The sequence below is a fragment of the Prionailurus viverrinus genome, chromosome E2 (assembly GCF_022837055.1).
Source record: "Prionailurus viverrinus isolate Anna chromosome E2, UM_Priviv_1.0, whole genome shotgun sequence".
NCBI lineage: Eukaryota > Metazoa > Chordata > Mammalia > Carnivora > Felidae > Prionailurus > Prionailurus viverrinus.
Window position 1 is genome coordinate 57,594,536 of NC_062575.1, and position 72,089 is coordinate 57,666,624.

A 72,089-nucleotide genomic window follows, 5' to 3' on the forward strand; every position below is an offset into this window, starting at 1 on the left:
ACAAAGGATGAGGAACTTGGGTCTTTTTTGCATTTCAAAGCCCTGCCTGCAGGTGACCAGGCTACTGGTGAAGAGGTTCCAGTCGTGGCTTTAAAGGCATTTGCTCCCACTTCAGCTGGGATTTCTCCACAAAAATCTTCTGAGAAAAATCTTGAAGAGGAGAGGAAAGGAGAAATGGCCAATTCTCAGGTAAGACTTGAGTCCATTGCAAGAGGACCTATCACCTTGTTCTCAGGATAATCCATGCATGTAGAAATTGCAGGGCACCTGGGTGGTTCATTCAGTTGAGCATATGACTCTTGATTTAGGCTCAGGTCTTGATCCCAGGGACCTGCTATCCAGCCCTGCATCAGGTTTCCTTCTGAGCTTGGAGTCTACTTAAGATTTTCTCTCTCTACCTGAGTCCCTGTCCTCCATTTGCATGCATTCTCTCTCTCTCTCTCTCTCTCTCTCTCTCTCTCTCTCTCTCTCTCTCTAAATGAAAAAACTGTAAATACCAATGGTTTTATTTGTTTAGTTCTTATGGTTCTGTTTTAGGTTTTCATCTAATTTTTAAAAATTTTTTTCAACGTTTATTTTGTTGAGACAGAGACAGAGAGCATGAACGGGGTAGGGTCAGAGAAGGAGGGAGACACAGAATCCGGAACAGGTTCCAGGCTCTGAGCACAGAGCCCGATGCAGGGCTCAAATTCACAGACCTCGAGACCACGACCTGAGCTGCAGTCGGACGCTCAACCGACTGAACCACTCAGGTGCCGCAGGTTTTCACCTAATTTTTAACATTTCAGAAATGATATTCTAGGTTATGACTTCAGAACACTCCTCCCCTATATCTCAGAGACCTCTCTCCCTTTTCTCCAACCTGGCTTCTGGTAGGGCAACAGCAGTTGTCACTTTGAATTAAATTCCTACAAGTATTGAAAATATTCCCTTTGTGACAGATCCAGAGAGGAAGATGTTGAGTCCAAGTGTCCTGTTGCTGATCGGGTCTGGTCCTGGGATAGCAATCAAGGAAAACCATTCCCATTTAGGTCTTATCCGAATGCTTTGTCTGCCCCGGGTAGAGGAGGATTATGAAAATGCACAAATACACAAGATGGATATGAGGCACAGAATAATTTAGAATGTTCTTGCTCTTGAGGATGTGGAAAAGCTACTTTAAGGTATCCTAGATATTCCAGGACATAGCAAGTATATGCGATAAAGTCTGTATAAATCCACTGTGTCCTTAACTTGTTTATATTGTGATTTACTGTTTGGGGTCACAAGAGCACACCGGTGATCACGTGTCCTGAGGTGTGCCTTAGGCACTGATATCCATTTGTTTCCTTACAGCTGATGTTATCTTCTATCACTTGGGTTTGTGCTCTCTGCCAGATTCCTCCCCTGTAATGTTCATATTTTCCTTATCAGTTGTGATGATTTTAGGCTGATTCCCTGAGCAATTCCCAGACACCATCACATTTAAATTAGAAACATCTTTCTTCTAGTTTCTCTTTTCTTGTATTTTTTTCCTTGTAGCTTTTTTCTCTTTTAAGTGTATTTTGAGAGAGAGAGAGAGTGAGAGCAGGGGAGTGGCCAAGAGAGAGCCAAGTCCCAAGTAGGCGACACGGGGCCAGCACTGGGCCTCAAACTCACAAATCAAGAGGTCTTGACCTCAGTCTAATTCAAAAGTCAGAAGCCTGACTGAGCCATCCAGGAACCCCGTCCTTGTAGTTTCTGAGGAGGAGGACAAATGCAAAACAAATGTGGATAAAATTAAAATTTCTCGCAAGTTACAACCACCGGAGAAATACTCGAGACTGGCAGAGGAAGATACTCCTCAAGGAATTCACAACTGCCTTAATGTTGATGCTTTTCTAGAGGCAAAAAGCAAGCTTAGCTTTACCATAGTCAAACTTCTGGGGTCCTGGAAGTCTTCTTTAACATATGAAATCCCTGTAGACACTTATATATTTCTCCCCCCCCCCCAACTTAAAGTATATAATCAACAGTTCCTCTCAATCACACCGCAGCTCACTCTTCCCACAGATCCTGTCCCTGTGCTTTTACACAAACAGCCTCGTTAACCAAAAAGGCTCAAGACTATTTCCTTGAACATTGACCCCTGCCCACCTCACATTAGTTCCCACCAGACAATGAAGACCCTCAGCGTTGTGTAGTAGATGTAATGACCTCTGTGGGTCGAGGTTCTCAATGAGTCAGACCTTCATCCTTTGTGTTTTTATTTTGCTGCATAGTCATGACACAGGCATACTCTATTTACTTCTGTGTGTTTCAGAAAAAGAAAAAAGAATCACATAATTACCATGTTTGAGTGTCTTAAAATCCTGAAATAAAACAGCACAAATGATGAATGAAACAAAATCTTTCAATGAGGGGCACGTGCATGGCTCAGTTCATTAAGCGTGGGACTTCCACTCAGGTCATGATCTCACCATTCCTGAGCTGGAGCCCAGCATCAGGTGAACAGGAGCCATGCCTCTCCATTTCTCTCTCCCTCTCTCTCTGCCTCTCCTGGTATTCTCTCTCTCCCTGTCTCTCCCTTCTCTCCCTTCCACCCTGTCTCTCTCTGTCTCTCTCTCTCTTTGTCAATCATAAGTAATAATTAATTAAAAAATAAAATTTTAAAAAGCTCTCAAATAAACACTATATTAGCAGATCATGGAGTACTACGGTCAAGACAACTCTTGAGATACTCTGTGGTGCCAGATAGTTTATTGAAGTAACACAGGGCAGGACCCGTGGGCAGAAAGAACTGTACTTTGGTTGCATGAAGCTTTTATGTTCAAGGGGAGGGTAGGTGCACAGAGTGTTCAATCACAAATGTTTCTTTAAATTTCTACGTGTAAAACTGCTTCTGCAAGATTTCTCTGGTGCTTACCATTCAGTTCAATATGAAGCAGTGGTGACATGTACCCATGGTCATGAGACCCTGTAAAAATGTAATAACCAGGGATACCTAGGTGTCTTAGTCACAGCCTGGAGCCTGGAGTCACAGCTTGGGGTTCTCTCCCTGTCTCTGCCTCTCCACCTTTCACACCGTGCTTACCCACGTTCTCTTTCACAATATAAATAAACTTAAAGAAAAATGTAGGAACCAGCCTTTATTTGATGAATGTCCACATAATACAACTGTATGTTAGCTTTCTGTGCTACAGGTGAAAATTTTTCTGATTGTATACCTCATCATACTAGAGTCAGAAATAACTGTTGTCTTTGTATCTTAATGTGTGTTTGTGTTGATAGTGTGAGTAAAAGACCTAAGCATCATTATCTACAATTAGTTTTATGAGTTTCATGTCACTGAAAATGTTTTTTTTTTTTTTTTAAATTTTTGTTTTTCAATGTTTATTTATTTTTGGGACAGAGAGAGACAGAGCATGAACGGGGGAGGGGCAGAGAGAGAGGGAGACACAGAATCGGAAACAGGCTCCAGGCTCTGAGCCATCAGCCCAGAGCCTGACGCCGGGCTCGAACTCACGGACCGCGAGATCGTGACCTGGCTGAAGTCGGACGCTTAACCGACTGCGCCACCCAGGCGCCCCTGTTTTGTTTGTTTTTGAGGAAGAGAGAGGCAGGGGCAGAGAGAGAGAATCCCTAGCCCCTCCACATTGTCAGCACAGAGCCTGAGGTGGGGTTTGAACTGGTGAAGTGTGAAATCATGACCTGAGCCAAATTCAAGAAGTGGACACTTAACCACGTGAGCCACCCAGGTGTCCTTCATTGAAAATGTTTCCTAGTCACCAGCATACTTTTCTATGTTTAATATCTATACAACTTCTTTGAATATTTGTGGATGTGAGCATGGAATGTATAAAGGTAATCAATTTTGTGTGCATACCTTCTTTCCATCATTCTTCAGGTTTGACACCTGCTATGATCATTTGGTTAGGGGCCCCTCCGTATATTTTAGGTGTCATTTTAGGTCAACTCCAGGTCAGATGACCTGGGTTTAAACCTGATCCCTACCACGTACTGGATGCTTGAAAAAATATTCACATGAAAATAGAAGAATAATGTGTCTGTTGTCTTAGATTATGATTTATTTTGCAATAAGTTATGAAAAACTGTGAATGCTCTCTACTATCCAGGGAATGCTTGGAAAGGTTTATTGCCTTTCTTGCTATTCTAGTAGAACCTGTAATTGCTATGAATCCCATTCAGTTCCAGGTTCCCCAAAAGTTCTTGTCTTTGAGTTCTACTTCTTCATTATTGAAATATGTATCTCATGGCCAATAGACTAATGCCTTGTTAGAAATGCAGACATCTACCCCATCCTAGAACTCCTGAACAGTATCTGCATTTTAACAAGATCCCCAAGGTCCTGTTGTGAAATTCTAATTCATATTAGAATATGCTAAATACATTTGTCACTCCCCAGAAGTTTCCATTGAAGAAATAGATAGCACATGTACTGTATGATGTAAATACAATATTCAAAATGTATATGCCTGTGTTGATGCCTTCATTTTACAAATTCTCTTGAATAAACACAGTATTTATAAAGGTTCTTACCTCCAAGGTAAAGAATATACTAGAGCATAATACTGGGTGACAAATTATATTACCTCATCAAGCAGGAAACTCACCTAAGCCAGAACCAGTTCTCCTGATATAACTGAACTAACAGAAGTTCAGTCGTTGGTGAGTCACAAAAAACTATACCAGGTGAGGATGTGAGCAAAGCAAAAATGATTTACAAGAAACAAGGAAATCACAGGGAGGAACTTCCAAATCAGATACTCATGGAGGAAGGGGGAATGGTGTCCTTTCATTTAGGGTTAGCGTGGATATTCAGAAAGGGGAGGCCGTCATCTTATGTCAAGTGGAGTATAAGGTTGCACATAAGCCTTAAGAGAACAGTTGTGTACATACTCTGCATATTTCATAGGAAATGAGGTTTGTGCTCCTCCTTGGGTGAGATTTTGGTATTATAATGAGGTAAAAGGGAGCTCCTGGGTGGCTGAGTCCATTGAGCGTCCTACTCTTAATTTAGGCTCAGGTCAGGATGAAAGTCCTGAGATCAGGCTCCACTCTGAGCATGGACCCTGGTTGGAATTCTTTCTCTCTCTGGCCCCCCTCCACTTGTGCACGCTCTATCTCCCTCAAAGATAAAAGATTTAAAATAAAATGTTTGAATGAGATGAAGGGAACTGTACTCACTCCGTAGTTTAATCTATTATGCATTTGCTTAGGTGAGTCAGGGGTTAATCTCCAACTGAGCTCATCCAAGCTCTTCCTCAGGGCAGTCATTACCTTTTGTTGGATGGTTTCTGTTTCCACTACAGGAGACTATACCCATGGGGTGTTTTTTGTGAAGTAAAAGATAAGATAGAAAAAGAGGTTAAGTACAATGTGGAACTAAAATCGGTGGGTACAAGCACAAGCATTAAAGTCAGGTCTTGGAGTCCGGCTGGTGACATTAACTGCCTCTTTCATTTGACCTAGCATTAGGAACTCTGCCTATGGCCACTTGATAACTGTGTTTTTTATTGCAGGGATTGCTGACATTCAGGGATGTGGCCATAGAATTTTCTCAGGAAGAGTTGCGGTGCCTGAACCACAGTCAGTGGGAACTGTACAGGGATGTGATGTTAGAGAACTACGGACACCTCCTTTTCTTGGGTGAGGAATACTCCTTCCACACTGCCCAAACCATACTCAGGGATTTGTTCCTTCCCTTGAAGACTGTCTCTTGGGATCTTCCTCTTTGCATGACTGGGATTCAGATCCCTGCAGTCAGGGAAAGAAGTAGGGGTTTGTGGATGTACAGAAAAATCTTCTTGTTGTTTCCTTTTCAGCTTTACCTTTTCTTCCTTAGGGTAACATCATCATTTCTGTACATTAATGAGAATTCTAAAGGCTAAGGGGCATAAAATGGTATCTCTTTTGTCTTAAATACCGATTTCTTTTTTTTTTTTTTTTTTTTCAACGTTTATTTATTTTTGGGACAGAGAAAGACAGAGCATGAACGGGGGAGGGGCAGAGAGAGAGGGAGACACAGAATTGGAAACAGGCTCCAGGCTCTGAGCCATCAGCCCAGAGCCCGACGCGGGGCTCGAACTCGCGGACTGCAAGATCGTGACCTGGCTGAAGTCGGACGCTTAACCGACTGCGCCACCCAGGCGCCCCTTAAATACCGATTTCTACTCATTGTCATGGTAGTACTCGGAAGTGGAGGTCAAGATCTGAACATGGAAAATTCATCCTGCATGTTCTAAAGGGGATGTTGGCCCACAGCATTTGGGAAATCATTTTCAAGCTTCTACTCTGTCCTCTCTGCTCTACTAAGCACAATAGTGGATCAGAAGTTAGAATCCCCAACCACACTCACATTCTTTTTTTTCTAATAAACAGGTCTTGTTGTGTCAAAGCCAGACCTGGTCATCTTTTTGGAACACAAGAAGGATGTCTGGGCCGTGAAGAGAAAGGAGACAGTAGCTACACACCCAGGTAGGAGGAACTGAAGTGGATGACAGAGGTGAGGTCCAGTCGTGAAAGAGGAGTTGGACCTCAGAATGTGGTTGAGCAGCTCTCCTTGAATGGAAATTAGGTTGGAAAGGCCAGTATTAGGTCTCTCCTTTCACATCAGGCATCTGCTTTCCAACACATCATGCTGTTACATTCTCAAAGGATTGTTGTTCAGTTTCACTAAGCTTGTTCACATCCATAGTGAGGTCTTCCAGAACCTTATTGGTTCTCCATTGCTTGGAGGTCTTGGGGAAATCTCTGCATTTCTGAGGAAGTCTAGGTTAATCCATTTCTGACTTCTGTTTTGCTTCTTGTGTGAAGTGTGTGAGGGTAGTGGTGGGCATCTTGGGGTTAGGTGCAGAGATCCCAGGAATGCTAGAGGGAGACATCACAAGTTTTCTTGTTGATCCTTTCCAGGATTAAGGAGGCTTTCATTTTAATCATACAAAATAGAGGCCCAGTAATTTCATCAGGTAGTTGAGTAGTTGTATATGAGATTCCTTTATGATTTATTATATCAATAGTCCTGATATGACATGGGCATGTGCTTTATGAGAAGTGAGGGAGACAATTAGTAAACTTCCTATATTTAGAAAAAGAGTTTTAATTATAAATGTAATTTCACTTCAGGAAAAATTAAGTTTTTTTTTTGTATGTTTTTTTGTTTTTTTGTTTTTTTTACTTTTCTCAGAATGTATATGTATTTAATACCAAAGATTTTTTTGATAAAGTGATTGTTGGCCTATTTTACAATTTTTTTGAAACTTGTTTATTTAGAAATGAAAGGTTTTGGGGCACTTGGTTGACTCAGAGGGTTTAGCATCTGAGTCTTGATTTCAGCTCAGGTCATGACTTCATGGTTTGAGTTTAAGCCCTAAGTCCATTTCTGCACCCAGTGTGGAGCCTGCTTGGAATTCCCTTCTCTCTCTCCCTCTCCCTACCCCCACTCCCTTTCTCTCTCAAACTTATTAAAAAATTACCAAAAAGAAATGAAAGGTTTTTATTTGTTTGATTCTAAAGATTGGATTATAGGGGCGCCTGGGTGGCACAGTTGTTTAAGCATCCGACTTCAGCCAGGTCACGATCTCACGGTCCGTGAGTTCGAGCCCCGTGTCGGGCTCTGGGCTGATGGCTCAGAGCCTGGAGCCTGTTTCCGATTCTGTGTCTCCCTCTCTCTCTGCCCCTCCCCCGTTCATGCTCTGTCTCTCTCTGTCCCAAAAATAAATAAACGTTGAAAAAAAAATTAAAAAAAAAAAGATTGGATTATAGGGGAGCCTCGGTAGCTCAGTTGGTTAAGCCTTCAACTTCAGCGTAGGTAATGATCTTGTGGTTTGTGACTTTGAGCCCTGTGTCTGACTCTGTGCTGAGAGCTCACAGCCTGGAGCTATGGATTCTATGGATTCTATGTCCCCCTCCATCTCTCTGAGAGTCTCCCTGGCTTGTCCTCTCTCTCTCTCTCTCTCTCTGATACATGCACATTAAAAAATAAACAATTGATTATACCCTTAAATCTGTGTGATAGGAGGGATCTATTAACATAACACATTGTTTAATGTCTTAAGTGCTTAATTCAGAAAAGTTTTCATTAGAGGTTTCCATGGTTGATTTTAAGGAACATTCTTTACAATTTTAATGCCCATGAAGATAAGCCGGTAATTCAAAATGTTCCTTTTTCATGGGTGCACAGTCACAGTTGAAAATTAGAGCTAAAGCTAGGGGTGTCTGGGCTTAGGTCATGATCTCATGGTTCGAGAGTCTGAGCTCTGCATCGGGCTCTATGCTGACACTGTGGAGCCTGCTTGGGATTCTTTCTTTCTTCCTCCTCTGCTTTACCTTTTTCTCTCTCAAAGTAAATAAGGTTAAAAAATATATATATGTATATATAGTGGGCCTGTTTTAAATAGTTCATCATTTTTATGTAGAATTTTTTGGTTTACATTTTGTCTGGTTTTGAAATTCCATAATAATGTGCTTCCTTTTGTATGGAACTTTCCACAGCATTATTTAGGTGGGATTTTGCTTTTACCTGTGTATTTTGTTTTAGGGTGACAATTTTCAACTCATTATGTTTTTGGACAATGTGAGTGAGTCTAAGTCAGATAAGATCAGCTTTATGCCCTTTGCTAATAAAAGTATGTATTTGTAGCAGTATTACCTATGCATACTTGTGAGTCATCTTGTGTATTTCTTTCCTTGATTAGTGGTAAATGAATGTTGTATCCTGTTTAGGTGAGTTATGCTAATAGAATTAATTTCATCATGTATTTATTGGTGAATGTATTGGCTGCATGTATTTTCATTCTGGTTACCTTAGAGAGTACTTAAAACATCTTAAAGGTATAGCAAACCTTTATGCATGCTGCTAATGCAGACCTCAACACAGGGCTTGCTTTTTTTTTTTTTTTTTTTTTTTTAACGTTTATTTATTCCTGAGAGACAGACAGAGAGAGAGACAGAGAGAAAGAGAGACCGACCGACCAAGCCCACGCAGGGGAGGGGCAGAGAGGGAGGGAGACACAGAATCTGGATCTCCAGGCTTCTGGCTGTCAGCACAGAGCCCAATGCGGGGCTCAAACTCATGAACCCCGAGATCATGACCTGAGCTGAAGTTGAGCACGTAACCAAATGAGCCCCTGAAGCAACCCTCAACACAGGATTTGAATTCCCAAACTGGGAGAACGTGTCCTAAGCTGAAATCAGGAGTTGGACACTTAACCGAATGAGCCACCTTCATGCCCCTAACACAGTTTTAAGCCGATAGTGTCAATTTTATTTTATTTTATTATTTTTTTTTTAAATTTTTTTTTCAACGTTTATTTATTTTTGGGACAGAGAGAGACAGAGCATGAACGGGGAAGGGGCAGAGAGAGAGGGAGACACAGAATCGGAAACAGGCTCCAGGCTCTGAGCCATCAGCCCAGAGCCTGACGCAGGGCTCGAACTCACGGACCGCGAGATGGTGACCTGGCTGAAGTCGGACGCTTAACCGACTGCGCCACCCAGGCGCCCCTCGATAGTGTCAATTTTATACAAAACTCTTCTACTTATCATCTCTGCACCAGTACCCACTTTATATTGATGACATCATAAATCTTTTTTATATTGCATATATTATTACCTAGATTTGATTTTTCTGCTTTTATTTAAGAAAAAGTCTGTAGCAGAAATAAATGTGACTTGTCCTACCTTGTTACAACACTACAGGTTTCTATAATTGTGTAAGTATTTATACTTCTCAGAGAGCTTTATGTTATGTCTTTTCAGTTACTGTTTAGAATCTTTTTAGTTCAACAAGGACTTTTTAAAAAAAATTAATGTTTATTTATATTTTGAGAGAGAGACAGAGACAGAATCTGAAGCAGGCTCCAGGCACTAAGTCTTCAGCAAGATCACAACACAGGGCACGGACTCACCAACCGTGAGAACATAACTTGAACCAAAGTTGGATACGTGACCAACTGAGGCACCCAGGTGCCCCTAGAAGGACATTCTTTAACATTTTTGTAGGACAGATCTGCTGATAAACTTAGAGGGGTTTTGCCTTGGCAAAGTCTTCATTTCTACATGCATGGAAAACAGCTGTGCCAGGTAGGGTATTCTTGGTGGATAGTTTTTGATCCTTCAGTATTTGAATACATTGTTTCATGCTTTTCTTTCTATAAGGTCTACTGAGAACCCCACTCACAATCTGATAGGAGCTCTCTTGTACATAAGTTGCCTTTGTCATGCTTTTCAAAATTCTCTTTTCACTGGTCATTTTTGGTAGGTTAATTATAACGTGTCACTGTGTTCATGTCTTGTCTTTTTTCTTCTTCTATTTTTACTTAAATTCTAATTAGATAACATACCGTGCAAAATTGATTTCAGTATAATTCAGTGGCTCATCACTTACGTACAGTGCTCATCATAACAATTGCTTTCCTTAATAGCCATCACCAAGCAACCTGTCCCTCACCCATCTCCCGCCATTGATACTTATCCTACTGTGAATTTACCGTGCTTGTGAATTTGTCTCTTCTTTCCACATACAAGAGAGCTACAAGCCTTTAGTTCTTCATGGAAACTCTCTGCCCCCTTTCACTCTGCTCTCCTTATGGGGTCCCATTAATGTACACATTGTTCCACTTGTCGGTGTCCCGTGTGTCCCTAGACTTTGTCCTTTTCCACATTTTTCTTTGGTCCTCTTAGGTAATTTAAAACAAGTGGTCTTTAGATTGTCCACTTCTCTTTTCTGCTTGATCAAGTCTGTTGCTGACTCCTTTGTATATTTTTAAATTCAGAGATTCTCCACTTGAGCTCCCAATTGTTTCTTATACTTTGCCTCTTTGGGCTTACGTTTTGGTCATGCATAGTTTTTCTGCTCTCATTTAGGTACCTGTTTTCTCTTCTTCCTCCATGAGCATCTTTATGATGATTTCTTCTTGACTTCTTTGTCATTGATACTTCCTAATTAATTTAAGGTCAGTTTTGGAGATTTATTTCATTCCTGTGAGTGAAACAAGTTCTTCTATTTCTTTATGGCCTTGTGGCCTTTTGTTGAGATTAGTAAATTTAAGAAAACAGCTTCTGGGCTTAGGCTTATGAACTTGTTTTTACAGGAGAACACAAGTAATTGGTAATGTCTGAATTTTTGTAATTTCCCAGTTTACGAAAGTCTAGTTACTTCTTTAGAGCCCATGATACCTTCCTCTGTTGTCCTCAGCTCTGTGGTCTCTCCAGTGTGTAAACAAAAGCTCACCTGTTGTCTCAGCATCCATCATAGTCACAAACTTTGTCTCTTCAATGTTTCTCTTCTTTTCTACTTGCCTGCTTGGGCTGGGTTCTCCTAATTGCCTTCTGGAGCACTCACAAAGTAATTTAGTCCATTTTTGTCTCCATGGGGGAGCCACCGTCCTGATGCTCCCTATTTCTTCACTGCTGATATCCTGTGATGGGTATTAATTTTGGATATTAGCATTTAACATATATGCATGTGAAGATAGTAAGTGAGAGAACTGATCGTGTATCTTTTACTTGTGTCTTTTCATAACACCATAGGCTTGTTGGCAAAGTCAGGTAAAGAATATTCTTTTTAAAGAGTGATGTAGGAACAAATGCAAGTTGTGGTTCTTAGTATTTACACTCAGTGATGACTTGGATGAAGATGGAGGGTAGAAATGAAGTTACGATGGATATCGCCAAACCAGGACAATTGCCCTTAGTGGAACCCATACTGCCAGAAGAGATCAAGCGTATAAAATACTTGGGGGAAAACCCCACCTTAAGTCAGTTCCATTTGAATCCCAGGACCAAAATCCATTTTCGTAAAGTTTTATTTTTTTAAATATTTATTTATTTATTTTTGGTTGCTTCTCATTTTTTTAAATATGAAATTTATTGTCAGATTTGTTTCCATACAACAACCAGTGCTCATTCCAACAGGTGCCCTCCTCAATGCTCATCACCCACTCTCCCCTCCCTCCCAGCCCCCACAAACCCTCAGTTTATTCTCAGTTTTTAAGAGTCTCTTATGGTTTGTCTCCCTCCCTCCCTTTTTCTTTTTCCTTCCCCTCCCCCATGGTCTTGTATTAAGTTTCTCAGGATCCACATAAAAGTGAAAATATATGGTACCTGTCTTTTCTGTATGACTTAGCATAACACTCTTCAGTTCCATCCACGTTACTGCAAAAGGCCATATTTCATTCTTTCTCGTTTCCAAGTAGTATTCCACTGTGTATATAAACCACAATTTCTTTATCCATTTGTCAGTTGATGGACATTTAAGCTCTTTCCATAATTTAGCTATTGTTGAAAGTGCTGCTATAAACAGAAGTACAAGTGCCCCTATGCATCAGTACTGCTGTATCCCTTGGGTAAATTCCTAACAGTGCTATTGCTGGGTCATAGGGTAGATCTATTTTTAATTTTTTGAGGAATCTCCCCACTGTTTTCCAGAGGAACTGCACCAGTTTGTATTCCCACCAACAGTGCAAGAGGGTTCTCGTTTCTCCACATCCTCTCCAGCATCTATAGTCTCCTGATTTGTTCATTTTAGCCACTCTGACTGGCATGAGATGATATCTCGGTGTGGTTTTGATTTGTGTTTCCCTGATGAGGAGTGACGTTGAGCATCTTTTCATGTGCCTGTTGGCCATCCGGATGTCTTCTTTAGAGAAGTGTCTATCCATGTTTTCTGCCCATTTCTTCACTGGATTACTTGTTTTTGAGGTGTGGAGTTTGGTGAGCTCTTTGTAGATTTTGGATACTAGCCCTTTGATATGTCATTTGCAAATATCTTTCCCCATTCCGTTGGTTTCCTTTTAGTTTTGTTGACTTGTTTCCTTTGCAGTGCAGTAGTTTTTATCTTGATTAAGTCCCAATAGTTCACTTTTGCTTTTAATTCCCTCGTCTTTGGGGATGTGTCAAGTAAGAAATTGCTGCGGCTGAGGTAAGAGAGGTTTTTTCCTGCTTTCTCCTCGCGTTTTGATCATTTCCTGTCTCACATTCAGGTCCTTTATCCATTTTGAGTTTATTTTTGTGGATGGTGTAAGAAAGTGGTCTGGTTTCATTCTTCTGCATGTTGCTGTCCAGTTCTCCCAGCACCATTTGTTAGACTGTCTTTTTTCCATTGAATATTCTTTCCTGCTTTGTCAAAGATTAGTTGACCATACTTTTGTGGGTCCAATTCTGGAGTCTCTATTCTATTCCATTGGCCTATGTGTTGGTTTTTGTGCCAATACCATGCTGTCTTGATTACAGCTTTGTAGTAGAGGCTAAAGTCTGGGATTGTGATGCCTCCCACTTTGGTCATCTTATTCAATATTACTTTGGCTATTCGGGGTCTTTTGTGGTTCCGTACAAATTTTAGGATTGCTTGTTCTAGCTTCAAGAAGAATGCTGGTGCAATTTTGATTAGGATTGCATTGAATGTGTAGATTGCTTTGTGTAGTATTGACATTTTAACAGTATTTATTTTTCCAATCCATGAGCATGGAATGTTTTTCCATTTTTTTGTATCTTCTTCAATTTCCTTCATAAACTTTCTATAGTTTTCAGCATACAGATTTTTGGTTCGGTTTATTCCTAGGTATTTTATGCTTCTTGGTGCAATTGTCAATGGGATCATTTTCTTTATTTGTCTTTCTGTTGCTTCGTTATTAGTGTATAATAATGCAACTGATTTCTGTACATTAATTTTGTACTCTGCGACTTTGCTGAGTACTGAAAGCTTGGCTTCATCTTTGCCAATTTTGATGCTTTTGATTTCCTTTTGTTGTCTCATTGTTGATGCTAGAACTTCCAACACTATGTTATATCGGTGAGAGTGGACATCCCTGTCGTGTTCCTGATCTCAGGGGGAAAGCTCTCAGTTTTTCCCCATTGAGGATGATATTAGCTGTGGGCTTTTCACACATGCCTTTTATGATATTTAAGTATCACGACTTCCTCCAGGGTTTTTATTAAGAAAAGATGCTGAATTTTGTCAATTGCTTTTTCTGCATCAGTTGACAGGATCATTTTATTGAAAGGATCTTTATTAATGTGATGTATCACATTGATTGATTTGCGAACGTTGAACCAGCCCTGCAGCCCAGGAATGAATCCCACTTGATCATGGTGAAGAATTCTATTTATATGCTGTTGAATTCAATTTGCTACCATCTTAATGAGAATTGTTGCATCCATATTCATCAGGGATATTGGCCTGTAGGTCTCTTTTTTTTTGCTGGGCCTTGGTCTGGCTTGAGAACCAAAGTAATGCTGGCTTCATAGAATGAGTCTGGAAGTTTTCTTCCCTTTCTCTTTTTTGGAACAGCTTGAGAAGGATAGGTGTTAACTCTGCTTCAAATGTCTGGTAGAATTCCCCAGGGAAGCCATCTGGTCCTGGATTCTTATTTGTTGGGAGATTTTTGATAACTAATTCAGTTTCTTCACTGGTTATGGGTCTATTCAAGTTTTCTATCTCTTCCTGTTTGAGTTTTGGAAGTGTTTGGGTGCTCAGGAATTTTTCCACTTCTTCCAGGTTGTTCAGTTTGTTGGCGTATAACTTTTCATACTGTTCCCTGATAATTGCTTGTATTTCTGAGGGATTGGTGTAATAATTCCATTTTCATTCATGATTTTATCCATTTGGGTCCTCTCCCTTTTCTTTTTGAGGAGCCTGGCTAAAGCTTTATCAATTTTGTTTATTTTTTCAAAACACCAACTCTTGGTTTCATTGATCTGCTCTACAGTTTTTTTTAGATTCTATATTTTTTATTTTTGCTCTGATCTTTACTATTTGTCTTCTTCTGCTGGGTTTGGGGTGTCTTTGCGGTTCTGCTTCTATTTCCAGTAGGTGTGCTCTTAGGTTTTGATTTGGGATTTTTCTTGTTTCCTGAGGTAGGCCTGGATTGCAATGTATTTTCCTCTCAGGACTGCTTTCGCTGCATCCCAAAGCGTTTGGATTGTTGTATTTTCATTTTCATTTGTTTCCGTATATTTTAAAATTTCTCCTCTAATTGCCTGGGTAACCCATTCATTCTTTAGTAGGGTGTTCTTTAACCTCCATGCTTTTGGAGGTTTTCCAGACTTTTTCCTGTGGTTGATTTCAAGTTTCATGGCACTGTGGTCTGAAAGCGTGTATGGTATGATCTCAATTCTTTTATACTTATGAAGGGCTGTTTTGTGACCCAGTATGTGATCTATCTTGGAGAATGTTCCATGTACACTCGAGAAGAAAGTGTATTCTGTTGCTTTGGGATGCAGAGGTTTAAATATATCTGTCAAGTCCATCTGATCCAGTGTATCACTCAGGGCCCTTGTTTCTTTATTTTATTTATTTTTTTTTTTTAAATTTTTTTTTCAACGTTTATTTATTTTTGGGACAGAGAGAGACAGAGCATGAATGGGGGAGAGGCAGAGAGAGAGGGAGACACAGAATCGGAAACAGGCTCCAGGCTCTGAGCCATCAGCCCAGAGCCCGACGCGGGGCTCGAACTCCTGGACCGCGAGATCGTGACCTGGCTGAAGTCGGATGCTTAACTGACTGCGCCACCCAGGCGCCCCAATGCCCTTGTTTCTTTATTGATCGTGTGTCCTAGATGATCTCTCCATTGCTGTAAGTGAGGTATCAGAGTCCCCTGCAATTACCATATTCTTATCCATAAGGCTGCTTATGTTTGTGATTAGTTGTTTTATATATTTGGGGGCTCCTGTATTCAGCTCATAGACATTTATAATTGTTAGCTCTTCCTGATGGATAGACCATATAATAATTATATAATGCCCTTCTTCATTTCTTGTTACAGCCTTTAATTTAAAGTCTAGTTTGTCTGATATAAGTATGGCTACTCCAGCTTTCTTTTGACTTCCAGTAACATGACAGTTCTCCATCCCCTCACTGTCAATCTGAAGGTGTCCTCAGGTCTAAAATGAGTCTCTTGTAGACAGCAAATAGATTTTTTTTTAATCCATTCTGATACCCTACGTCTTTTGGTTGGAGCATTTAGTCCATTTACATTCAGTGTTATTACAGAAAGATATGGGTTTAGAGTCATGATGTCTTTAGGTTTCATGCTTGTAGTGATGTCTCTGGTCCTTTGTGGTCCTTGCAACATTTCACTCACAGAATCCCCCTTAGGGTCTCTTGTAGGGCTGGTTTAGTGGTGGTGAATTCCTTCAGTGTTTGTTTGGGGAAAACTAAAATACATTATTGTAAATCTTTAAAAATATTTTACTCATTTTTGAGAGAAAGAGTGCAAGCAGGGGAGAAGCAGAGAGAGAGATGCATATTCAGAAGCAGGCTAAAGGCTCTGAGTTATCAGCAGAGAGTCTGATGTAGGGCTTGGATTCTCGAACCATGAGATGGTATCTTGGGCTGAGGTCAGATATCCGACCAAGTGAGCTACCCAGCTGCCCCTCAAAAATTCATTTTTATTCTTAAATATTCTCTGAAAGGACTTTGGAAATTCTTGAAAATGAACCAATCCATGCCAAAACTAATCATTGAAATCATTTCAAATATAAAATTGGTTTAATCCTTCATTCACTTATTCACTGAAATGTTTCTAAAAGTTAGAATTTTTATCTTCCTTTTTCAGTGTCTAAATGTGGTTGTTTTGAGAGGTCTTTTCAGAGGATTAATTATTCTTCCACCTTGCCTTAGCCTTCCTTTTCCAAAGTCTCTAATAACCAGACAGTCCGTATGCAAACATCACTGTTCAATGTTATCACATAGTGCCTAATTTGGATTTAGTTTTTATGTGTGGTGAACTTCAGAAGGCCTTTAGTGAGAACTCTATCTTCCGTAATTACCAAGGTGTTTAGTATGGAGATACAATTTTCCAATGCCAAGAATCTGGCAAGAAACGTGAAGCAAGGGTCAAATCCTCAATTTCAGAGAACTCCATTTACAAACATCCAGTATAAAAGTAATAAATGTGGGAAAGTGTCTTATGAAAGCTCAAATCCAACTGCACATCATTGCATCCTTACTGGAGAGAAGACTTAAAATGCAGCAACTCTGGTAAACTTTTAACCAGTCTTCAAAACTTGCTCAACAGCAGAGATTTCATAATGGGAAGAAAGCTTACAAATGTAACAATATGGCAAACGCTTTCAGTACCACAAAACTTGTCAACATGAGGTGTGATATATACTGGGGAGAAGGCTGAAAAGTGTTTTTAAAAATGTGGCAAAGGCTTTAGGCAGAACTTCAAACTTTGTGACCATCACAGAGTGCATACTGAAAGAAAGATTACCAATGTAAAAAATTTGACAAAGCATTTAATCCTCATCAAAACTTTGCAACATGAGACCGTCCTGAGGAGATAGCTTACAGATGTGAAGAATGTTGGCAAACTCTACCCACAACTGAACTCTCATAAAACATCAGAAAACCACACTGGATATAAACCCCAGAAATGTAATGAATGATGAAAAACTTTGTGTTTAATGTATATTTAAAAAACAGCAAACTTATTTGAATATAAAAACACTACAGTTGTGAACAGTTGGCCAGCTGTGTAATGTAATGTGAAATCTAAATAAACTGAGAGAATTCTCAGCAGAAAGAAGTCAATACCACTTTTGAGATATGATTCTAAATCAGACTATTCATTATAGATGAAAATCCAAAGTGAAAACATTCAGATCACTTATTTAGCCTTGGACAAGGGAGGTGCTATGGGGTGCCAACCCCTCCACAAGTGAACATCTGCTTGTAACTTGCGAGTCCCCAAATTTAAAAACATAGGTACTTTCCCATGGAAATAGCCTATTGTGGACCAGAAGCATCATCTAGAACAGCCAATACCCCTTTTTTAATACATGGCCTATATTATATGCAGTATTTTTATAATAAAGCAAGCTTGAGGAAAGAAAATATTAAGGAAATAATAATGAAGAGAAAGCACATTTACAGTATATATACAAATTTGTGTATAAGTGGACCCACACGGTTCAATCCCATGTTCTAACATGGTCAACTGTGTTTGTTAACGTGCATGAAAGGATCAAGAGAAGATGGATGTGTGTCTGGAAAGGAATAATTTCACCGTCTCCTTTTTCTTTTGACCATAATTGCAATTTTGGGGGTGAGGGGGTGGAAAATATTATTAGCTCGTGTGCATGCAAAAGGATTTGATTGTTTCTGTCTCTCAGACATGCAGGGCTGTAGTATGATGGGGAATTCTCATACCAACTTTTCCATAGAACATAATGGACACTGTCATGTACAATGTATGAAGAAAGTCTACATTCACATGGTGTTTGTGGCTGATCTATAACAGTGATGTAAGTCACCATGAAGTGATCGTTCAGGGCATCATTATTTGTATTAAAGTAAGATAGAGGAACATTCTGAATTTTAAATAGATATGCCATTTTTTTTCCAAGGAGATTATGTTGGCTGTTGATTAAAATTTGCATGCATCTTCATAATAGCAATCGATAGAAGTCAAGAATATTAGGCAGTTGAAATAGAGATTTTCACACATCTTAGGCAAGCATAGCTAACTCTTGCATAAAAGGGTGTAAAATTATTGTAAATCCACATTTATTCAATGATGAGCCTCAGCTTGCACAGCATGGAAAGCACAACTCACAGATTCTTACATCAGAGGAAAAGAATAATTCTTGAATGCTTGAAATGGGTGTTTTGACCAAGGATCGCACAGTGGTTTTGCAACGGTATGTTTAGCATGTGTTTGAACTTAATACATTTTGATTAAAAACACTGAATAGATTTTAATGTGTTAACACTGTGTTAATGAATGAACTGTTCCCCTACACCAACCTGAGCCTGCCCCACCTTCATTAAGGTTGTAGGTAAACAGTAACACAAAGTGCACTTGACCATTGAGCAACATGGGTTTGGTCTATGTGGGTACATATATAGTCAGGTTTGTTCATTGTACAGAAATTTATTTTCTCTTCTGAGTTTCTTAACATTTTCCTTTTTTGAAATTCCTTTACTATAGGAATGTCATATATAACACATATAACATAAAATATACATTAATCGATCTCGATCAAGTTCCTTGTCATCAGTAGGCTATTAAAATATAGTATTGGGGAGTCAAAGTAATACACAGATTTTCAATGGCATGAGGGTGGCCACACTGAACCCCTGCATTGTTCAAGGGTCACTCATGCTTGGGAAAGCAGTGGGATGATATCACTAATAATCTATTCTCCGCAAGTTTATGTATTCTACCTTCCTTATTGTGACTGCTGGAACATTAGGGTGCTGTTAATATGGAGGACACGGAAGTATTCTTGAGAGCATAGCTAGTCAATTTCTTCTTTTTATTTTTTATTTTTTTAACATTTTTTCATTCTTGAGAGACCGAGCGTGAGTGGGGGATGGGACAGAGAGAGGGGGGGAGATACAGAATCTGAAGCAGGCTCCAGGCCCTGAGGTGTCAGCACAGAGCCCTATGCGGAGCTCAAACCCACGAACTGTGAGATCATGACCTGAGCTGAAGTTGGACACTCAACCGATTGAGCCACCCAGCTGCCCCTAGAGCATAGCTACTCAATTTCTTGATACTGTGGCCATGGGATCCATTTTGTATAACCACACTGGCTACAGGGGGATTGAAGGGATTCTAGCTAGACCCAGCAGCCAATAGAGTAGATAATGCCCTCAAAGTCTCAAAGTAGTTCCTGCTTGGGCTTCCCCAATAACCTTTGTGAAAGAGCACCCACTCCCAGTGTGTCTACCTTCAGCATCCCTTAGAGAAGAGCCCCGCAGAGTTCACCATGCCCTTCTCATGTGGGTTTGAATTGTACATTCTAGACTTAGCTTAGGAAGTGCAAAGCACTCCCAACTGTAGACCCTACAAAATGCATCTGCCCCAGTTTCTGCCACTGTCTCTGCCTTCACTCAGCCTTGACCTCAAGGCATATTGGGTACATCCTCTAGGATCAGTGAGTAGCAAACTTTATTGTTTCACATTCTTTGTTTTCTTTTATTCAACCATGGCTCACAATCCAACGTCCCCAGGTTCTATTTAACTCCTAAGGGAACAAAGTTATTACAACTATAATTATAAGCCATATGTACAGAATTATCAATTATTGTTTTTAACATTTTACACTTTTTTTCTCTGCTTATGTTGTTTTTAGGAGTATACAGAACACAAATTTTTATGGTTTGGGTACGCACAGAATACAGTATGTTATATTAAGCTAAAGATACATTTTACTTTTTGTTCTTTTGTTTTTAATATTTTTTGATGTTCATTTAGTTTTGAGAGAGAGAGAGAGAGAGAGAGAGAGAGAGCGAGCATGAGCAGGGAAGAGCCGGCAAGAGACAAAGACATAGAATCCAAAGCAGGGTCCAGGTTCAGAGCTGTCAGCAAACAGACCAACATAAGGCTTGAACTTATAAATCACAAGGTCATAACCTGAGCTGAAGTTGGATACTTAGCCAACTAAGCCACCCAGGTGTCCTGCTAAAGATGTAATTTGGAATAAAAGAACTAACTAGAAAGAAGTGCAAGTATAGGGGTGTGTATATTTAAGTGTGTGTACCTATATCTTCAGAAGGAAAGGGAATATTAGATCCAATGAGGTAATTTCAAAATTGATGCTGATGTAGTAAACAAAAATGTTACAGATTGAAAATGGGAATAATTTTCTATAGATCGTATTCCATTCATTTCTCCTAAATCTCCTGCATCATGGCTTGAAAATCTCCCCCATGCAAATCCTGTCTTGTCTACCTGCCTATTAGTTATGTAGCATATACTCTTCCTCATTCAAATGTTTAGGAACTGCCGCTTATCAGGTATACTCAGGGATGTTAAGAATGGTTTGCATGAAATGACATGGTGTTCCAAAATTAATTTGATTATGGGAGTAGTTCAACAGTGAACATAGTAAATTCCGTATAGTTTTATTAACACATTTCACTTCTCTCAATTGGAGAAGAACACAAAGTAAGATTTCTTTAGTTACTGTTCTTTTTCCTTCTTGGAAGTGATATCATCCAAGTTCTCCAATTGGAGAGTGAAAACTTCAGAGTGAAAACTTGCAGATTTATGTGTCATGGGTTGTTTTAACATTGACTTGATGAGACCAAGCATGCGATGTTGCTTGGTGCTTACTAGATGTTCTACATATAGGGAGAAAACAATCTTGTATTAGGAATAATTCTGCAGCCCAACGAATACTGAAAAACATCTAGGCTGAAGCATTGCCATGAATTCTTCACGTGGGGAGAGGACACCATCCAAGATGTGTTGCTGACTCTGGATGGAGAAGGATACATTTTGCTTGTTTTCTTTCCAAATCATCTCCAGTTTTTTTAATGTTCTCATCTCCATTACAGTCATGCAGGCATCACAGCTGTCCTTCTACGCTGTGTTGTGGATATCCCATTTTTACCACTCTACCACTCCCACATAAGCCGCACAGACTCTGGTAGTTTCTTCGGTGTGATTTGGAACTTTTAATTCAATGGGAAATGGTTGTTAACGCGTATGGAGGCCATACCTGGGATTTAAATACAATGTGGTCATCACTTCCCTGGAGGAAAAGGAAAACATCAATGGGCTACAGGATTTTCTCATTCACTTGGCATAGAGACAGTTGTAAGGACAGATAGAATATGAGGATGCTATCCTTGACGAGGACGATAGGTCCTACTAAAAGCACATATGGAGAACTCTTGAAATGCAGGGAAAGATCTGGTAGGAAGCCTCCTTTATTCACTGTAAAGTCTTAGGAAGATACTTGTGATGAAGAAATGTGACAGACATGGGGACATGGGAAATGTGGTAGGTTCTCAGATTGATGGAAGTCAGATCCTTTCCTCATATGTTCATGAATTCCCTGGCAGTCCTGAGGACCAGTTGCCTTGGATGCCATAGGTAACCATCCTCTCCCAGGCCCAGATATGTGGCAGTAGCTGGAAAGGGGAAATACGAGGATTTAAACATTGTGGCCACTGCTTTAAGATGTCATGTGACGGAATGGAAGTTGAAGATGAAGCAGGCTTCTGAACACTAATAGTCAGAACCAGCAAGGTGGGTGTGGTGTGTCCACACAGCACTGGCATCCCAGGTATACAACCCCAACACCTCTCTGATCCCTAAGGTTGATGACCTCCCAGGTATCTTGACTCCCCGCCAGCAGGGACCTCCCTGACTTCCATGCAGCCCCACGGTCAGGGTAGTCCTGTGCTCTGGACTGTGTGCAAGATACAGATTAGTTGGGTACCAGATCACCAGTCACCAGCAGGGAGGATGTCTGCTTCACAGAGCCCACGTGGTTTTTGGGTTAGATGTCCCTGTGTTGTTTTACAGCCCATGGTCTTTGTCACCCATCCTGATTTGAGTGGAAAGAGGATTTTTATCAGTTGTAGAAACTGATAAGATAAAGTTGGGTAGCATGTGATAGTCACATTTCACATTCGTTCAATTGAAAGATAATAATTCATTTTTCGGTACCTGTTATTCTGTGGTAAGCCACACCATGAAATGTTGATATGTACCTACAGAAAAGACAATGTAAATGGAGGGATGCCTGGCTGGGTTAGGCAGTAGAGTACCTAACACTTGAATGCTCGGCTGGAAGTCAAAACCCTATGTTGGGTGTAAAGGTTACTTCACACAGAAAAAATTAAAAATAGAGCTGCATCATTTAGTTAAGCCTCTGAATTTGACTAGGTCATGATCTCACAGTCCATGAGTTTGAGCCCCACATCGGGCTGTGTGCTGCTTCAGATTCTGTGTCTCCCTCTCTCTCTCCCCCTCTCCTCATTTTCTGTCTCTCTCTGTCTCAAAAATAAACAAAAAGTTAAAAAATTTTTTTTTAAATAAAGAATAAAATGCACAGGGAACTCCCGTCAAAATCAACACAAACAGGCCCAAGCCAAGATATATTAGAATTAAATTTACAAAATACGGTGATAAAGAAAAACTCTTCAAAGCAGGAAGACATCTTTCACTTATCAGGGAGAACCATAAGGTTACCTGGTGGTTCTTCAACAGAAACTTGGCAAGCCAGAAGGGAGTGGCACGATCTATTCCACTTGCTGACTGCGAAAAATAGGCAGCCAGGAATTCTCTATCCATCAAGGCTATCATTCAGAAGGGAAGGAGAGACAGAGTTTCCTAGACAAGCAAAATCTAAAGGAATTCCTCACCACTGAACTAGCCCTGCAGGAAATGTCAAAGGGGAATCTTGAAGTGCAAAGAAGACACCAAAAGTGACACAGAAAAAGGATCAAGAAAGTTTCTAGAAACAATGACAAAACGAGTAATAAAATGGCAATAAATGTATATCTATCAATAAACACCTGCAATGAAAATGTACTATATATTCCAATCAAAACACATAGAGTCTCTGAATGGAATAAACCAACCAAACAAAAACAACAAAAAAATAAACCCCAGGCCCATCTATATGCTGCCTACAAGAGACTACATATAGACATGAAGACACTTATAGATAGAAAGTGAGGGTGGTAGAGAAACCTTTCTCACGCAGATGAAGGTCAAAAGAAAGCCAGAGTAGCAATACTTAGGATGGACAAACTACATATTTTGCTCTTGTGTGGCAATTATCCTGCTTTGGTACCAGGGTAATGCTGGCCTCCTAGGGTTATTTTCAATGGGTTCCCTCTATTCTACTTTTAAGATTTTCATGAAGATTGTCTTAAATTTTGTTTTGTTTTTAATGTTTGTCAGAATTGGCCAATGAAGACAAGAGGTTGTGGGCTTTCCTATACTGGGAGGTTTTTTATTCCAAATTCAACTTATTTTTTTGTGAGGGTCTAAGAAGATTTCCTATTTCTTGAGCTCAAGATTCATTTTTCAATCTTGGTACTTGTGCGTTGTTTAAATTTACATTTTTTTCTATTTTGTCTAACTTGTTAGTATATAATTGTAGATGTGATCTGTTATCACACTATATATTTCTGTGGTTATCTGTTGTGAGGTTTCTGTTCCATTTCTCCACTTGGTGCTTGAGTTCTCTCTCCTTTTTTCTTAGTTAATGGAGTTCAAGAATTTCCAATTTTGTTTGTTTTGAAAAACCTTGGCATTATTTTTCATATTATTGTTCTGGTATCTTATTTCTAATTTTTAAGTTTTTAGTTTTATTTATTCATTTATTTTGAGTGAGAGAGAGAGAGCGCATGCAAGTTGAGGCAAGGGGCAGAGTGAGAGAGACAGAATCTTAAGCTACTCACTGAGACTGAAGCCCTACCTGGGACTTGATCCCACAACTCTGGGGTCATGACCTGAGCTGAAATCAGGAGTTAGACAGTTAGCAGAAGTAGCTACCCAGGTGCCCCAACTATTTTATGAATTTCTGATTTTTCCTTGGTATTTCCTTCTCCTGCAGAGCTGAATGTGGGGCTTGAACTCACCAACCACAAGTTTGTGAACTGAGCTAAAGTCAAATGCTCAAACGACTGAGCCCCTCAGGCAACCCTGTTGTTGTTTTTAATATTTTTTTGTTTTTGGAAAGAGAGAATCCCAGGCAGCCCCTGTATGGACACCACAGTGCCCGAGAAGGGACTGGATGTCACAAACCATGAGATCATGAAAGGAGCCAAAATCAAGAGTCTGATGCTAACCTACTGAGTCACCCAGGCACTCCTTAAAGGCAAAGACCATTTTGTGTGTTTCATTCACACTGCAGAATTTGGGTTCCCAATTCTCCAGTTTACATTTGCACACACATTCATTGCCAAGTGATTGTGGGAAGGGTGCACTAGCTGAGGGAAATTTGAGAGAGCCACAACTGCTGGCCTATGAAGCAGACTCAAGCCAGAAATACTGAACTCAGACTATGTGCCTTAAAAGATCAGCAAGAGTCCAGTCATCTATGGGTGATCTTGTGAAGAAACAGGTATTCTTGCTATTGGGGGTGAAATTCTTTTAGTACCTGTGGAAGATAATTTGGCAATATCTAGCAAAATTATGTATACTTTTTTGTCTCTTCACTAACAGCTTTCCCTCAAATTTACCTACACAGTACTTGCAAACTTGCACAACAGTGACCTTCAAGTATTCACCACCCCTATGTAAAAGCCAAAGATTGGGAACAACCCAAAATACTTTGGTAGAAAACCAATGAAGTAGAATAATGCCCAACTTTAAGGGTGCAGGAAAATAATCTACATTTATAATTGCATTAAAAAGAAACACTCTTGGAGAGTACCTAAGGAAAGGAAGCTTTTTATTTTGGTAGAGTATTAATAGGTGGGTATGTAGATAATTATACGGATAATAATTTTATAATCCTTTAAATGATAGGAGGAGACTTTTCTATCATTTTAAGATTCTCATCCTTAGGATCTATTAAAAACTTGAAAGTCAGTGTAAATATTAGTGTCACCTAAGAAACTAGCTTATTCCAATAAAGCAACAACCAGTATTCTCCCTTTAGACCACAGTTCTCATTATATTGCAATTGTTGGCAGGTGTTCAAAAAATCCTGCCCAATGCCATTACATTCGAAATGTGCCCCAAGCCATAGAAAACCACCATGAGGTGACCAGGATCTACTGGCTAGCTCTTACATGGAAATGAGATGCTGCTTGCCCACAGTCTACCTCATCTCAAATGAGCCCCTCCTCAGACTATGGAGGCTTCAGCCCCAGTATTGCCTCTGGTCCTGGCAACCAATGATTGTGCCAGGACAGGCCTGCAAGGACCAAATGTGCAAGGCAGACCACCTGTTGTAAATAATCAAGCCCTGTTACCCTGTGGAGCTGTGCCAACTTCCCCTCCTGACACTGCAAATATGAGGAAATCTATCTATGTCTAGTTCTTCAAAATCAGAGGCACAGTTGTTGTAACAATCATTTCTTGGGGATGTGGAAAAGAGGAGAATGATCTTTCCTCCCAAATCGTGGGCAGGAGCTGCTTTCTGACCACAAGAGTACTGTACAATTCTCAAGGGTGTAAGGGAGGGCATCAAAATTCCATTGTGGTACATGCCTGGGCTCTTGCTCTACTCTCCAAATGAACTTGAACAGTGTGCCAAATTGCACCTTTCTTTCCCCAGGTACCCAATATCTCTACAGTGTGTTAAAGACCCTAGATTGATAGGTAGGTAGGTAGGTAGGTAGCTAAGTCAGTAGGTAGACAGACAGATTTCTTCATGATGGAGTCCTGGTAGGTTTTATCTTTTTGGAAATTCATAACCATTCTTTGGTATCTACTTCTTGCCATATAATTATCATGGGCTGGATTTATTTTTATTTCATTTCTATGGGATCAGTTATACTGCGTCTGCCTTCACTTCGTCACTTGATTTTAGTTAGTCTTCTCTATTATTCTGGCTTCATTAGACATACACCTGTTGATTTTAGGGGGTTTTCTGAACACCAACTGTTTCTATTGTTGATTTTTCCTATTTTTGCTTTATTCTATAGTTTTCTTTCTGTTTTACGTTTCAATTGCCTTTCTTCTGCTAATTTTGAGCACATAGCACATAGGGTGCTTTTCTTCATTTTCTGAGCTACAAGAACATGATTTGTACTACACCCAGAGATGCTACAGAATTCTCCACTAAGCTATGCTGTCAGTTCCTTGTGTGCAAGTTTATGTGTCCATGGAAGAAGCAAGTCCTGATGATTTCTTCTTAGCTGTCTTCCTGATATTCTGATTGATTTTAAGGTTCTATATTAGAAGTTGTCAGTCCTTCATCTGACAGTAGTACCCTGGAATGATTTTACTTTTCTGTTATTTGATCTCAGTCAGCTATATTTTCACATGGTACCAAGACATTCCTGTTAAAGTCATGCATTGACGCTTCGTTCCAAAAAGGGTCATGAGTAGATATAAACACAGTCCCCTTGAGAATGTACACTTAATCACAGACTGGAACAAGGTTGGGGAGAGTGAAGGCCAAAGGTATCTGGGGACTCCTTCCCAGAGAATGATGATGAATGTAATAAATATGGGGAAGTCTTTTATCAAAACGTCAACCTTATTACACACAGGAGTATCCCTAAGGGAGAGAATCATTATAAATATATTGAATGTGGGAAAATTCTTAACCAGTCTCCCAATGTTGGTGGTCATCAGAGGATTCATGTGGGAAGAAACCGTTGCAGATATAATCAACCTGGGAGCATGTTTAGTCATTCATCAAGATTCAGTACAGGTCAGACAACTGGTACAGGACAGGAAAGTTATATAGGTAACGTATGTGGTAAAGCCTTTGACCACCAGCAACTGCATACTGGACAGAAACCTACAAATGTGAAGAATGTGGCAGGATCTTTAAATTGTCTCAACCCTTATTCAACATAAATTAACTCATACTGGAGAGAAACCTTACCAATGTAAGGAATGTGGTCATGTCTTTAACCAGTTCTCCACCCTTACAGGACATCAAAGAATTCATACTGGAGAGAAAACTTACCAAGAAAAAGAAGGTGGCAAGTCCTTTATCTGGTCCTCCTCCCTTTCAGGACATCAAAGAATTCATACTGTAGAGACACCGTACAAACTTCAACGATATGGTAAGACCTTTCGGCATCATTCACAACTTTCTGAACATCACACGGTTCATGCTGAGGAGAAACCTTACCAATGCAAAGAATGTGGCAAGGCCTTTAACTGGCGCACAGCCCTTAGGAGACATCACAGAATCCATACGGGACAGAAAACTTACCAATGTAAAAAATGTGGCAAGGCCTTTGTGAACTTCTCAAACTTGACACAACATCGCAGAATTCATACTGGAGTGAAACCTTACCAATGCAAAGAATCTGGCAAGGCCTATATGCGACAGTCAAGCCTTACCAAACATCACAGAATTCATACTGGAGTGAAACATTACCAATGTAAAGAATGTGGCAAGGCTTTTGGGTCCTTCTCAAACTTGAAACAACATCGCAGAATTCATACTGGAGTCAAACCTTACAAACGTAAAGAATGTGCTAAATCTCTTATCTGGCACTCAGGCCTCAGGACACAGGACACAGTTAATAGTGGAGAGAAACCTTACCAATGTAAAAAATGTGGCAAGGCCTTTAGCTGGCTCTCAGCCCTTACAGTACATCACAGAAGTCACCCCGGAGAGAAACATTACCAATGTAAAGAATGTGGTAAAGCCTTTTACTGGTACTCAGCCATTAAGTTACATCAGAGAATTCACAGTGGAGAGAAACCTTACCAATGTAAAGAATGTGGCAAGGCCTTTAGCCAGAAATCAAACTTTAAAGGACATAAAATAATTCATACTGGACAGAAACCTTACCAATGTAAAGAATGTGGCAAGGCCTTTACCTGGTCATCAGTCCTTAAGATACATCACAGAATTCATAGTGGAGAGAAACCTTACCAGTGTAAAGAATGTGGCAAGGCCTTTTACTGCCCATCACATCTTGATGTACATCACAGAGTCCATACTGGAGAGAAACCTTACCAATGTAATGAATGTGGCAAGACCTTTAACCAGAAATCATACCTTAAACAACATAAAGTAATTCATACTGGACAGAAACCTTACCAATGTAAAGAATGTGGCAAAACCTTTAACTGGCAATCAGCCCTTAAGTCACATCACAGAATTCATAGTGGAGAGAAACCTTACCAATGTAAAGAATGTGGCATCGCCTTTAGCTGGCTCTCAGCCCTTACAGAACATCACAGAATTCATACTGGGGTGAACCCTTACCAATGCAAAGAATGTGGCAAGGTCTATACGCGATATTCAAACCTTAGCAGACATCATAGAATTCATACTGGAGTTAAACCTTACCAATGTAAAGATTGTGGCAAAGCCTTTAACTGGCAATCGGCCCTGAAGGCACATCACAGAATTCACAGTGGAGAGAAACCTTACCAATGCAAAGAATGTGGCAAGGCTTTCATCCGGCCCTCAGCCCTTACAGTACATCACAGAATTCATACTGGAGTGAAACCTTACCAATGTAAAGAATGTGGCAAAGCCTTTAACTGGCAATCGGCCCTGAAGGCACATCACAGAATTCACAGTGGAGAGAAACCTTACCAGTGCAAAGAATGTGGCAAGGCCTTCATCCGGCCCTCAGCCCTTACAGAACATCACAGAATTCATACTGGAGTGAAACCTTACCAATGCAAAGAATGTGGCAAGGCGTATCCGCGACAGTCAAGCCTTACCAAACATCACAGAATTCATACTGAAGACTGATTTTACCAATGTAATGAATGTGGAAAGACCTTTTCCCCCGAGGCACATCTTAATGTACATCACAGAATCCATCTTGGAGAGAAAGGTTACCAATGTCAAGACTGTGGGAAGGCCTTCTCCCACCAGGCACATCTTAATGAACATCACAGAATCCATACCAGAGAGAAACCTTACCAATGTAAAGGATGTGGGAAAACCTTTCTTCACTGTTCATCCTTGACTTATTAACATAGAATTCATACTAGAGCAAATCTTCTAAATGTTAAGACTGTGACAGAATTTCTAAGGATTCCTCAACTCTTATTCCACATCAGATAATTCATACTGAAGAGTAATGATACCCAATGATACCCATTGGAAATTGTTGAGATAGTAAAGCAATGCTTTACAAGTAAACCCTGATTCTTCCAGAGAACATATACTGGAGATGATCTTACCAATACAAAGAATTAAGCAAGCCTTTTAATCAGTACTCAAGCCTCATCCTATATCACAGACCTCATACTGCAGAGAAAACTTACAAAGAATGTGGTAAAAAACATTTCAGACTGCTCAAGCCTTACTCATTGCCATAGTTCCTGTTGCACAGAGACATTACAAATGTAATGAATGTGGCAAACCTCTAGCTGGATCTCACAACTGTCTCAATATCACAGTTATGATACAAGAGCAAAACTGTAAAATGTAAAGTGAGTGGCCATACCTTTAACTGGAATTCAATCATGACTCAGTATCCCCAAATGCCTACTTGGGGATAATGTATGAATAAGGAAAGACCTTTTTAAATATACACTTCAGAAAACAAAACCATACAGAGAGGAAAGTAACCTGAAAGATATAGTTAGTCGTCTAATTACCTGAACATCAACTGTCAATAAACGTCACAGAATTCACAGTAGAAAGAAGTACATTGGCCACTCTATTCAGACATTATCTCCATAAAAATACTTAACCATATGGGATAAAACAAAGTTGAACACTTAGATAACGAATATGCGGGTATGCCTGAAAATAGAGAAGGGGAGGTGTTTTGCATAGGAATAAGTAATTTCAATGTGCTTTTGTTTTACCTTGGCCCTTTTTAAGATGTTGACTACAAGTATTAATGTATTTGTGCTCTGAAATCACTTCACAAAACTCATTGATTCCTAGTGGGTGTTGAAAGTATGTGGCTGATTCTTCCTGCATCAAAGATATCAGATGCCCTTCCCTGGTAGGTGGGACTCCTGCATACCTGATCTTCCATGGAAGATGAAGGACAATATGATGTAGAATCTATGAACAAGCTTAAATAGAGGTGTCATTTATGTTTCTAACACTGATGTAAGTTATTATGAAATGGGTTTTCAGAACATCATTCTTGAACATTTATTAAAACTAAAAACGTTTCTGAATGTTACAAATAAAATGTTTTGTTTATTGGTTTTGTGCAGTCCAGGCACATACTGAGACAAGTTCTTAACAGATGTAGTTAGAAGCAGAGAATACCAGTTGATGTGGTTGAAAGGAAGAAACCTTCACAGATATCAGAAAGAGAGTAAGTAACTCTTCCCTAACATGGCATAGGATTGTACACTGACATCTTTTAAGAATTACCTCAGGTCTCAAAGAGTTTTAGTATGCAACATTAAGGTGTTAACAAAATAGATTTTAAAAAGATGTCTCCTTAAAGCCTCTTGGTAACCACAAAGCAAAACCTGTAGTAGATACACAAAACCCAAATCGAAAGGAATCAAAGTACACCACTTTAGAAAATCAACAAATCACAAAGAAAAAGACCAAAGGGATAAGAAAGGGGCAAGTAATTGTACAACAGCTAAAAACATGGAAAACAATGACAAGAATAACTCCATCCATACCTATGTCAATACTTACTTTAAATATAAAGGGACTAAATTCTCCAACCAAAAGATACATTGGCTGAAAGGAAAGAAGTACACAAACTAAGGATACGTGCTGCCTTCAAGAGACTCACTTCAGCTGTAGGAACACACTCAGGCTGAAAGCACAGGTGTGGAAAAAGATCTTCCATGCCAATGGAAAACTAAAGAATGTGGAGTAACCATGCTTCCATCAGACAAAACAGACTTTAAGCCCAAGACTGTAAGAAGTCACAGTGCATGTCCTTACAAAATAGAGGGGTCACGTCATGCAGCGTTTTTAGTTATGTGGTGTTTGGCAGAATGGCAATAAGGTGTTCACCCATTTTTGTTTGGGAAGGACACCAAGAGTGTGTTCGTGTAACTCATGTAGTGTTTAACACTTTGAAAACCAACACATTTTTCCATTAATGTTGGTGGTGTTTGTGCAGGTATCTGAATTGTAGCTTGTGTAATGTTTATGAACATCTGTATCTTAGGAGTCTCCTAAATGGCTAGTTGATATTCAAAGACCTATTCCTGTGATTTGAGGGTTGGGGGTAAAAAAAAGAACCCTGAATGACACTTTGAGAAACACCTATTGCTTCCAGGTTTTGATGAGTGTGGAAAAACAACTGTTGCAATGAAAATGTGGGTACTGTACTGTAACAAGTGACCAATGGTTTCTGAAAACCAACTTCTGGAGGCTAATAAATCTTTCCCACAGTATTCCATTTGCTAACCTCTTGCTGTAATACACTGCATTTTTTTCATGTCACATGTCATTTACTTTACATTGTTATCTCATGTTTTAAGCCCCCAAATAAGCTATTGGTCCTTTCAGGCAGGTTACCAGAATACCTCTCTGTAAAATTCCTAATATTCAATTCTGAGGACTTTTCTTTGTATGAAATTGCCAATCATCATTTTTTATGGATCACCTTTGCAATACTTGTGCTGGTGGATTTATTTCATGTTGGGTTCTTTCTGAAATGATAGATGAAAACCTTACATTCTACTTGGCTCACACTTTGTAGACCTCCGTACTTGTTACTAAAGGTTTTATACATTATATATGTATTCACCAAATAGAAAACATGAATCCTTTCATGTTGGAAAAGGTAGCTAATGCATGTATTTAGATTTTGTCCGTGTTACCTTAAAGCGATAGATTTGTATATCCATGTAGTGTCTGCATTGACAAGACATTTAATTGTGTTTATTGCTTTTTACTCCTTGAGCTACTTAATAATCTTTTTGTGCATCTGATTATTGTGTTGATGTGGTCAACGTTTGGTACATTAGAGTTATTTATTTTTAAAATCTTGTTTGTTATATATATACATATATATATGTGTATATATATATATATATATATATATATATATATCTTTTATAGTTTTTTAAAGAAATACAACCAGCTTTCCCTAAAAAAAGAATAAATAGAGGGGTGCCTGCTGGCTTAGTGAAGTAAGCTGCTGACTTCAGCTCAGGTCATGATCTCGCTGTCTGAGTTCGAGCCCTACATCGGGTTCTATGCTGACAGAAGCCTGAAGCCTGCGCAGATTCTGTGTCTCCCTCTCTCTCAACCCCTCCCCCAGTCAAGCTCTGTCTCTCTTGCTCTCAAAAATAAATAAACATAATTTTTTTTAAAAAGAACTAATAGAAAATAAAAGAATCAATTCAACACAAAGGTAGAACTTCGGTAGATATTTGTCCACCCCACACAAAAGCACCTAAATATAAAGCAACTATTAACAGACAAGAATAGAGAAAAAGACAAGATATATTAGCAGGAGACTTCAATTGTGCACCTTCCCATAATGAGTAGAGTATCCAGACAGAAAATCAATAATACCAGACTTCAATGCCATTAAATAGGTGTATTACAACATTCCATCCAACAGTTGCAGGAAACACATTCTTCTCATGTACATAGAAACATTGTCTAATATATGTTACATGTTGGGTCACAAAATCATAATAAATTTAAGATTGAAATCCTATGAAGCAGGGTGCCTGGGTGGCTCAAACGTGTCCAACTCTTGACTTTGGTCAGATACAATCTCACAGTTCTTGGGTTTAAGCCCCCATCAGACTCCACAATCACAGGGTGGAGCCTGCTTGGGATTCTCTCTCCCTCCCTCTCCTTCCGTCCCTCCCCTCCTCATATGCTTACTCTGGTGCTCTTTATCTCCAAAGGAACAAACTTAAAAGAAAAAAAAAATCATGAAGTATCTTTTTCAAACACAATGACATAAAACCAGAAGCCAATTAGAAGTACAAAACAAAATAAAAATCTCAAGTGTATGAAAACTCAAAAAAAAAACCACAACATTCCTAAAAGCCAAGACTTGAAAAACATTTGTGGCCCCTGTCAGAAAAGTAGATAATGTGGTATGTATATAAGGTGTATGCTGGCTTTAATTCACAATACTGTATTGCCTATTTGAAAGATGCTAAACGGAGTAGCTTTCTTGGGTTTCTTATCACACCCAAGAAATTTCTAACTGTGAGGTGATGGATGTTAACTAGGTTTATTGTAAATACTTTGCAATATATACATGTATCAAATCCTTAAGTGACACATTATATTAGACTAATGTGTACAACTTCTCTCTGAATAAAAGTAGGAAAAAAAACGTAAATAAGCAGACTAGTGGTTGTGCATACATAAAGATAAGGGAATGAGTGTGGTGACCCAGAAGATATTTGCCTCACGAAACCTTGATTTTTAACCCCACAAGACCCTGAACAGAAAGTAAAGCCAAGTCCACTGAAATTCACACTTAACAACACAATTGTATTAACATTCGCTCATAAAATCATGATGACTGGTTATGGTAGTGATAGAAAACAACTACCTTAGGCATATCATGAATTATAATATGAAAATTATAAAGTATATGCTTATAAAATATTTAAATAAAAAGTAACATTAATTCCTGTCAAAAATAGCTAGACCTTCGGAGATAACTATTTTTCAAGTAGAGGTGGATATTCCGTCTTATGCAAATTCAGAGTGTATGTGAAATTGCCCTTGAAATTGAGTAACACACAGGCGCTAAAGTATCTTGTGCTTGGTTCAATGTTTCTATAAATATTGTCACAGCAAACTTATTCTCAAATTGCTTTTCTTAATGCTACATGAGGGTGGTATTTTCACACCAGTAAAAATCGATTTCACAAAAACCAAAATGCATCATATACCACGGTAATTGTAAAGAAAATGTGCTTGTTCCAACAGTTTCTTGTTTATATGCTTACATAGTTGAATGTGTCTGACTCTTCCTATCACACACATCATGAAATGTAATCTTTGAGGTGAACACATGTGACTTAACTGGGTGGTTCTGGAGATTGTTGCATCATCATGACTGCATTCTTATACTGAATGGACTATTTCTAAATGTCCCCTGCTAATGGATTTAAACACCACATAATATCCTACCAACCATGTTTCCACAGTTAAATGAAATAGGGAAGCCATAGCCTGCGGTGGTTCTAATGCCCCAAAGCCTCTGTAGGGAAACCTTGACGTAATTCGCAGTCACTGCACTGGAGAGGACAAAAATTAATTTAAGAACAAGCAATTACAGTCAACTAGGCCTTCCAAAAATCAAGGAAATGCTTAAGGTGTATGCAATAAAACACTCTCCTTCCTTTGCTTCCACCTACTCTGTAAAACCCTTATCGCTACCTCCTACAAGTGGACATGCTCAATCATCTGAATAGATCAATTAAACGGTCAAATTAACCCTTGAAAATGTGAATGTACATCAGTTCATCATTTACCACCACACAGTATCACCTTCCATTTTGCCCACTTGCATTGTGGGTCTAAGAGTCAGTGTGACCTCTTTCCCTGCCCCTCACTGCTCAGTCTTGCATGTGCGCTTAAGACCTCAATAAAAGTGTCCTCACTTGCCCAGACTTCACTCTTGGTAATGGCTCCCCACCGCGCCTGCGCAGACAGGTTGCCACCAAGTGCAGCACATGCGCGCAGGGGACTTGTAGCACAGACCTCTCCTCTTGGGACTAAACCTACAGTCACGGGCTTCTTTCACCTGCCCAGGTCTATCCAGCACGAGCCTTGCATCTTGGCTCAACCAGACCCATCAATCCCACCTCACGTGGCCCTTCTCACACACCAGCCCCAGCCCCATTCCTGATCCATGCTTCGGGCCTAACACTGGGCACAGAGCTCAGCTACCCCTGAATTTGCATTGGGAAGAGACCCTCTGCCTAAATGCAGCTTGCAAAGCCGAACAGAATTTTCCCTTCAGATGCTGTCAAAGATGACCTGTTGGGCCCTGATATTGCCCTCCATGCCTCCACAGTCAGTCCCCGATCCTCCTTTCAAAGAACAGCTCAGAGGACAGAGTTTCCAGCAGCTCCACCTACTGGGTGGCCCAAGTTGATGCTCAAAATTTCTTGAGGCTCAGACTCAGAGGAGAGTCAAGGACTTACAACTTGGTGAATCCTTTTCACCTATCTGGTTAAAACAGTGCTTCCAAGGTAACCCAAAGCATCCCATCTTCCGTTCCCGGGACATCCTTTGAGAGTCCACATTTAGAATTAACCAAACACTGGGCGCCTGGGGACGCCTGGGAGGCTCAGCTCACATGGTTAAGCTGCTGACTTCTGCTTAGGTCTTGATTTCACATTTGGTGGGTTGGAGACCCACTTTGGGTTCTGTGCTGACAGAACCTGGAGCCTGCTGCAGATTTTGTGTCTCCTGTCACTGCCCCTGCCCCTCCTCCCCCCCCCCTCTCTCTCTCTCTCTGTCTCTGTCTCTTTCTCTCTCAAAAATAAATAAACATTAAAAGAATTCTTTAATAAACCTAACCAAATAGGTAAGGAAAATTACTGGCCTATTAAATATCCCTCTAATCCACCCTTCTTTTCTGTTTCCAAATCTTTTCTCTATATTTGTGCCATTAAGTCCAACATTGTTTCAAGATTACTGATGATATAAAAGAAGATAAGCCATCTCTAAACCCAGGAAGGCTCACCGAGCATCCAAAACCCACCTGGAACAAAGGAATGTGCAGTACCCAATTCCCAAGGTTTTAGAAAGATTAACCCACGTAATATATGTCTGATTCCATGCACAGTATCTTGGACAGACTGCATCCTCCTGTACCTAGACCATGGAAAAGATGCTCAGTAGACATTCGAGAATGAGTACCTATTATTTACCCCAAACAGCCTTGCTCAGACACCCTTGCCTTATCTAGTCCCTTTCCAACTTGCAGAGGATGAGCAGAAAAGGTCATCTTTCTAGAAGCTGTTAATCTTCACACTGGCAACAGCAGTGTTTACGTTGAGATAAGATGGTTGGGTGTAAGGGGCTCGGGTGTGCTCTTCTGCTTTCTCTAGTTTAGTGCTACTGGAAATGTAGTCTTGGGTTACCAGCCTCAATGGTTGTTAAAAGTACAAACTAATGACCTTCGTCTAGTCCTAGGGAGTCATGATATCTGAGTGTGGGGCCCTAGAATCTTTTTTAATGGTAACCTGAAGTGATTGGTATATACATGAAATTTTGACAAGCAACATTTAGAAAAGTTCTTCTCAGCTTTGCCTTCCCGTTGGGATACCCTGTGTAGTTTTTTGCACTATCATCTCCAGTGTCCCAACCCCAAAGATTTTGGCACTTAGTTCTTGATGGGGCCTAGCATCAATTAGGTATTAATGAAGTGACCCAACTTATTCCATTGTGAGGCCAGTGTGAACACTGAGGCTCCCAGGTACTTTTTTTTTTTAATGTTTATTTAAGAGAGATAGAGCAAGCAAGTGAGCCAGGGAGGGGCAGAGAGAGAGAGGGAAACAGAATCTGAGGCAGGCTGCAGGCTCTGAGCTGTCAGCAGAGAGTCCAAAGCAAGGCTCGAACCCACAAACCATGAGGTCATGACCTGAGCCAAAGTTGGATGCTTAACTGACTGAGCCACCCAAGCACCATGCTCCCAGGTAGATTTCTGAGGATGGGGGACAGGGTCTATGGGGAAACCTCTATGGGGAAAGCGGCTCTGTATACTATTTGACATGGGAGATTCAAACTACCCACACATTCCTGATGTACCAGTATTTGTGCATGTCTGCAACAGACAAGGGTACCCAAAAGTGGGAGAGGAATAAATCACATTGGGGCCTCCACTTAGAAACTGCCTGTGTGTAGAGATTTTCACCTGGCACCCAAAAGCAACGTAATAGCCTTCAGATCACACAGACCCTCACTGGCCATGGAGAGGCATTTGGGTTTCACTGTGAATGCCATGGAAGACATTGGCACAGAAGGGAATTCTTTAGAGGATGTAGGAACACGACAAGAGGGAGGCAGGATAGATCCTTCTGTGACCACCACAGAAATAAACCTAGGTTTCCAGAATCAGTCCACTGAAGCAGAGCTTTCAAAACCACAGTTTAAGGTCAAGTTTTCTCCTTTGATCTTTGGCCCTTACCTCTGTCATCTGGTGCATTCATTTCCGCTTACCTGTGTGTGTGGGTACTGTCTCCTTTCTCTTCACATGCCAGGGCTTTTTCCTTTTCCAAAAATCTTGACCAGATCCAGAGAGAGCAAGACCTATTTACCAAAAACAAAAGAAAACAAAGCAAAAAACATGAGTCTTGCTGGAGAATCTAGGATTTCAACTCAAGCATTATGTTTACCAGAGAAGACAGCATATTACAAAAGATATACAAAATTATTTCTCAAATTCCTGATGGGAACCTGAGGGGAAGTCGGTGGTAACTGTTACATCCTTAAGAGGAACCTTATACCTGAGGGGGTTTGCTGTGGTCAGACACTCCCAGCATTGTTCTAAAAAGTGTTTTCCCCACCCAGGGATCTCAGGTCCTAATCCTTCCCTTTCTGCTTACTGAATCCTATCTTTCCCTATCAAAATTCTAAGTTAGGCCTGAGTAAGCAGGAAGGTTTCCCATTAATTTATGAGAGTTGAGTGCAGGCTTTTCCTCAAAGGGAGGTAACAGGGTCTCCTGTACAGGAGTTGGGGAGGGTCAGGTCCATGTAGCACACTGTTCCTATGCTGTAGCAGAATTTGTGGGCTCCTGTGGGAGGGGAGACACCCTGAAAACAGGGGAGGGAAACTCAGAGATTGGTGCCCAAGTGGGAGATGACAGTTTCTGAATAGCTCTTGACACAAAGGACTGGGAACTTGGGCCTTTTTTTGCATTTCAAAGCCCTGCCTGCAGGAGATCAGGTTACAGGTGGAGAGGCTGTGTTGGTGTCTTTACAGACATTTTCTCCTACTTCAGCTGGAATTTCTCCACAAATTCTTCTGAGAAAGAAATCTTGAAGAGGAGGTGAAAGAAGAAATGGCCAGTTCTCAGGTAAGCCTTGCGTCCCAGGCCGGAGGACCTGTCATCTTTTTCTCCTGAATTCCGTGCATGTAGAAATTTCAGGGCACCTAGGTGTTTCAGCCATTTGAACATCAGACTCTTGATTTGGGCTCAGGTCATGATCTCAGCCTTGCATCAGGCTTCCTTCTGAGTTTGGAGACTACTTAAGATTTCCTCTCTGTCCCTGTTTCCCTGTCCTCCATTTACATGCATCCTCTCTCTTTAAGAGAAATTAAAAAAAAAAAAAAGGCAATGATTTTTTTTTTTTTAGTTCTGATGGTTCTGCTTTATGTTTTCACCTAAGTTTTAACCTTCTCAGAAATGATATTCTAGGTTATGTCTTTAGAACACTTCTCCCCTATATCCCAGACACTTTGCTCCATTCTCTCCAACCTGGCTTCCAGTAGGGCACCAACAGTTTTCACTTTGAATTAAATTCCTGCAAGTATTGAAAATATTCCCTTTGTGACAGATCCAGAGGCGAAAGTGTTGAAACCAAGTGTCCTTTTGCTTGTTCTGGGATAGCACTTAAGGAAAACAGTTCCCATTTAGGTCTGATCTGGATGGTTTCTCTGCTCTGGGTAGAGAAGTTTTATGAAAATGCACAGATACACCAGAGGGATATGAGGCACAGAATAACCTGGAATATTCCTGCTCACTAGGATGTGGAAAATATACTTTAAAATAGTCTAGACATTACAGGACATGGAAACTATATGTGACTGAAGGCTGTATAAATGCACTGTATCCTCAAAGTTGTTTATATTCTGATTTACTGTTTGGGGGTCACAAGAATACACTGGTGATCGTGTGTCCTGAGGTGTGCCTTAGGCACTGATATGAATGGTGTACTTACAGCTGATGTTACCTTGTATTCCTTGGCCTTGGCTCTCTGCCAGATTTCCCCCCAGTAAAGTTCATATTTTCCTTCTTATCAGTTGTAATGATTTTAGGTAGAGTTCCCGAGCTATTTCCAGACACCGTCGCATTTAAACTGGTACCTTCTTTCTCCTGGTTTCTCTTTCTCTGTAGTTTCTTTCTTTTTTTAAGTTTATGTATTTTGAGAGACACAGAGCAGGAGCAGTGGAGTTGCAGAGAAAGCATGAATCCCAAGCAGGCTCCACAGGGTCTGTGCAGAGCATGACTCAGGGCTCAAACTCACAAAACCATGAGTCCTTGACCTGAGCTGAAGAGTCAAACGCTTAACTGACTAAGGACCCAGGCACCCCTACCTTGCAGTTTCTGATGAGGAAAACAAAGGCAAAAGAAATGTAGGTAAAATTAAATTGTCTTACAACTTAGAACCCACTGAGAAATACTTAAGACTGGAAGAGGAAGATATTCCTCAAGGAATTTACAACTGCTTTAATGTTAATGCTTTTCTAGAGGGGAAAAGCAAGCTTAGCTTGACAATAGCGAAATTCCAGGATCCTGTGAGTCCTCTTTAACCTATGAAATCCCTTCAGAATCTTTATTCCAACCCCCCCAACTTAAAGTATATAATGAATGTCTCCTCACAATCACACTGCAGCTCATTCTTCCCGTCCCTGTGCTTTAATAAGATCAGCTTCATTCACCAAAAAGGTCTCAAGAATAGTTTCTTGAGCATTTATTTACTCCTGGCCCACCTCACATCAGTTTCCACTGGGCAATGAAGGCCCTCACCTTGTGTAGTAGATGTGATGACTTATGGGAGCAAAGGTTCTAAATCAGTCAGACCTTTATCCTGTAGGTTTTTATTTCACTGCATAGTCATGACACAGACATACTTTTCTATTTACTTGTGTTTTCAGAAAGAGAAGAATGACATAATTAATATGTTTGAGTGACTTAAAATCCTGAAATACCATAGAGCACAAGTGATGATTGAAACAAAAGCTTTCAATGAGGGGTGTCTGGGTGGCTCAGTCAATGAAGTCTCCACTCTTGATTTTGGTGCAGATCATGATCTCAGTGTTCGTGAGGTAGAGCCCCATGTTAGGCTACGTGCTGACAGTGGGAGCCCTCCTGGGATTCTCTGTCTCTGTCCCTCCCTTGAATTCACTCTTTCTTTATCAAAATGAATAAACATTAGGGGCTCCTGGGTGGCGCAGTCGGTTAAGCGTCCGACTTCAGCCAGGTCACTATCTCTCGGTCCGTGAGTTTGAGCCCCGCGTCGGCTCTGGGCTGATGGCTCGGAGCCTGGAGCCTGTTTCCGATTCTGTGTCTCCCTCTCTCTCTGCCCCTCCCCCGTTCATGCTCTGTCTCTCTCTGTCCCAAAAATAAATAAACGTTGAAAAAAAAAATTAAAAAAAAATGAATAAACATTAAATTAAAAAATGGCTTTCGAGGTGCCTGGTGGCTCAGTTGGTTAAGTATCTGACTCAACTCAGGTCACCAATCTCACAGTGCATGAGTTCGCGTCCCACAACTAACTAACTCTCTCTCTCTCTCCCCTTCTCCCTCTCCCTCTCCCTCTCCATCTCCACGCCTCCTTGGATTCTCTGTCTCTCTCCCTCTCTCTTTCGACCCTTCCTTACTTATGCCTTCTGTCTCTCTTTCAGTAAAGAATAAATAAATTAAAAATCTAAAAAAAAAAAAAAAGGTTTCCATGAAATACTATGTTACGGGATCACTGAGCACTATGGTCAAGATACTGTTGTTGAGGTACTGTATGGTACAAGACAGGGAATTTACCAAAATAGTACAGGCACAGGACCCGTGGGCAGAAAGAAATGTACTTTGGCTGCATGAAGCTTATATGTTCATGGGGGAGGGTAGTTGCACAGAGTGTTCAATCGCAAATACTTCTTTAAATTGATACTTGCAAAACTACTGCAAGATTTCTCTGGTGGCTATCATTTAGTTCAATAATAACTATTGGTGAGACATACGAACATTCAGGAGACCCTTTTAAAAATGCAGCATCCAGAGGCACCTGTGTGGCTAAGTCACAGCCTGGAGTCTGCTTTGATTCTCTTCCTCTATCTGCCCCTCCCCCTTTTACACCATGCTCTCTCTCACAATATAAATAAACATGGAAAAAGAAAATTTGAATGCGTGACCCAGTCTTTATTTGATGCTTATCCAAACTATGCAGTCCCTAGGTCAGACTTCTGTGGTGAAGGTGAACATGTTTCTGTTTGTATCCTTCATCATAGTAGAGTCAGAAAAAAAAAATGTTATATTCATATCATTCTGTTTGTGTTCATAGTGTGAGTAAAAGACCTAAGCATTATCACCTACAACTAGATTGAGGAGTTTCATGCCATCAAAATGTTTTTTGGTTGGTTGTTTTTTTTAATTTATTTTGGGAGAGACAAGGGGGGGCAGAGAAAGAGGGGAGAGAGACAATCCCAAGCAGGCTCCACACTGTCAGCATAGAGCCTGAGGTGGGGCATGAATTCACGAACCTTGAGATCATGACCTGAGCTGAAATCAAGAGTTGGACACTTAACTGACTAAGCCACCCGGTCACTGCTCATTGAAATTGGGTTTTAGTCACGTTTAATGTTATGTAACTCCTTTCAAAACATATGGATGTGTGCATGGAATGTATAAACGTGGATCAATTTTGTGTGCATACCTTCTTCTTTCCATCAGTCTTCTCAGGTTTTAACACCTGCTGTGAACATTGATTTGGGGTCCTTTGTGTATATTGATCTGTGTGTCCTTTTAGATCAACTCTAGGTCAGTTAACCTGGGTTAAAATCTGATCCATACCAAGTACTGGATGCTTGACAGAATATTCACTAAAAAGGATAATGTGTTTCCTCTCTTAGATTAGTATTATTTATTTTCCATGAATTTATGAGAAACTGTTAGATGCTCTCTACTAACCAGGAAATGCTTGGAAAGCCTTGATGCCTTTCTTGCTATTCTAGAAGAACTTGTAATTGGTGTAAAACCCGTTCAGCTTCAAGTCCTCAAAGAGTTTTCGAATTTGAGTTCTACTTCTTCATTATTGAAGTATTTGTATCCCTTGTCCCATAGACTAATGTCTTGTTAGAAATGCAAAAACCTACCCCATCTCAGAACTCCTGAACAGAATCTGCATTTTAACAAGATCTCCAAGGCACTGTTGTGAGTTCTATTCAGATTAGGATATACTAAGTATATTTGTAACTCACTGATACTTCCCACTAAGAAATAGACACCACATGTACTGTATGATGGAAATACAGGATTCCAAAATGTGTATGCCTGTGTTGATGCCTTTATTTTACAAATTCTCTTGAATAAACACAATATTTATAACGGTTCATACCTCAAATTCAAGAATATATTAGAGCATAATACTGTGTTACAAATTGTCTTACTGCAGAAAGCAAGAAACTCATCTAAGCAGGAACCAGTTCTCCTAATATAACTGAACAAACAGGAATACAGTCCTTGGTGAATCACAAAAAAACTATACCAAGTGGGGATGTCAGACAAAGGAAAATTGATTTACAGGAAATAAGGAGATCACAGGGAATAATGCCAAAAGCAGAGACTCACAGAGGAATGGAGAATCATTTCCTTTAAAAAAAAAATTAAGTTTATTTATATTGAGAGAGAGAGAGAGAGCAGGGGAGGGCCAGAGAGAGTTGGAGAGAGAGAATCTCAGGCAGGCTTTGCACTGTCTGCTCTGTCAACGCAGAGCCTAATGTGGGACTCAAACTCACAAACCATGAGATCATGACCTGAGCTGAAACCAAGAGTCAGATGCTTAACCAACCAAGCCACCTAGGCGACCCGGCATGGTTTCCTTTTATTTAGGGTTAGGGTGGATATTTAGAAAATGAGCCTGGGGATAAGGTTGTACATGAGCCTTAAGAAAACAGTTCTATACATTCACTGTGTGTTACATAGTAAATGAGGTTTGTGCTCCTCCATGGGTGGAGATTTTAGCATTATAATGAGGTAAAAGGGAGCTCCTGGGTGTCCCAGTCCCTTGAGCTTCTGACTTTTGATTTAGGCTCAAGTCATGATCTCATAGTCTTAAGATCAAGCCCCAAGTCAAGCTCCATGCTGAGCATGGAGCCTGGTGGGATTTCTTCTCTCTGCCCCACCCATACTTGTGCTCTCTCTCTCAGGAAATAAACTTAAAATATATATATAATGAGATATAGGTAACTGTTCTCACTTCATGCTTACTCTAATGTTCATCTGCATAGATGTGAGTCGGGGGTTAAGGTCAAATTGAGACAATGGAAGGTCTTCCTCAAGGCAGTCATTACCTTTGTTGGATACTTTCTGTTTCCACCACAGGACAGTATGCCCATGGGGTGTTTTGCCTGAAGTAAAAGGTAAGGTGGAAAGAAGAGGTTAAGTAAACTGAGGGACTAAGGTCAGTGAGCACCTGCAGGTAAGCACTGAAGATGGGTTCCAGCTGGTGCCATGAACTCCCCCTTGCATCTTAGGGATCCTGATGACCTCCTTCTGTGTCCACTTGGAAACTGGTATTTATTGCAGGGACTGCTGACCTTCAGGGATGTGGCCATAGAATTCTCTCAGGAGGAGTGGGGATGCCTGAACCACAGTCAGCAGGAACTATACTGGGATGTGATGTTAGAGACCTATGGACACCTCCTCTTCTTGGGTGAGGATAACTCCCTCCAGATTTCCCAAACCACACTCAGGTTTTGTTCCTTCCTTTGAAGACTGTCTCTTGGAAGCTTCCCCTTTGTATGACTGGGATTCAGATCCCTACATAAGGGAAAGAAGTAGGAGTTTTTAGATGTAAAAAAATACCTTCATGATGTTTTCTTTCAAGTTAGTTTTCCCTTCCTTAGACTAACCTCATCATCTCTTAGATTAATGGCAATTCTAAACATTGAGTGCCATAAAATGGTATTTCCATCTTCAATACCAATTTCTACTCGTTACGGTAGTGGTAATACTTGGAAGTGGAGATCAAGATGTAAACCTTGGAAACCATCCTGGGTGTTCTGAAGGGGCTATTGGGCAACAGCATTTGGGAAATCATTTTCCAGAATTGTACAATGTCCTCTCTTCTCCACTGAGTCCAGTTGAAAAGTAAAATCTCCAACAATACTCCTATTCCTTTTTTCTAACAAACAGGTCTTGTTTCAAAGCCAGATCTGGTCATCTTTTTGGAACAAAAGAGGGAGCTCTGGGATGTCAAGAGAGAGGAGACAGTAGCTACACACCCAGGTGGGTGGGAATGAATCCGATGACAGAGATGAGGTGCCATTGTCCAGGAGGAACATAGACATGAAAATGTGGTTTGAGCAGCCCTCCTTGAATGGAAATTAGTTTGAAAAAACCTAGTTTTATGTATCTTCCTCTCACAGTGGACTTCTGCTTTCCAACACACCATGCTCTTACATTCTCTAAGGATTCTCCTTCACTTCCACTGTAGGTCCTTCACGTCCACAGTGAGGTCCTTCATAATCTGACTCATTCTCCATTGTTTTGAGTGTTTGGGGAAATCTCTGCATTTCTGAGGAAGTCTATGTTAATTCATTTCTGAGTATTTGCCTTGTGTGAGACGTGTGTCAGGGTGGTGGTGGGCATATTGGTGGTTGGCACAGAAATCCAAGGAACACTGGGGCAGATACCACATGTTATCTGGTTTATGCTTTCCAAATTTATGGAGGCATTAATCTTAATCGTACAAAATTGAGACGCACTAGTTTCATCAGATAATAAAACACCTCCCTAAAATGAGAACATGTAACCCTTTATTTCATTTCAAAAGTTCAGTTTTGAGGGCTCATGGTTGGATCAGTTGGTTAAGCATATGATTTCAGCTGAAGTCGTGATCTCACAGTTAGTGAGTTTGAGGCCCGCACAGGCCTCTGTGATGACAGCACAGAGCAAGCTTGGAATTCCATCTCCCTCTCTCTCTTTGCCTCTCCTCTACTTGGTGTTTATCTCTCTCAAAATAAATAAAAATAAATGTAAAAAAAGTAAGAGTAGTTCATTTTTTTTTTGTATTAACTAAACTAAGGGATTTCCGCTCTATATGTTTTGTTCCTCAATGGTGAAATAATTTAAAGCACCTATTATTTTCCTAGAATTCCTACACAAATTAATGCCATAGGGCAGATACAACATTTAGAATTTAAAACTCACAGCCTATAATAAAGTCTCAATTGTTAGATTATTTCTTAATAGTTTAGTCATTGTATAATTTTGCCTTGTATAATATGAAGTTCCTGTGACTTTGTCATATATGTTTTCACTTTCTTACTAGTTAATATATGAGATTACTTTATGATTTATTAGATCAAAATTAAAAAAAAATAAGTTTATACTTGAGAAAGAGAGAAAGTGATCATGAGCGGGAGAGGGCAGAAAGAGGGAGAATCTGAAGCATCCTCCAGGCTCTGAGCTGTCAGCACAGTGCCTGACATGGGGCTTAAACCCACAATTCACATCATGACCTGAGCTGAAGTCTTATGCCCAACAGACTGAGCCACTCAGGTATCCCTAGATCAAAAGTTCTGATATGACATGGGTATGTATTTTATAAGAAATGAGGTAGATTATCAGTAAAATTCCTATATTTAGAGAAAAATGTTTAATTATAAATGTAATTTTATATCAGGAAAAATGAATCATTAGTGTTTCTACTTCCCTCAGAATGTATCTGAATTTGATCTCAAAGATTTTTTTTTTTTTTTTGTAAAGTGCTTGTTGGCCTGTTTACAACATTGATGGTGTTTGTTTATTTAGAAATGAAAGGTTTTGAGGCACCTAGGTGGCTCAGGGGGTTGAGAATTTGACCCTTCATTTCACTTCAGGTCATGATCTCATGCTTTGTGAGTTCTATCCCTGTATCAAGCTCTGTCCTGACAGCATGGAGCATGCTTGGGATTCTCTCCCTCTCTCTCTGCCCCTCCTACTTTCTCTCTTTGTCTCTGTCTCTGTCTCTGTCTCTCTCTCCCTTTCTCTCTTTCAATACACTTGAAAAAACTTAAAAGAAAGGAAAGATTTTTGTATGCTTGATTCTAAAGAATGGATTATACCCCTAAATTCTGTGTCATTGGAGGGATATAATAACATAATACACTATTTAATGTCTTTAGCTGCTTAATTTGTACAAGTTTTCCTTAGAGGTTTCATGGTTGATTTTAATGAATATAGTTTACAATTTTACCATCCATGAAGACATGCCAATAATTGATAATGTTCCTTTTTTCATGGGTACACAGTCACAGTTTAATATTAGGGGTACATAGGATGTCAGGGTGCTCAGTTGGTCAAGAGTATGGCTATTGATTTCGTCTCTTGATTTCATGGTCTCACAGTTTGTGAGTTCAACCCCTCTGTTAAGTTCTGTGCTGAATATAATGTTTTGTTACACCTTTAAGATGTTTTAAGTAATCTCTAAAGAAACTGCAATGAAAATATGTACACAATACATCCACCAATAAATAGATAATGAAATTAATTCTATTATTATGACAACTCACTTAGACGTGAGACAACATTCACTGATGACTAACCCAGGAAAGAAAAACACAAGATGATTCACAAAGTATCATGGGTAATATTTCTACACATGAATACTTAGGTCATTTTATTGGCAAAGGGCATACAGCTGATTCATTTTTGAGTTACACTGACATTGTCTGAAAATGTAATGAGTCAAAAATTGTCACCCTATAACAAAATACACAGGTAAAAACAAAACCACACTTCAAGCTGAAGTTGAAAAAGAATGCTGTGTAAAGTCCTATACAAAAGGAAACACATTACTATGGAATTGCAAAAACAGAATAAGACAAAATATAACCCAAAAAATTCTACATAAGGTGAATTATTTAAAGGAAACCTAGTATAATTTTATTTTTTTGTTTTGAGAGAGGGAGCACAAGGAGGGGAGGAACAGAGAGAGAAGGAGAGAGAGAGAGAGAGAGAGAGAGAGAGAGAGAGAGAGAATCCTAAGCATGCTGTGCGCTGTCACCGCAGAGCCCCATGCAGGACTCAAACTCCTGAAATGTGAGATCATGACCTGAGCTGAAATCAACTGTCAGACTCTTAACCAACTAAGCCACCACCCATGAGCCCTTTTGTGGCTATAATTATAAATTGTTTGCTTTTCATAAATTTGTAATCTTTTTTTAATTTAGTTTTGAGAGGGAGAGACAGAGTGTGAGTATGGGAGGGGCAGAGAGAGAGGGAGACACAGAATCTGAAGCAGGCTCCAGGCTCTGAGCTGTCAGCACAGAGCCCAACACAGGGCTCCAACTCACGGATGATGAATTCATGGCCTGAGTTGAAGTCAGACGCTGAACCTACTGAGCCACGTAGATGCCTCTGTAGATATAATACTAAACTGTGACTGTGTACCCATGAAAAAAGGAACATTTTGAATTATTGGCATGTCTTCATGGACAGTAAAATTGTAAAGTATATTCATTAATATCAACCATGGAATGCTCTAAATGAAAACCGTTATGAATATAGCACTTAGAAGACATTATTACACACAATTTTTAAAAAATCAAACAAGCAAAGACTTTCATTTAATTTATGGTTTTTATTCTTCCATGTATTTTGAGTGACAGGGAAAGAATGGAGGAGGGGCAACGAGAGATGAGAGAATTCCAAGCAGGGCCCACACTGTCAGTGCAGAGTGGGATGTGGGGCTGGAACTCACAAAGGATGAAATGATGACCTCAGCTGAAACCAAGAGTCAGATGCCCAACCCTCTGAGTCACCCAAGCACCCTAAAACCTTTCATTTCTAAATAAACAAACATCATCAGAGTTGTAAAATATGCCAACAATAAGTTTATAAAAAAAAAATATTTGGATTTAAATTCAGATACAATTCGAGTGAAGTAGAAAAACTAATGATTCTTTTTTCCTGAAGTGGAGTTCTCTGATTTCAGTTTTGTGTATAAGAAATATTAATTGTATTCATCTGACGGCAGAAAGTGGAATGATTTTACTTTTATTCATTAACTTTCAGCTGTATCTTCAGATGATACCCAGAGCCCCGTTCCAAAGATGTGCAGAGAAACTTCTTTCCAAAGAGTGTCAGTGGGTAGAGAAAAACATAGTGCCCTTGAGAATGGACGCTTAATGATAGACTGGAACAGTTTTGGAGAGGGACAATGGCATCAAAGATCTCATGGAGCACATATGCAAATAGAGACAATGGCCACTATATGAATCTCACTGCCCCAAACAGTGAAGGATATAAAACATTTTGGAACCCCCCCCCCCTTTCTAAGTCCACTACTTCTGCAAGGCAGTGTGTTTTTATAATCAAAGGCTCAATTCAAATGGTCAGACATATTTGCAGAACAAAAATTTGGAAAATCTGGAAAGTGACCTAGTCCATGCTGAAAATTCTTATTTGTACTATTTTGACAATAGGATTGCATTAACCTTTCAGTCAAATATTTCCGAAACCAGAGATTGAAAAAGGAAGACAAAAATGGTAAGTGGTATACATTTGAGGGGTCCTTCCTTGAGCAGTCGACCTTAGAACAAAACCACAGCCTTTTCAATGAAAACAGAATTGCTCATTGTAGTGAATCTGGGAAAATATTTAACCAGGATTCAAACGTTAATAAATTTCTAAGGACTCATTTGCAAGAGAACCTTTGTGACTGTACTAAATGTAGGGAAGTCTTTTATCAAAGCTCAAACCTTATTAGACAGAAGAGAATACATTTGGGAGAGAATCCTTCTGAATATACTGAGTGTGGGGAAATTCTTTTTATTTATTTATTTATTTATTTTTTCAACGTTTTATTTTTATTTTTGGGACAGAGAGAGACAGAGCATGAACGGGAGAGGGGCAGAGAGAGAGGGAGACACAGAATCGGAAACAGGCTCCAGGCTCTGAGCCATCAGCCCAGAGCCTGACGCGGGGCTCGAACTCCTGGACCGCGAGATCGTGACCTGGCTGAAGTCGGATGCCTAACCGACTGCGCCACCCAGGCGCCCCAAGTGTGGGGAAATTCTTAACCAGTTCTCCAATGTTGGTGATCATCCGAGGGGCCACGTGGGAAAAAACCCATACACATGCAATGAACATGGAAACATGTTTAGTCAGTCATCAACACTAAATATAAACACAACAATCCTTGATGGACAGAAAGGTTACATTTGTAAGGAATGTGGCAAAGCCTTCAACTGGCACTCAACACTAATTCAACATCAGCAAACGCATACTGGAGAGAGACCTTACAAATGTGAAGAATGTGGTAAAACTTTTAAGTATGGCTCATCACTCAATGGACATGGGAAAATCCATACAGGAGAGAATCCTTACATACATAAAATATGTGGGATGGCCCTTACTCAACACTCACCTCTTACTGAACATCACAGAATTCATACTGGAGAGAAACCTTACAAATGTAAGGAATGTGGCAAGGCCTTTACCCAGCACTCAAACCTTACTTGATATCACAGAATCCATACTGGAGAGAAACCTTACCAATGTAAACAATGTGACAAGGCCTTTAGCCAACAATCACACCTGATTAAACATCACAGAATTCATACCGGATTGAAACGTTACAAATGTAAAGAAGGTGACCGGGTCTTTAATGGACCCTTGACACCTTACCTGACATCACAAAATTTCTACTTTACAGAAACCTTAACAATGTAAAGAATGTAGTAAGGTCTTTAATCACTCTTCAACCTTTACTCATTATCACAGAAATCATACTGAAGGGGTGCAGTTTGTCAGCCAAAAATATGTCTTGTTATTTAAATTTTTTTAAAAAAATATTTATTTATGAGAGAGAGACAGCACCAGTGGGTGAGGGGCAGAGAGAGAGAGAGAGGGAGACATGGAATATGAAGCGGTCTCCATGTTCTGGGCTATCAGCACAGAGCCTGATGTGGGGCTTGAACCCATGAACCCTGAGATCATGACTTAAGCCAAAGGCGGCAGATGCTTAACCGACTGAGCCACCCAGGTGCCCCCAACATTGCTATTTTGAGGAAAAACAGACCAAAAAAAAAGCTAGAAACCCAGTATAAGTTTCTTATGTAAGACACATTTTCAAGCATGAGGAAAAACTCCATTTAAGGGTGTTTCTTTCCGTGTAAAGGAAAGAGGGAGAATGTGCAAATCTCCAGAAACTGATCAGTGGAGAAGGCATGGATGTAAATCTGGACAACAACCATAGCCACGGTTACTGTGCTTTGCTTGGTCACTTCCCCAAATGCTCCCCCATAGGATCTATCACATGTGGAGTTCTAAGAAGGATCATTGCTGCTGCCATCCCCCTCAGATTCCCTCAACTTGTTGGGTGGAAACAACAGTGTTGTTTTAATTAAGTGCTCCGGGTGATTCTAAGTGAGGCCAGGGTTAAGCAGGAAGACTTCCCATTAATTTGTGAGAGTTGAGTGCAGGCGTTGGCTCAAGGAGTGGTAACAGGCAGGGTCTCCTCTACTTGAGTCTGGGAGCTTCAGGTCCATGCAGCACACTATTCCTATACTTTAGTTGAATTTGTGAACTTCTGTGGAAGGGAGCCCCCTGAAAGTAGAGAAGGAAAACTCAGGCATTGTTCTCCAAGTAGGGACTTACAGTTTCTGAAAAGCTCAGGACACAAAGAACTAGGAAGTTGGGGGTTTTCTGCATTTCAATGTCCTGCCTGCAGGTGAGCACTTTACACGTGAGGAGAGTCAGCTGGTGGCTTTGAAGGCATTTTCTCCTGATGCAGCTGTGATTTCTCCACAAATACCTTCTGAGAAATGAATCTAGGAGTTAAGGTGAAAGAAGAAATGGCCAGTTCTCAGGTAACAAAACAGGGTGCTGTCGAAAAAAAACCCCAGACGCTGAATAGAAGTGAGGCAAGATTTTATTCACGGCCGGGCCAAACCTGATCTCCTGATCTTAAGGAGAAAAATGCAGAGAATGGCCCTGAACAAAGGTAGCAGTGAGCTTATACGGATTTTAGCAAGTCAGAATACATTATTTGGTTAACCAATTACAATTTACAACATTTCATGGTAGCCAATTATATTGTGACACACAGACATTAGTTTTGGTGGGAACCTATCAATTTAAAGGTCTTTGTCCTAAGAGGGTTTAAAATGACCAATCATAGTTAGACACCTGAGATACCGTGGGGCAGTGAGTAGGTGACTTTTTATATGTTGGTCTTGCCTAGGCCAGATCTTGGTAGAAGGTTTGGGGGAGCGTTTTGCATCCTAAGTTATCTATTTAGCAAGCAGGCGAGATCACAGAAGCGAGATAGGGTGGTTGGTAATTTCTGATAACCCTAATAGGGAATTACATAAGCCTCAATTATTTGTGAAAGGTGAGTTTAAGCCGAACTTGTATACAATAAGCTTTCTGATATCTTGTAAGTTGACCTATTACAGTAAGGCTGGTGTCCCAGGTAAAAGTCCCTGTCATTTTTTTTCTCCTGAAATTCCATGCATTTAGAAATTGCAAATGTTGATTCCTTCTGATGTTTCTGTCTCATATTTTCACCTAATTTTTAAAAGTCTTCTTATAAATGATACACAATACTCAATGATACTTAGAGCACTTCTCTAAAGGCCCAGAGTTTTCTCTCTCTTGTCTCCCACCTGTTTGCCAATAGGCCATCAACATTTGTCACTTTGACTTAAAGTCTTGCACTTATTGGCAACATTGCCTTTGTCACAGATCCACATGGGAAGTTGTGGAATCAAGGATTCCTATTGCTGATGGGGTCTGTTCCTGGGATTTCAGTCAAGGAAATAAGTTTTTTTGTTTTTTTTTTTTTTAAATTTTAGCTTGTTTTATTTTTTATTTTTTTAAATTCACATCCAAATTAGTTAGCATACTAATGATTAGTAGTGCAGTAATGATTTCAGGAGTAGATTTCTTAGTGTCCCTTTCCCATTTAGCCCATCCCCCCTCCCACACCCCCTCCAGGAACCCTCTGTTTGTTCTTCATATTTATGAGTCTTTTATGTTTTGTCTCCCTCCCTGTTTTTATATTATTTTTGCCTCCCTTCCCTTGGGTTCATCTGTGTCTTAAAGTCGTCATATGAGTGAAGTCTTTGATATTTGTCTTTCTCTGACTGACTAATCTCACTTTGCACAGTACCCTCCAGTTCCATCCACGTAGTTGCAAATGGCAAGATTTCATTCTTTTTGATTGCCTAGTAATACCCCATTGTGTATATATACCACATCTTCTTTATCCGTTCACCCATCAGGGGACGTTTGGGCTCTTTCTATACTTTGGCTATTGTTGATAGTGCTGCTATAAACATGGGGGTGCATGTGTCCCTTCGAAACAACACACCTGTATCGCTTGGATAAATGCCTAGTAGTGCAACTGCTGGGTCATAGGGTAGTTCTATTTTTAATTTTTTGAGGAATTGCCATACTGTTTTCCAGAGTGGCTGCACCGTTTGCATTCCCACCAGCGATGCAAAAGAGATCCTCTTTCTCTGCATCCTCATCAACGTCTGTTGTTGTTAATGTTAGCCATTCTGACAGGTATAAGGTACTAAGTCATGGTCGTTTTGATTTGTATTTCCCTAATGATGAGTGATTTTGAGCATTTTTTTCATGTGTCGGTTGGCCATCTAGATGTCTTCTTTGGAGAAGTGTCTATTCATGTCTTTTGCCCATTTCATCACTGGATTATTTGTTTTTTGGGTGTTGAGTTTGTAAGTTCTTTATAGATTTTGGATACTAACCCTTCATCTGATATGTCGTTTGTAAATATCTTCTCCACTTTTTGTTTTGATGAGGTCCCAGTAGTTCATTTTTGCATTTGTTTCCCTTGTCTCTGGAGACATGTTAAGAAGTTGCTGTGGCCAAGATCAAAGAGGTTTTTGCCTGCTTTCTCTTCAAGGATTTTGATGGCTACGGAAATAAGTTCTTAATTAGGTACAGTCTGTATACTTTATTAGCTCTGTGTTGACAAGATTAAGAAAATACACAAATACAATGGGTATGAGAGCCAGATTAACTCAGAAAGTTGTCCAAAAAAAAGGTGGGAGTGGGGGATGCAGTATCCTGCTCTTTCAAATTTTAAAACGATTGTCTGTTTAAAATATATTCTCAATGGGCACCTGGGTGGCTCAGTTGGTTAAGCTTCCAACTGCAGCTCAGGTCATGGTCTCATGGTTTGTGAGTTCAAGCCTTGCATTGGGCTGTGTGCTGACAGCTCAGATCTTAGAGCCTGCTTCAGATTCTATGTCTCCCTCCTTCTCTGCCCCTCCCTTGTTTGTGCTCTGTCTCTGTCTCTCTCAAAAATAAACATTAAAATAAAAAACTAAAATATATTAGATATTACAGGACATGGAAACTATATGTGTTTGAAGGGTGTATAAATCCACTGTATTCTCATAATTTGATGTATCTTCTGATTTGATGTTTGGCGGCCATAAGAACACACCAGTGATAATGTGTCCTTTGGTGTGTCTTAGGCACTGATATCAATTCATTTTCTTGCAGCTCTTGTTACCTTCTTTTACTTGGCTTGATGCTGTCTGCTAGATGCCTCCACTATAAAATTCATATTATCCCTCTTGTCATTCCTAAGGATCTTAGGTGGATTACTAATGTGACAAACTATCATGTTTACATAGAACTTCTTCTCAGTTTCTTTTGCTTGTAGTTTCCGTTGAGAACAAGGGCCAAAGATATTTAGAGAAAAGTAAATTTTCTTCAATTGCATCCCAGTGATAAATATTTGAGACAGCCAGAGTATGACATTCCTCAAGGAATTCACAACTGCCCTAATGTTAATATTTGCTACAAGTAAAAAGCAACTTTAGCTTGATAACAGCCAGACTTTCAGGATCCTGTATCTTGTTTAACATATGAAAATCCGTTCACTAACTTTATCTCTGCCAGCCCCCCTCCCCAATGTTAAAGTATATAATGGAAGGCTTCTCATGTGGACAATTCTGGTCTTCTGTTCACAAGTCCTGTCCCCATGCTTTGATAAATACATCTTTTTTGCACCATAAATGTCTCAAGAATGCTTTCTTGACACTTTGCTCCCAGCCTACATCACATCAGTTTCTATTGGACAATGAAGCCTCTCACCTTGGAGTAGTAGAGAGATATTGACTTCTGGGAATGGAGGTTCTAAATTAGATCTCCATTCTGTAGGTTTGTATTTTCCTCCACACTCAGGTCAGAGAAAAAACCTTTCTGTTTACTTTTTTGTATTTTCAGGAAAAGAAACATGTTTGAATGTCTTAAAACCCTGAAATATAATAGAGTCATAGATAGAAACTATACCACCTGGGGTCATCACAGAAAGGAAACTTGATTTTTAATCATTAAGGAGATCAGAGGGGATAACTTCCAAGCCAGAGTTGCACAGAGAAAGGGGGGGGGGGATGGTTTCTTTTTCTTGGGGTTAGGATGGATATTTAGAAAGAGGTGTTCTGTCATTTATGAAGAGTTGGGTACAAGGTTGCAAAAGCACCTTAAGACAACAGTTACTTAAATACTTTGCATCTTATGTAAATGAGGTTTGTTCTCCTCCTTGGGTGGAGAGTTTAGTATTATAATGTGGTGTGTGTAACTGTCTGTCATTCCCTGGGTTATACCTTGGTCTATTCCCATAGGTTTGAGTCAAGGATTAAGCTGAAACCAATGGGCCCAAGCTTTTCCTCAGGGCAGTCACTACATTTTTTAATGTAGTTTCCATTTCTACCACAGGAGGCTATGCCCATGGGGTCTTTTGCCTGAAGTAAAAGATAAGATGGGAAGAAGAGGATAACTAAAATGTGGGACAAATGTCATTGGGCATAATAGATTAGTATGAAGATCACATCTTGAGGTCTAGCTGGTGACATTACCTCCCTCTTTCATCTTAGGTACCAATATGAACTCTACTGATGGCCACTTGGTAACTGTGGTTTTTATTGCAGGGACTGCTGACATTCAGGGATGTGGCCACAGAATTCTCTCAGGAGGAGTGGAGATTCCTAAACCACAGTCAGCGGGAACTGTACAGGGATGTGATGTTAGAGAACTAAGGACACCTCCTCTTCTTGGGTGAGCGTAACTCCTTCCAGACGTCCCAAACCACACTCAGGGTTTTGTTCTTTCCTTTGAAGACTGTCTCTTGGAAGCTTTCCTCATTGCATGACTGGGATTCAGATCCATGCAATGTGGGAAATAAGTAGGGGTTTGTTAGATGTAGACAAATACCTTCATGATGTTTCCTTTTCTGCTTTAGCTTTGCCTTCCTTAAGGTAACCTCTTATTTCTGTAGATTAATGGCCATTCTAAAGATTGAATGGCATAAAATGTTATTTCCCCTGTCTTAAATTCCAATTTCTACTCATTATTGTGATGATACTTTGGAAGTAGAGATCAAGATCTAAACATCAGAAATCCCTCCTGCGTGTTCTAAAGAGTCTATTGGGCATCATCATTTGGGAAATAATTTTATAGAATTCTACAGTGTCATCTTTTCCCTACTAAGCACAATAGTATATCAGAAGTTGGAGTTTCCAACTACACTCATGTTCCTTTTTTCTAATAAACAAGTCTTGTTGTGTCAAAGCCAGCCCTAGTCATCTTTTTGCAGTAAAAGAAGGAGCCTCGGGATATAAAGGGAAAGGAGACAGAGGCCACAGACCCAGGTAGGTGGGCATGAATGAAGTAGATGACAGAGGTGAGGTCCAACTATTAAAGGGGAAGATAGACCTTAAAATGTGATTCAAGTAGTCTCTTTGAAATGGAAGTTAGTTTGAGAAGCCTCATTTTCTTTTTCTCCTTCTCACAGAGGGACATCTGTCCTTCAGCTTCTCCTTCAGCTCCAATGATGGTCCATCACATCTACAGTTAGGGCCAGGTGACTCCCCTTGGAGTGGGTCAGCCTCCATAATCTGAAAGCTTTTCCATGTTTTGAGGGCCTCAGAAGGAATCTCCATATTTCTGAGGAACTCTATGTTAAGCTGTTTCTAAGTTCTGTTTTGTGTCCTCAGAAACTATGTCAAAGTAGTGGTGGGCATATTGAGGTTTGCTGCAGAAATGCCAGGAACACTGGAGACAGATATCGTGTTTTCTGGTTTATGCTTTCCAATGTTATGGAGGCTTTAATCTTAATCGCACAAAATTACGACTCAGTAATTTCATTAGATAACAAAGCACCTCCCTGAAATGAGAAAATCTAACCTATTACCTCACTTCAAAAGTTCATTTATCTTGTATTAACTAAAAGTAGAAATTCCTCCTCTATGTATTCCATTCCTCCATGTTGAAATAATTTAATGTGTCTGTTTGTATCGTCGAATTCCTATATAAATTAATGCCATGGGGAGGTAGAACATTTAAAACTTAGAACTTGCTGCCTATAATAAAGTTTACATTTTTTTCTTTATTATTTCCTTTAGTTTTTGTAAAGTTTTTTTTTACCTTTACTTATTTTGAGAAGGAGGGAAAGAGAGAGGCAGACAGAGCTAGAGAGAGAGAATCATAAGCAGACTCTGCAGTTTCAGTGAGGAGCCCATTGTGGGGCTCATACTCAAAAACCTGGAGATCCTAACTTGAGCCAAAGTCAGATGCTTAATAGACCTAGCCACTTAGGCACACTCCCTTAATTTTTAATTAAATTCTAATTTGTTAACATACACTGCAATGTTGTTTTCAGGAGTAGAATTCAGTGATTCAGCACTTAACATACAACTCCACTGCTTATTAGAACAATTGCCCTCCTTAATACCTATCACCCATCTAGCCCATGTCCCAACCGCCTCCTTCAATCATCCCTCAGTTTTTTCTCTATCATTAAGAGTCTCTTACAGTTTGTTTCCCTCTTTCTTTTTCCCACATCTCATATGTTCATCTGATGTTTCTTAAATTCCACATATGAGTGGAATCATATGGTATTTGTCTTTCTCTGACTGACTTATTTCACTTAGCATAGTAGACTCCAGCTCCATGCATGTCATTGCAAATGGCAATATTTCATCTTTTTGATGGCTAAGTAATACACAAACACACACACACACACACACACACACACACACACACACACACACCATACCACATCTTCTTTATCCATTCAGCAGCCAGTGGACATTTGGTTCTTTCCATAGTTTGGCTATTGTTGAAAATGTACCATAATCATTGGGGGTGCATGTATCCATTCAAAACTGTACTTTTGTATCCTTTGGGTAAATACCTAATAGTGCAATTGTTGGATCATTGGGTAATTACTTCTATTTTTAATTTTTTGAGGGACATCTATACTGTTTTCCAGAGTGGCTGCACCAGTTTACATTCCTACCAACAATGTATGAGAGCCCCCCTTTCTCTACATCATCACCAACACATGTTGTTTCTCTAATGTTTTTTATTTTGACAGGTGTAACATGATATCTCAACATAGTTTTCATTTGCATTTCCGGATGATGAGTGATGTTGAGCATCTTTTTTCTTGTTACTTCCTGTTACTATGGAGTTGGGCCTTAATTTTTAGGTAATCTCTTTTTCAAAGTATCTAGTTAGTTACTGTGCCCATTTGTTCTGCTGTGATACCCTTTCCGTCAGGCTTTGTAGTTCTATATATATGCTGAGAATGAGACCTTTGTCTCCTCTCACTCTACCTCTATCTCTTCAGCTTTTAATGTAGAGACCTACTTTATTTTAATGTAATCCAATTAGTCATTTTCCCCATTGTGGCTAGTGTGTCTTACATTTTGATTATGAATTATTATATATTTTTAACATTATTTATTTGAAGAAAGAGAGAGAGCATAGTGGGGGGTGGGCAGACAGAGAGAGAGAGAATCCCTTACAGGCTCCATGCTGTCAGAACAGATCCCCACACTGGTCTCATTCTCATGAACTGTGACATCATGACCTGAGCCAAAATCAAGAGTCAGTCGCTCAACCATTGGAGCCACCTAGATGACCCTCTTTTATCATTTTGAGAGATCTTCTCTTATACTTAGACAACAGAGATAGAATCCACTGTGTTTTTCTAAAAATATCATTAATTATCCTTACAATTTCGATCTGAAATCTATTAAAAATCAATGTGTTGTGTGGTTTGTATAGTGACTGAGATTTTCTATTCCTTTTCTTTTTTTTTCCCCAGTAAGTTTACTAGAAAGTGAAACATATTCTGAAAATACTGTATTGTGATTTCTTTTCAGTTGCTTGCACAAGTCATTTCTTCACATGAATTAACAACATCATAATCATGGAGCAGTCTTCTGTGATTTCTCTCTATCTTTTCTTGCTTCTAGTGATGTTTGACACTCTCCCAGAACCACACACTCAGTGTCTGTTTTGATGTCAAAGAACTTCGATGGCCTTATTTGTTCAGATGAATGATGATTCCTTTATTCCCATAGCAGAATGGCCTCCAGGGGTTTGGCAATAGCAATAATCTTCATGTTACAGAATGTAGCCTGGAGTCTTGGCAAACTGATAGCTGTTTACCATTATCTTACTTCACTGGGTGTAGTTTCAATTCTACAAATGTCATTGCCAGACACATGAGTATAGTCAAGTCATAGGTCATGGGTCTCTAAAGGAGTCTTGCCAACAGTGACAGCTTTTGGTGAAAAGATTTTTGCCATGAGTTTTGATGTACACTTCTTTGGTATGTTTACAGAGTGGTAGGGTGTGTCTGTTGTGTTGCAGTGTATGTCTTGGGTATCTTCCAGTCCACTCACATTAGTCCTAATGGACAGTGGTTGGAAGAATTTTAAAATAAAACCTTCCGAGTACATTGAGATTTTAATTTTCTTCTGTATGTCCCTGCCCAATGAGAAGCCAAAACATCATGAAGAGAAACGTATTTTGGGTACTGTTGTGGATATCACAGCAAAATCATACATTTGTTATATACGGCATTGGTGGTATCACTTGAAATCATGTCATGAGCTCATGATCAAGTTCCTTCAGTTCTCATCCAGTACAGGCACAAGCAGTAGACCAAGTTAATTCATAGGAGCAGTGTTTCCTTCATATTTTCCCCTTAGTTCAGAGCCACCCAAAATATTTTTCTCCTTGTGACCACCTCTGTTTCACTTGACATAATCACCTCCATCTTTTATGCCTATGTTGCTCTTTTTAATATTCCCCTTGATGGCTTGTGACCACCTCTTCCCTAATTCTCTGCCCAACTGTCATTTGTTTCCAAATTTTCAAACTTTTTGTTGTAATGAGCCACAATTCCACCATATGGAGGACCTGCATTGTCTGGGAAAAGTGTACAAAATCCTCTCATCAGACACATGTAAATTGTCTGCTTTTGCAGAAATGTTTCTGTACCCATCTACCTTAGAAACCTCACTATAGAAATGTAAAGTATACCCTCAGGGATATTGGGATTTCTTTACCTGGTTGAATGCAAGACCCATGGAGAAATTGCAGCAGTGGATGTTACAGGTCACCTGATGCTATTCCACTATACCCTGATGATCATAGCCTTATAAAATGTTTCATGACCTAAATTGAACAGATTTTATCCCACATCCTGTGTCAGAGTAGTGACTATTTGAAGAGGTGGTTTACACATGGAAAAATTAGGCAGGCGTCAAGCTGGGGCCAAACTGAGTGATGGATATTGTTGTGAGAAGACTCTCTGTGTTTCAGTTTCTCCATGTGTTATGGACAGAGACATAGAAAGTTTTTATTCTAATCGTGTTTCCATTAATATTTGTGTATAAAAACCTTTGGAATATTGTGATAGTATCTTGCTCCTGGTTAAAGAACAGATGTGTTTATTGGATAAGAAAACAGAGATGTCTCCACCAATGGCAAAGGTTTGGGAAGATATCCTGGATGTTCCTTTAAGATATCAGGTTTCCTATGCTCGGAGTCTCATAAATGTGACGTAAACCCACTGTATGTGCAGCATCTTTCTGTATGAATTATGGGTATGGAACTGGCAAGTGAAATTAGTGTGATCAAGATGTTTATGGTGTTTTCTGTGTCATGAGCCATAAGATCCTTGGACTTTGATCTGGGAGTCTCCTGTCTTCTGTCAGGATTGGAAAATTGTTACAGGTTAACTTGTTACATTATAAAACGTGTAATCTTGGAATTTTTATAGTTCTTGAGATTGTATTCAAAACAAAATAGGTATTTCTAGGTGTGTTTCTGCTTTTGCTCATTCATTTGTTCTGTTGTTCAGATTTTACATGTAAATGAATTCATATGGTATTTGTCTTTCTTTGACTGATTTCACACAGCATAATTTCCTTCTGCATCTATCCATGTTGCCCCAAATGGCAAGAAACAACATAAAAAACAAACAGGCCCATAAATTCAGTGAACAACCTGCTGTTTACCAGAAATAAATGAGGTGGGAGGATAGGCAAAATAGGTAAAGGGGAATGGGAAGTATAGGCATCCAGAAATGGAATTAATAAGTCCGGGGATAAAAGATACAGCATAGGCAATACACTCAATGATATGATAGCACTGTATGGTGACAGATAGTAGCCACACTTGTGGTGGGCATGGTAGAACCTACAGAGTTGTTGATCACTATATTGTACACCCGAACTAATATAGCATTGTATGTCAAGTATACTTTAATAGAAAAGAGACTACAAAATAGGTACAATATGCATATACACGTATAGGTTCAACTACTGTCTTAAGAAGTTGCCTGTAAAGAAAGCTAACCTACTCTTCAAATCAAGGTCATCCTAGGTATTTATAGTAGGATATAGATTGAGGAAAATAAATTTCTCTGTAACACAGTGGAATAAACTTGCTGGAGAAAGGAGAGAGTATGGGAGGGAGGAGAGTGTGCACAGCAGGGTAGAGAAGTGAATAGGAGAACAGAGTCTGGAGCCCTCACAGGTTGAGCAGCCCAGAGGATACATGGAACAGCAGTAATTTCTGTGAGAACTTCTTAAATTGTTTTTCCTGCAGTGTGCTCCCATCACCATTAAAGTGTATGTAATAATGGCCACATATCTCATGAAAGCTTTCTGTTGACGTGGATTCTTCTGGGAAAACCTGGAGATCAGAGTTCCCCAGTTCTTGTACATGAGTTAACTTCCCATGGCAGGGACTCTGTACCAAGTCTTTGTGATTGGGCTGATGAAAATGCAAAGAGGAGCCCATGAAGCTTCTGATCACATGCAAAAGACAAAGACGGAATGCATTAATACAGCTTACAGGGCACGGGCACTTTATTTGAATAACACAGATATTTTCATGTTTACATGTAGATTATGATTTACTTACTCTTCTCTGGACATGTATTTCACAGCAGTTATTATGTGTCCTTTGGAGAACATTAGGCACCTGACCCCAATGTGCTTTATCTCCTCTGCTTTCTGTCACACCCTTCCACTAAATGGTAATATATTTTCTCATTCATCAAAAAGTACCTTGGGAGGATTTATTGAAAGATGTGCATCAATTAGCTCATTTAATGTACTAAGTCCCTTCTTGGTTCATGTTGTTTGTAGTCTGCTTTGGAAAATAAAGGCTCTGTCCTGTGTTCGCTGGAGATATTGGTGTTTGAAGTGGAGATTGTAAGTCATTCAGGCCTTGGTCGTACAAGTTTCCATTTTATTCTGCACTCCTGTCACAGACATGCTCTTTCTTATCACCTCTCTGTTGCTGCAGAGAAAGAAAACATACACCATATATGTTCCACTGCCTTACAATTGTAAAGTATAACTCAGTACAAAAGATGAACGAATGGGTGCCAGGGTGGCTCAGTCGCTTAAGCAGCCAACGTCAGCTCAGGTAATGATCTCACGGTTCACGAGTTTGAGTCCCGTGTTGGGCCCTGTGCTGAAAGCTCAGAGCCTGGAACCTGCTCCAGATTCTGTGTCTCCCTCTCTCTCTGCCCCTCCCCAGCTGGCACTCTGTGTCTCTTTCTCTTAAAAATAAATAAACATTAAAAAAAAAAAGCTGAATGATACAGAAACTTTCAGTGATAGAGGAGACTCCCAAACAAGAGCTATTTATTTATATCATTGTGTGTGTCTATGTGGTGTGCTGATAAGACAAAAACTTCATCCACAAGTAGATACAGAAATTTTATGCCACTGAAAACATTTATTTTCAATGATAACAAAAAGATTACCTTATCATATTTATACTTTTAAACTTAATTTCTAATATTTGTGTTTTGTGTTTTATCCTCAATTACATCTTTTAGTTGATCAGCTCTGTGGTTTAATCATGTTCTATTATGATTATCACTTTGAAACCTCCTCTGAAGCTTCTTTTAGGGTTGCCTGTGGATAGTCGTCTGTGTGTTCCTCTTAGACGAATTCAAAGTCAGACACTCTAGGGGGAAAATCACACTACACTATTACTGAAGTTTTTCCAACATATTGTTTGACTTTTTAAAAATATTTTTTAAAATTTAGTTTTGAGAGAGACAGAGCATGAATGGGGGAGGGGCACAGAGAGAGGCAGACACAGAATCGGAAACAGGCTCCAGGCTCTGAGCCATCAGCCCAGAGCCCGATGCAGGGCTCGAACTCACGGACTGCGAGATCGTGACCTGGCTGAAGTCGGACGCTTAACCGACTGCACCACCCAGGCGCCCCAATGCTGTTTTAATTTTTGGTCATCACTTGTATTTTTTATTTTTGCTATTTTTTCCCTACTGGACTTTCCATTTTCCAGTTTTTTTATGCTCTAAAACCTTGAGTTAAGAAAAGAAAGTTAAAATTATACCACAAGTCACTAGGAAATGAAGAATCATAGCAGAAATTTAGTAGAGGAGGAAAATAAAAAAGAAAAATCAGAAATAAATAATATAGAGATCAGAATAAACAATAACATTGAAAGCAATACATCTCTATCAAATTCCCAATGCTGTGCTCGGTAGAAAGATCAAAACCCATTCTAACATTCATATGGATGTCACAGGATAACACATAACTAGAGTAATCTTGGAAATGAAGAGTATATTGGCGGTACCACACGTCCTGATTTAAAGCATACTACGAAGCCATATAACAAGATAATGTACTACAGACATAAACACAGGCATAGGATTATGGAAAAGAGATGTTGAGCTGGATGTGTACTTTTCCAGTTATGACAAAGAACTGAAGATTTTGTTAAAATTCATATTCTAATTTTGATAAGCAGAACGGTCTGAGTTTCTACATTTCTCCAACGCTTGTACTAGATACCATTCTTTGGTTTAAGAGCCACAATTTTTTTTTCAATATATGAAATTTATTGTCAAATTGGTTTCCATACAACACCCAGTGCTCATCCTAAAAGGTGCCCTCCTCAATACCCATCCCCCACCCTCCACTCCCTCCCACCCCCCATCAACCCTCAGTTTGTTCTCAGTTTTTAAGACTCTCTTATGCTTTGGCTCTCTCCCACTCTAACTTTTTTTTTTTTCTTCCCCTCCCCCATGGGTTCCTGTTAAGTTTCTCGGGATCCACATAAGAGTGAAACCATATGGTATCTGTCTTTCTCTGTATGGCTTATTTCACTTAGCATCACACTCTCCAGTTCCATCCACGTTGCTACAAAGGGCCATATTTTATTCTTTCTCATTGCCATGTAGTACTCCATTGTGTATATAAACCACAATTTCTTTATCCATTCATCAGTTGATGGACATTTAGGCTCTTTCCATAATTTGGCTATTGTTGAGAGTGCTGCTATAAACATTGGGGTACAAGTGCCCCTATGCATCAGTACTCCTGTATCCCTTGGGTAAACTCCTAGCAGTGCTATTGCTGGGTCATAGGGTAGGTCTATTTTTAATTTTCTAAGGAACCTCCACACTGCTTTCCAGAGTGGCTGCACCAGTTTGCATTCCCACCAACAGTGCAAGAGGGTTCCTGTTTCTCCACATCCTCGCCAGCATCTATAGTCTCCTGATTTGTTCATTTTGGCCACTCTGACTGGCGTGAGGTGATACCTGAGTGTGGTTTTGATTTGTATTTCCCTGATAAGGAGCGACGTTGAGCATCTTTTCATGTGCCTGTTGGCCATCCGGATGTCTTCTTTAGAGAAGTGTCTATTCATGTTTTCTGCCTATTTCTTCACTGGGTTATTTGTTTTTTGGGTGTGGAGTTTGGTGAGCTCTTTATAGATTTTGGATACTAGCCCTTTGTCCGATATGTCATTTGCAAATATCTTTTCCCATTCTGTTGGGTGCCTTTTAGTTTTGTTGGTTGTTTCCTTTGCTGTGCAGAAGCTTTTTATCTTCATAAGGTCCCAGTAGTTCATTTTTGCTTTTAATTCCCTTGCCTTTGGGGATGTGTCGAGTAAGAGATTGCTACAGCTGAGGTCAGAGAGGTCTTTTCCTGCTTTCTCCTCTAGGGTTTTGATGGTTTCCTGTCTCACATTCAGGTCCTTTATCCATTTTGAGTTTATTTTTGTGAATGGTGTGAGAAAGTGGTCTAGTTTCAACCTTCTGCATGTTGCTGTCCGTTTCTCCCAGCACCATTTGTTAAAGAGACTGTCTTTTTTCCATTGGAAGTTCTTTCCTGCTTTGTCAAAGATTAGTTGGCCATAAGTTTGTGGGCCTAGTTCTGGGGTTTCTATTCTATTCCATTGGTCTATGTGTCTGTTTTTGTGCCAATACCATGCTGTCTTGATGATGACAGCTTTGTAGTAGAGGCTAAAGTCTGGGATTGGGATGCCTCCTGCTTTGGTCTTCTTCTTCAAAATTACTTTGGCTATTCGGGGCCTATTGTGGTTCCATATGAATTTTAGGATGGCTTGTTCTAGTTTTGAGAAGAATGCTGGTGCAATTTTGATTGGGATTGCATTGAATGTGTAGATAGCTTTGGGTAGTATTGACATTTTGACAATATTTATTCTTCCAATCCATGAGCAGGGAATGTCTTTCCATTTCTTTATATCTTCTTCAATTACCTTCATAAGCTTTCTATAGTTTTCAGCATATAGATCTTTTACATCTTTGGTTAGATTTATTCCTAGGTATTTTATGCTTCTTGGTGCAATTGTGAATGGGATCAGTTTCTTTATTTGTCTTTCTGTTGCTTCATTGTTAGTGTATAAGAATGCAACTGATTTCTGTACATTGATTTTGTATCCTGCAACTTTGCTGAATTCATGTATCAGTTCTAGCAGACTTTTGGTGGAGTCTATCAGATTTTCCATGTATAATGTCATGTCATCTGCAAAAAGTGAAAGCTTAACTTCATCTTTGCCAATTTTTATGCCTTTGATTTCCTTTTGTTGTCTGATTGCTGACGCTAGAACTTCCAACACTGTGTTAAACAACAGCGGTGAGAGTGGGCATCCCTGTCGTGTTCCTGATCTCAGGGATAAAGCTCTCAGTTTTTCCCCATTGAGGATGATGTTAGCTGTGGGCTTTTCATAAATGGCTTTTATGATCTTTAAGTATGTTCCTTCTATCCCGACTTTCTCAAGGGTTTTTATTAAGAAAGGGTGCTGAATTTTGTCAAAGGCCTTTTCTGCATCGATTGACAGGATCATATGGTTCTTATCTTTTCTTTTATTAATGTGATGTATCACATTGATTGATTTGCGAATGTTGAACCAGCCCTGCATCCCAGGAATGAATCCCACTTGATCATGGTGAATAATTCTTTTTATATGCTGTTGAATTCGATTTGCTAGTATCTTATTGAGAATTTTTGCATCCATATTCTTCAGGGATATTGGTCTGTAGTTCTCTTTTTTTACTGGGTCTCTGTCTGGTTTAGGAATCAAAGTAATACTGGCTTCATAGAAGGAGTATGGAAGTTTTCCTTCCCTTTCTATTTCTTGGAATAGCTTGAGAAGGATAGGTATTATCTCTGCTTTAAACGTCTGGTAGAACTCCCCTGGGAAGCCATCTGGTCCTGGACTCTTATTTGTTGGGAGATTTTTGATAACTGATTCAATTTCTTCGCTGGTTATGGGTCTGTTCAAGCTTTCTATTTCCTTCTGATTGAGTTCTGGAAGGGTATGGGTGTTTAGGAATTTGTCCATTTCTTCCAGGTTGTCCAATTTATTGGCATATAATTGTTCATAGTATTCCCTGATAATTGTTTGTATCTCTGAGGGATTGGTTGTAATAATTCCATTTTCATTCATGATTTTATCTATTTGGGTCATCTCCCTTTTCTTTTTGAGAAGCCTGGCTAGAGGTTTGTCAATTTTTTTATTTTTTCAAAAAACCAACTCTTGGTTTTGTTGATCTGCTCTACAGTTTTTTTAGATTCTATATTGTTTATTTCTGCTCTGATCTTTATTATTTCTCTTCTTCTGCTGGGTTTAGGCTGCCTTTTCTGTTCTGCTTCTCTTTCCTTTAGGTGTGCTGTTAGATTTTGTATTTGGGATTTTTCTTGTTTCTTGAGATAGGCCTGGATTGCAATGTATTTTCCTCTCAGGACTGCCTTTGCTGCATCCCAAAGCGTTTGGATTGTTGTATTTTCATTTTCATTTCTTTCCATATATTTTTTAATTTCTTCTCTAATTGCCTGGTTGACCCACTCATTCTTTAGTAGGGTGTTCTTTAAAAAGCCACACTTTTAAATTCCAAAAATAAAAAAAATGAAATGGCAGAAATCATGGACGACTATGAATTTAAAGAATATTGTGGAAATTACAACCTCTAACACCAAGAAAAGAAATAATTCTTCTTGAACATTTACTAACTACTATATACTATTCTAACTATTTTCAAATTCATCCATAAATGCCCAGTAACCTATGAGAACCATAGAACTGTTCTCTCTTTCAAAAATATCTTGGCAAAACTTCAGTAAGAGTATAGTGTGATTTTTTTTCCAGATTGTCAGACTTTGAATTCATCTAAGAGGAACACACAGAGTATAATCCTAAAAGAAGGCCCAGAGCAGGTTTTAAAGTGACAATGTTAATAGATCATGATTAAACCACAGAACTGATCAACTGAAAGATGTAAGTGAAGGTAAACACAAAACACAAAAGTTACACATTAAATTAGAAAAGAATAAAAATGAGACAGTAACTTTTTTTTTTATCATTGAAAATAAGAAATGTGTTCAGTGGCATAAAATTTCTATATCTGCTTGTAGATAAAGGTTTTTTGTGTCTTGTAGCATACCACAGACACAAACACACTCAGTGATGTAACCAAAATAGCTATTGTTTGTGGTCTCCTCTACCACTCAATTTTTTTTTTTTGTCTCACTTAACTTTTGAGCTGAGTTATATTTTACAATTTTAACGGAGTGGAACATATATATGCACGTTTTCTCTCTCTGCAGCAACAGAGAGGTGATAAGGAAGAGTATGCAGATTAAAATGGCAACTTGCAGGACTGAGCCCTGACTTACAGTCTCCAATTCAAATATCAGTATCTCTGGAAAACACAGGACAGAGCCTTTATTTTCCAAAGCAGACTATGAACAACATGGACCAGAGGAGGGACTTACCACATTCAATGAGATGATTGATGCACATCTTTCAGTAAATCCTCCTAAGGTACTTAATGATAAATGAGAAAGTATGTTAACGTTATAGTAGAAGGATGTGGAAGAGAGTACAGAGGAGATGAAGGACGTGGACCTATAATGGTGCACATTGGGGTCAGGTGCCTAACGTTCTTCAAAGGACTCATAACAACTGCTGTGGAATTAATGTCCAGAACAGAGGAAGTAAATCAATATCTACATGTAAACAGGAACACATCCGTGTTATTCAAATACCAAGCCAAATAAAGCGCCATACTCTGTAATCAGAGTTTTACAGTAGGAACCACAAGTGGAAACAAGGTGAAATAATGACCCTTCAACGTATTTTCTATGCTTTGTCTCTCGTGGCACTTTAGCTGAGGATAGCGGTACTGATCATTTATTCCTATTAGATCAGCTACCATCCTCTTAATGAGGAAAATGTTCACCTGTTATTGGCACAATCCACAATGCACCTACCATCCAGATTCAAACAGATCCCCCCAAATCTGTGTCTAGACTTAATCACTATCCTAAAAAAAAAAAAGGTTTCTAAACAAAGAAACTCTTCAGCGCACTTGCTTATCGGTAGAGGATTACAAGGCTAAGTGCCTCCTTATGCTCTAACGCTTTCCCTGTAATGCCTGCATTTTAGCTGTGAGAAAACCTGATGTCTGAGGAGGGTGGTTTGTCCAGAAAGTCTGAGCAATAGATAACAGTTCCCAACCCTCATTCTCTAGCGAAATCCATTCCCACTGAAACCAAAGGTTTTGGTGAAATTAACCTATGCAATGCATTTCTAAGTATTCCGGTTGAGTAGGAAAGCCAGTATCATTTTGGTTTTACCTGGAAGGAATGGCAATACACCTACCTGGTCAGTAATCTTCAGGGTTACACAGAGTGTCCGTCGTATTTGTCACAAAACTTAAAGACTGATTTGAATGACATAAAGTTTTCTGTAGGTTCTCCTTTGTTACAATGTGTAGATGATATTCTTCTCTGCTCCTTCTCAAGCTTCTTCAGATGAAGACATCAGCTATCTGTTAAAACTTTTGCCATTGGGGCACCTGGCATCTGACTTTGAGCATCCGCCTTTGGCTTGGGTCATGATCTCACAGTTTGTGAGTTTGAGCCCCATATCAGGCTTTGTTCTGTCAGCACAGAGCCTGCTTCAGATCCTCTGCCCCCCTTTATCTCTGCCCTTCCTTCACTCAAGCTCCCTCTCTCAAATAAATAAATAAATAAATAAATAAATAAATAAATAAAAATAAAAACTAATTGCCCTTAAAGAGACAAAGTCTCAAAAAAATTGCAATTTGTTCATGCTCAGGTTGGATATTTAGGGTACCTGCTTTCAGAGCAAGGACTAGATTTGGATCCATGTAGACATCAAGCCATCCTTAATGTCTCCAAACCTAAGCCTAGCACCCATGGTGAAGATTTCTTAGATTCTGCTGGTTATTGCCAAAATTGAATTCCAAACTTCTCTTTTAGGTCTCAGCCTGTATATGCTTTACTAAAATAGACAAACCTAACCCTATTATTTGGAAAGGAGAGGATGACATAGCCTTTGAGACTTCAAAGTAAAGTAAAAAAAAATGCTTCTACCCTTGGACATCCCAATTGTCAACTCCCCTTTATCCTCATTGTATATGATAGGGAAGGGAATGTCCTTGGAGTGCTCAACCAAAAACATGGGGGCCGACATTACCCCATAGGGTATTATAGCCATCAACTGGACCCTATGGCTTCTTGGGACCCCCTGGTCCAGAGCCATTCCTGCCACTGCCCTCTGGTTAAAGCTATTGAAGAAATAATCATGGGGTCTTGTTGAATAACCTTGTGCTCCCAAACTCCAGGGAATGGACTTGACGTGACACTTCTAAAGAAAACACCAAAGCCTAACTGGGCCTGCACACCATCTGGTGATCTGAAGGGGTGGATTTCCTGGAATTGTAACAGACAACATCTGGGAAGACAGCTTTCCCAAGATGTATGAACAGGGCCTGTATATCTTTTCTCCCAGTTGCCTCTTCTGTCCCTTGTGTGGAAAGAAAATGGCTTTGACCTGCACTTCCCAATCTCTTGCAAAAGTGGGAACCCTCTTTGGATTATGACCTTTTAAGAAAAAGCCTCATGATGATTTAGTATGCATTATTGAATGATTAGATGTCATAGAAATCAAACTGTTTTCTTTTACTGAAACTATTAACTAACTATAGATTTTTATCCCAATGCATGGTTTGTAAATGTAAAACTTTTCAGAGTATTATGGACAACACATGTGATTCAACACAGTTATTTTGAGATAACAATCCCATTTTAAAATGTCTTTGAACGTTTACCAATCCTGCAAAATTATTTCTCTGTCAATACCAATGTTATTATTATAATAATTCTTATTCAATAATTTTTTTTGTGTCAGGTACTATATAAATAATATCTATAAGTTGACAGCAATTCAGCACAATTTTTTTTTCTTCATGCAGACTCTGAGACTAAAATGTTAAATATCAAAGCAAAGCTATACCTCAAGCTGAGTTCCAATTGGCATAATGCCCAACATTTCTATTTTACCCAATAACCAACAAACGTTCTTTCTTTCTTTCTTTCTTTCTTTCTTTCTTCCTTCCTTCCTTCCTTCCTTCCTTCCTTCCTTTTTCTTTCTTTCTTCCTTTCTTTTTCTTTCTTTCTTTCTTTCTTTCTTTCTTTCTTTCTTTCTTTCTTTCTTTTTCTTTTTTTAATTTACATCCAAATTAGTTAGCATATAGTGCAACAATGATTTCAGGAGTAGATTTCTTAATGCCCCTTACCCATTTAGCCCATCCCTCCTCCCACAACCCCTCCAGTCACCCTTTGTTCTCCTATTTATGAGGTACTTCTGTTTTGTCCCCCTCCCTGTTTTTATATTATTTTTGCTTCCCTTCCCTTACTTTTATCTGTTCTGTGTCTTAAAGTCCTCATATGAGTGAAGTCATATTTGTCTTTCTCTAATTTCGCTTAGCACAATATCCTTTAGTTCCATCCATGTAGTTGCAAATGGCAAGATTTCATTATTTTTGATTGCTGAGTAATACTCTGTTGTATACATATACCACATCTTCTTTATCCATTCATCCATCGATGGACATTTGGGCTCTTTCCATACTTTGGCTACTGTTGGTAGTGCTACTATAAACATTAGGGTGCATGTATGCCTTCAAAACAGCACACCTGTATCCCTTGGATAAATATCTAGTAGTGCAATTTCTGGGTCTTAGGGTAGTTCTATTTTAGTTTTTTGAGGAACCTCCATACTGTTTTCCAGAGTGGCTGCACCAGCTTGCATTCCCACCAACAATGCAAAAGAGAGCCTGTCTCTCCACATCCTTGCCAACATCTCTTGTTGCCCGAGTTGTTCATGTTAGCCATTCTCACAGGTGTGAGTTGGTATCTCATTGTGGTTTTGATTTGTATTTCTCTGATGATGAGTGATGTTGAGCATCTTTTCATGATGTTGGTTGGCCATCTGGATGTCTTCTATGGAGAAGTGTCTATTCATGTCTTTTGCCCATTTCTTCACTGGATTATTTGTTTTTTGGGTGTGGAGTTTGATAAGTTCTTTATAGATTTTGGATACTAACCCTTTATTTGATATGTCGTTTGCAAAAATCTTCTCCGCTTTTTGTTTTGATGAGGTCCCAGTAGTTCATTTTTGCTTTTGTTTCCCTTGCCTCCAAAGGCGTGTTGAGTAAGAAGTTCCTGCGGTCAAGATCAAAGCTTTTTTTGCCTGTTTTCTCCTCAAGGATTTTGATGGCTTCCTGTCTTACATTTAGGTTTTTCATCCATTTTGAGTTTATTTTTGTGTATGGTGTGAGAAAGTGGTCCAGGTTCATTCTTCTGCATGTCACTGTCCAGTTTTCCCAGCACCACTTGCTGAAGAGACTGTCTTTATTCCATTGGATGTTCTTTCCTGCTTTGTCAAAGATTAGTTGATCATACGTTTGTGGGTCCATTTCTGGGTTCTTTACTCTGTTCCATTGATCTGAATGTCTGTTCTTGTGCCAGTACCATACTGTCTTGATTACAGCTTTGTAGTATAGCTTGAAGTCTGGGATTGTGATGCCTCCTGCTTTGGTTTTCTTTTTCTAGATTGCTTTGGCTATTCAGCATCTTTTCTGGTTCCATACAAATTTTAGGATTATTTGTTCTAGCTCTGAGAAGAATTCTGGTGTTATTTTGATAGGGATTACATTGAATATGTAGATTGCTTTGGTAATATTGACATTTTAACAATATTTGTTCTTCCAATCCAGGTGCATGGACTATTTTCCCATTTTTTTGTGTGTCGTCTTCAATTTTTTCCATAAGCTTTCTATAGATTTAAGTGTATGGATTTTTTTTTTTTTACCTCTTTGGTTAGATTTTTTCCTAGGTATTTTATGGGTCTTGGTGCAATTGTAAATGGGATCAATTCCTTGATTTCTGTTTCTGTTGCTTCACCATTGGTGTATAGGAATGCAACCACTTTCTGTGC

At 39.6% G+C, this 72,089-nt stretch overlaps 2 protein-coding genes across 2 annotated transcripts; both read left to right on the forward strand.

Moving 5' to 3' along the window:
* The first annotated feature begins 5,561 nt into the window (after positions 1–5,561).
* LOC125153461 (zinc finger protein 420-like) lies at positions 5,562–29,085 on the forward strand. Its single transcript, XM_047836632.1, has 5 exons — positions 5,562–5,628; positions 6,361–6,456; positions 27,293–27,396; positions 27,484–27,819; positions 27,886–29,085. Exons 1-5 carry the CDS (start codon positions 5,595–5,597, stop codon positions 29,083–29,085), a joined length of 1,770 nt encoding a protein of 589 aa, XP_047692588.1. The 5' UTR covers positions 5,562–5,594.
* A 14,579-nt stretch (positions 29,086–43,664) lies between these two features.
* LOC125152616 (KRAB domain-containing protein 5-like) lies at positions 43,665–44,455 on the forward strand. Its single transcript, XM_047834678.1, has 2 exons — positions 43,665–43,866; positions 44,349–44,455. Exons 1-2 carry the CDS (start codon positions 43,665–43,667, stop codon positions 44,453–44,455), a joined length of 309 nt encoding a protein of 102 aa, XP_047690634.1.
* Positions 44,456–72,089: the final 27,634 nt, after the last annotated feature.

Coding starts and splice junctions, on each gene's coding strand:
- LOC125152616 (XM_047834678.1), top strand. CDS start 43,665: ATGAACTCCCCCTTGCATCTTAGGGATCCTGATGACCTCCTTCTGTGT. Junction 43,867..44,348: donor TGGACACCTCCTCTTCTTGG/GTGAGGATAACT, acceptor TCTAACAAACAG/GTCTTGTTTCAAAGCCAGAT.
- LOC125153461 (XM_047836632.1), top strand. CDS start 5,595: ATGTTAGAGAACTACGGACACCTCCTTTTCTTGG. Junction 5,629..6,360: donor CGGACACCTCCTTTTCTTGG/GTGAGGAATACT, acceptor TCTAATAAACAG/GTCTTGTTGTGTCAAAGCCA. Junction 6,457..27,292: donor GACAGTAGCTACACACCCAG/GTAGGAGGAACT, acceptor CCACCCTTACAG/GACATCAAAGAATTCATACT.